The 70,206-nt window shown below is 43.7% G+C and overlaps 13 protein-coding genes across 13 annotated transcripts; 6 read left to right on the top strand and 7 right to left on the bottom strand.

The window, feature by feature from the left end:
- The first annotated feature begins 4,790 nt into the window (after positions 1–4,790).
- Positions 4,791–5,880, top strand: FOBCDRAFT_170094 (uncharacterized protein). Its single transcript, XM_054707359.2, has one exon. The coding sequence runs from the start codon at positions 4,827–4,829 to the stop codon at positions 5,742–5,744; it is 918 nt and encodes a 305-aa protein (XP_054563334.1). The 5' UTR covers positions 4,791–4,826; the 3' UTR covers positions 5,745–5,880.
- A 3,960-nt stretch (positions 5,881–9,840) lies between these two features.
- FOBCDRAFT_244806 (uncharacterized protein) lies at positions 9,841–13,186 on the bottom strand (the record flags this gene model as incomplete). The annotated part of the gene is made up of 8 exons (XM_054707356.2): positions 9,841–9,901; positions 10,124–10,264; positions 10,323–10,471; positions 10,508–10,962; positions 11,008–11,119; positions 11,153–12,544; positions 12,581–12,816; positions 12,847–13,186. The coding sequence occupies 8 exons, from the start codon at positions 13,184–13,186 to the stop codon at positions 9,841–9,843; spliced, it is 2,886 nt and encodes a 961-aa protein (XP_054563331.2).
- A 2,137-nt stretch (positions 13,187–15,323) lies between these two features.
- Positions 15,324–15,794, bottom strand: FOBCDRAFT_148992 (uncharacterized protein; the record flags this gene model as incomplete). The annotated part of the gene is made up of 3 exons (XM_059608300.1): positions 15,324–15,441; positions 15,502–15,577; positions 15,656–15,794. The coding sequence occupies 3 exons, from the start codon at positions 15,792–15,794 to the stop codon at positions 15,324–15,326; spliced, it is 333 nt and encodes a 110-aa protein (XP_059468022.1).
- Positions 15,795–18,530: 2,736 nt separating this feature from the next.
- FOBCDRAFT_244805 (uncharacterized protein) lies at positions 18,531–19,763 on the bottom strand (the record flags this gene model as incomplete). Its single annotated transcript, XM_059610635.1, has 3 exons — positions 18,531–18,901; positions 19,010–19,211; positions 19,746–19,763. The coding sequence occupies 3 exons, from the start codon at positions 19,761–19,763 to the stop codon at positions 18,531–18,533; spliced, it is 591 nt and encodes a 196-aa protein (XP_059466092.1).
- A 2,773-nt stretch (positions 19,764–22,536) lies between these two features.
- FOBCDRAFT_207960 (uncharacterized protein) lies at positions 22,537–23,261 on the top strand (the record flags this gene model as incomplete). The annotated part of the gene is made up of 2 exons (XM_059609220.1): positions 22,537–22,892; positions 23,201–23,261. 2 exons carry the CDS (start codon positions 22,537–22,539, stop codon positions 23,259–23,261), a joined length of 417 nt encoding a protein of 138 aa, XP_059468021.1.
- Positions 23,262–24,222: 961 nt separating this feature from the next.
- FOBCDRAFT_285901 (uncharacterized protein) lies at positions 24,223–25,485 on the bottom strand (the record flags this gene model as incomplete). Its single annotated transcript, XM_054707353.2, has 2 exons — positions 24,223–24,522; positions 24,658–25,485. 2 exons carry the CDS (start codon positions 25,483–25,485, stop codon positions 24,223–24,225), a joined length of 1,128 nt encoding a protein of 375 aa, XP_054563328.2.
- Positions 25,486–26,950: 1,465 nt separating this feature from the next.
- On the top strand, positions 26,951–28,782 carry FOBCDRAFT_148079 (uncharacterized protein; the record flags this gene model as incomplete). The annotated part of the gene is made up of 2 exons (XM_054707352.2): positions 26,951–27,083; positions 27,140–28,782. Coding segments are annotated over 2 exons (1,776 nt in total), but the record flags the coding sequence as incomplete, so codon positions are not given.
- A 2,524-nt stretch (positions 28,783–31,306) lies between these two features.
- FOBCDRAFT_265151 (uncharacterized protein) lies at positions 31,307–32,132 on the bottom strand (the record flags this gene model as incomplete). The annotated part of the gene is made up of 1 exon (XM_059611348.1): positions 31,307–32,132. The coding sequence occupies exon 1, from the start codon at positions 32,090–32,092 to the stop codon at positions 31,307–31,309; it is 786 nt and encodes a 261-aa protein (XP_059468020.1). The 5' UTR covers positions 32,093–32,132.
- A 12,516-nt stretch (positions 32,133–44,648) lies between these two features.
- Positions 44,649–46,638, top strand: FOBCDRAFT_324005 (uncharacterized protein; the record flags this gene model as incomplete). The annotated part of the gene is made up of 3 exons (XM_054707348.2): positions 44,649–44,670; positions 44,816–44,985; positions 45,032–46,638. 3 exons carry the CDS (start codon positions 44,649–44,651, stop codon positions 46,622–46,624), a joined length of 1,785 nt encoding a protein of 594 aa, XP_054563323.2. The 3' UTR covers positions 46,625–46,638.
- FOBCDRAFT_233104 (ankyrin repeat-containing domain protein) lies at positions 46,619–48,561 on the bottom strand. The gene has a single exon (XM_059609916.1). The coding sequence runs from the start codon at positions 48,507–48,509 to the stop codon at positions 46,848–46,850; it is 1,662 nt and encodes a 553-aa protein (XP_059468019.1). The 5' UTR covers positions 48,510–48,561; the 3' UTR covers positions 46,619–46,847.
- A 107-nt stretch (positions 48,562–48,668) lies between these two features.
- Positions 48,669–50,541, bottom strand: FOBCDRAFT_233103 (uncharacterized protein). The gene is made up of 2 exons (XM_059609915.1): positions 50,040–50,541; positions 48,669–49,987 (listed from the first exon to the last, which is right to left on the bottom strand). Exons 1-2 carry the CDS (start codon positions 50,443–50,445, stop codon positions 48,816–48,818), a joined length of 1,578 nt encoding a protein of 525 aa, XP_059468018.1. The 5' UTR covers positions 50,446–50,541; the 3' UTR covers positions 48,669–48,815.
- Positions 50,542–51,673: 1,132 nt separating this feature from the next.
- Positions 51,674–55,499, top strand: FOBCDRAFT_191604 (uncharacterized protein). Its single transcript, XM_054707346.2, has 3 exons — positions 51,674–54,873; positions 54,929–55,136; positions 55,195–55,499. Exons 1-3 carry the CDS (start codon positions 51,758–51,760, stop codon positions 55,390–55,392), a joined length of 3,522 nt encoding a protein of 1,173 aa, XP_054563321.1. The 5' UTR covers positions 51,674–51,757; the 3' UTR covers positions 55,393–55,499.
- Positions 55,500–63,168: 7,669 nt separating this feature from the next.
- Positions 63,169–63,981, top strand: FOBCDRAFT_253818 (nucleoside phosphorylase domain-containing protein; the record flags this gene model as incomplete). Its single annotated transcript, XM_059611066.1, has 2 exons — positions 63,169–63,914; positions 63,958–63,981. Exons 1-2 carry the CDS (start codon positions 63,288–63,290, stop codon positions 63,979–63,981), a joined length of 651 nt encoding a protein of 216 aa, XP_059468017.1. The 5' UTR covers positions 63,169–63,287.
- Between the last annotated feature and the right edge of the window lie 6,225 nt (positions 63,982–70,206).

Raw genomic sequence — 70,206 nt, 5'->3', positions numbered from 1 at the left:
AGTGGTGGTCGAGGAAGGTTGGTTAGACCGGGCAATTGGCGACGTGGTGTATGCAGCAAGGGCAGGCATAATGCAAGGACCTGTTAGGTAATAATTAAGATCTCTAGGGAAGAGTATAGTGAGTAGTTTTAATTAATTAGATGGTTTATAGTGTTTTTAAATGGATTTAAAGTTTAAAGGTAGAGAAAAGTGTCCTACTTCCTTGTCTGTCCCACTTGCTTATTAACAATGTTACTTTTTTATAAAAAAGAAAAAGCCTTTTTAACTAAGTTATTCTTAATTGTAATAGTTTTTATCTGACTTTATTCCTTAAGGCTCTCTTAGTTTCCTTTCTTTTATATAAAAGCTTCCTATATTATATACATAACCTGCAGGGAAGCAGCTAATTATAAAAGCAGTAACTGCCTAGTTTCCCATAGCCTATTATTTATAGCTGGCAATATTTAAGTTGCCTCCTGTGATAGGAATATCCTTATAACCCTGAATCCTGAAACTCTTTATTTTCTTTGCTTTTTTACTGGTATTCTTTAATTACTTTATAGGCTATAAGTTGCCTTTATTAGCAGCCGTTGCGGACCTAAGCTTCTTGCCCTAATAGCTAATGTCGCTATAGATTAAGATAGAGTAATAGGTTTAAATAAAGCTGTAGAACTTAAAAGAACTAATGCCCTTTAAAGTAATAGCCTTATTGAAATTATAGTAGTTGTTATCTCTGATACTGCTGTAGTAGTGGCGTTTCTTTTCGTATTAGTCTTTTTCGGTCTAGACTGTAAAGCTTTATGCGTTTATGCCGGCGATAATAATTATAGTGAAAGTAAGGAGGGAAGAGAGCTTTATATTAGATTAATTATCTAATTATAATTTAAAATAATTAGATATGTTTATAAAAGACTATGTTATATTATAAATATTGCCAAGTGTAATACAGCTATTATATACTTAGTAGTGCTCTAAGATTAATAAAGATATATAGTTATTATTAGATGGATTTCTTAGCTTAGTTATATTAAGGAATTTTTTATATGCCTGCTTAATAGTGATCTTATATACTTGAGAAGTCCTTTTGTTATATAGAGCCCTGGAGGAGGAATTACAGCCTCTTGCACTTTACTATGCAGTGAGGCATTAAAATAGGGCGATGTTAATCTTCTTTATTGCTGAATATAAGGCGTATAATATTCAATGGAGCTAAGTATAGGCTTGAAGCCAGAACTTGATAACTGTTCTTATTGAAAAAGGCATAATAGTAATAGTTTCCCCCCCTAACTCCTCCTGCATACTCCTCAGGTCCCTCCGTACCTCCTCTACTCTTAAGTTCTTATTTTAGATATAAGTATTTAGAGTACTCTTTGCCTGTTTTTGTCTTAGCTGTTAGCATGTGACTCTACAAGGGGTTTGGATAATTACATCCACGTTGAAATATCACAAGCTCCTACTAACCGGGAGAACTTTATGCCTGGCTGATGGCGCAACGGAGTTTAAGTAGACTAATGTTAACTAACAGCGCTTAAGCACTGGGGTGAAGTAAGATGATAGTCTAGTAGTTACGGATCTTTATAAGTCTTACTCTCTGTTTTGGATATTCTGACTGATGCATATATACTAGTAAATATAAGATTATTTGGCAGGGAGCTCCTTAGGCAGCTCTGCTATAAAATTATGATTAGCGGTGATTTAGTTAAAGAAATTATATCTATAAAGTAAACCAGTGAGATTTAGAAGCCATTCTCCGTACCTTGGTTTTATCCAGCCTATCCAGTAGGGAAGGGCTATTTAGACAGCCTAACCTGATGTGTATATGAGTATGCATAGCTAGCCTCTGCATGTCTGCCCGATTCAGTGCGTCGATCCCGCCCCCTCACTCACTTGGCTGCGCCCCGCTGTTGCTCCTTCCTTTAGTTGGCTTGTAATGCGATTTTTACTGTTGTTGTTTTTACCTTTCCAAGCCACTTATGCCCCTGTAACCCCAACCTTTGGCTAAACTTCCATCTAATAATAAACCTAGTTATGATACCATAGTGTTTCACTATTATAAAGTAAAGCCTATTAATTAAACATAAGCTCTTTTTGCTTTGTTTTCCTGAATATCTTTCCTGTTTTAGCCATTAGTTTAATTCTCTTTCCTTTTCTTAATATAAGAATAATAGGTAATAAACCAAAGTAGGGCCTATTTCTAGCCGCTAATCTAAGAACTCTTTGCCCTGCTTATAGGTCAGTCTAAGCAGGGTTGATTATACTTATTAGGCTCTGATTCCTCGTTGTCGTTGTTACTAATGCGATAGCCTGGTAAGGCTGCAGTAAACAAGATGAGAAGGAGTCTATTGCAGTTCATGAAGCTTGATTAGAGCGGGACAGTCTAATACAGAGTACTAACAATTATATTATCTGCTATTCCCAGGCATTATCTGTTGCGACTAATATAAGCCCTAGGACTGTTACCTCGCAATGGGGGCCTTAGTTTTTGGGGGTTATTTTGTCTAGCGGTCTAAGCGACATTATCTTGCCCTGCGCCGCGGCTAAACGTAGGACTCCATAATATGGGTTTTAGGGGTTAAATTATCTTACCCTATATAAGCTGCTAACATGGATGATGATTAATGGAATTGCTTTAAACCTGGGCTTGAGTTATAAACCCTGGTAGTAATATGTTTATTAGTTACCTTATTTGTGTGGCTAAATTATTTTAGTTGCTGCACCTATGGGGCAATAATGGTTCTGAGCTTATATTGGAGTATTTATAAAAAATCTCACCTAGAAGGACCGAAGAAGCTGGCAAAGTCAGGAAGAAAAAGGAGAGCAATACCCCAGAAAACCTCCATCTCTATTACTGCTAATACACCATCCTCGCTTAAGCACCATCCTAAGCTATACTCTGTTTCTTTATACTTTTCGAAATGAAGTTCTTTGCCGTTACTGCCTTGCTCCTTCCCCTCTGCGGCGTCCTTGCTTTGCCTGTTGCAGACTCTGGCCCTGTTAGTATTATAAGAGATAAATATACTATAGGAACTAAGCTCTTAAGCGTTAATTAGAGTATAGCTGATTTAGGGGGTTATAACCTCTTTGTATGCTCTACTAGGAAGTGTAAGATTATTAACGTCTCGAACCGTATCTTCTGCCGCAGTAGACCTGGCACTAACTATCCGATTAAGTACTCGGTGTATAAGGGCTAGGAGTATAAGTTTGATTACTATAAGAAGGGAACTTGTTATAAAGGCAACTAGTAAGTTACTATTAATCTGTTAATAATGGCATGACGTATCTGATGGTTGTAGTCTTGTAGCACTTAGGACCGCCTCCTGCATGCTAAAGGGTATTACTATATATCTGGCGCCTATACCGATAGCCGATGCATTAAAGGTTTATATATTCTCTTATACGCTGCTAGTAATATGTGTTTATTGCTGATCTACGATGATAGCTGCTCTCGGAAAGTGTTAGGTTATTACTCCACTTAACCATTTGCTGCATTAAAAGCATATCGCAGGCTACTTCGTCTAAGGGAGCGCCTATAATTCCAATATATTTATTTCGACTAGCGTTGAAAGCATCTACCAGTGGCAGCCATTAGACAACAAACTTGCTTGAATAGGGGATTTTTGCTCCGTCATCGCCTACTACACTTTTACATACACCCGAAGTACACGGGGTCTATTTGCATAGCTGTCCAAATACGGTTGCTTATAATAATTCTTTAGCCTCAATCCATTTAAATCTCGCTCTATCTTCTCGAGACTAGGCTCTATCTGTGCGACAATGCCACAATGATGATATCTAAAACAAATTCCACTAGACCAATTAGGTGTCTGGAAGTCATTCGCCATGTCTTCGACAATCTTCACACCATGGCCAGCAACTGGTTTACTAGCCCGTGGATTCACAATCCTATGTCCCTGAGTTTCTTTGTCCATGAATCAAGATGCTGGAGCACCCGTAGAATCCAAATGAGTTGACTACGTCCTTGGTAGGTACCTCTCACGAATTCAGAACCCATCAGTATCAAGTTTCAATACATTCGCCTTTGTTATCTCATGCAAATATTTTCAACAACAATGTCAGCCTAGCCACTTTGGACGAGTGTGGGAGTTGTGAGGAGCTCTGTTTGATGCCCTGTCGATGGCTCACGCCTTCCTGTCTTGTGATATGTGTGCGCACCGTCCTGGCTTTCTTGCAGTCTAGACACGAGGTCAGCAACTTCCAAGACGAATATACCAACAACAAGCTAGAAGGTCTTATAAAAATATAAATAAGCTGAGTCTAAAGGTTATGGTATATGTATTTATATAATGGTAATTAGTTTTATACTACATTTAGTGTCCAGTCTGAGTGGGTAAAAAATCGATGTTTTATGTGGGGTAAAACTGTAGGACTAGTTAGGCTTAGTCGACCTTGAATTTAAGCTTACCTGCCGTTTGGGTGTGGATGCTGATTAATCGAACCTCCTTCACTTCCGGGGCTTGATTTCTAAGCCTCAACATCCTCCGAACGACCTCAAATTCACCCGAGCTTAGTCGAAATATTCGACTGATCTATACCTGCTTACTTCGGCGTGACTCATAAATTCTAAGAAGTCGAGAGGAGACCTTAAGAAAATGCCATTCGCGGATGAATGACAGTCCGACTCGATGGCTTCAAGCATCATGAACCGCTCGCGAGGCAGCAGATTGCATAGCTCAAACAGGGATGAGGCCGTAATGCGAAGGCAGCTATCGCCTGGACTGTAGTATAAAGAGATGGAAAGGTTCCGTAGCAGCCATGAATCAACAAACATCTAGAATACCAACAAACACACTCAGCACTCATTGCTTATCACACTTGCAACGCTCAAAATGACCACTTCTCAATCTCTCACATTTCTCGGCCTCGGGAACATGGGTTCCGCCCTTGTACAAGCTCTTCTGAAGGCTTCTCACAAAGTGACGATCTGGAACCGCACGACAGCCCGACCTCAGGTCAAAGTCGCCGTTGAGGCGGGAGCTATCCTCGAAGCGGATGTCCAGAATGCTATCTCCATGAACAACATCATTATCATCTGTCTCCTCGACTACTCCAGCATCAAAAATGTATTGGCTGACATTCCGACCTCTGCCTTCGAGGGAAAGACCATTGTCAATCTGACCAACGGTACACCGAAACAAGCACGGGAGATGGCAAACTGGGCCGCCTCCCACTCTGCCAAACAATACTTCGACGGAGCGGTCATGGTAACGCCTCAAATGATCGGAGGGCCCCAGTCATTCTTTGTCGTCAGTGGAGAAACCCCCGAAGCATTCAAGCCCATCGCCTCATTCCTTGAACCCCTCGGAAGGCCGGAGTATCTCGGCACAGCCATAGATGCTGCTGCTCGATACGACCTTGCTGCTCTGTCGTCCATGTATGGCATGTTTAGCGGAATGTTCGTCGCTATGGCACTTCTCAAAAAGGGGCATGCGACAGTCGACGAGAAGCTTGAACCTGTTGTGTCAGGCAGCCTGAACCCGTTCCTAGGCGCATTGATATCGTATAATGGACTTATTGCTCGGTCCTGGGATGACAAGGCGTGGGATGATAACCTGGGGAATCCAATTGGAATGCAAGCACAGGCCTTAAAGAATATTCTGGAAGCTTGTCGTGATGATGGGATGGATGATGGGTTTCTGAAGAACTTGACGATGGCGATGGAGGAAGTGGTGAAGGACAGAGGAGAGAATGGCGGGATTGCCGTAATTGGAGAGTATCTCTTGAACGGACGCTTAACAAATGAGTAATGGCTGGTTACTGAGAGCATTTCAACCCTAACAATAAATCCACGATAACCTGCGACAGAGTTCATAGAAAACACCATACAAATAAAATATGGGTCATTACAGGTAGGGGGCAGAGTTCATTAATGTTGGAAAATCCGGGAATCCCCCTTCCCTTCAGGATTCAGACTGTTAGTCTGAAAGTCCGAGATTTAAAGTTCAAAGTCCTAGACACAATCAAGTTTTATAAAATTATTTTTTCACCCAGCACTACTGCGCAATATAAACAACAATTATAACAAGAGGGGTTAGAATTCATAGAGTATTTTAAGCCCAAATCCAGCCAAACTGGGTTCAATTAATAGCTCTAATAGAAATTTATAAATTAATTTATAGTAGAGTCCATTTGAAATCGCACAAAAATTGAAATCACGCTAACATACATCATAAGCCTGGGTCCTATAAAAGTATGTGTCATACTGGAAAATTTATTTAAGCTTACACCAGACTGAAAATAGTTTTGTAAATTTCAAACTAAGTCTGAAGCAGCTCAAACTTGAAAATTAGGTTAAAGAAACAGAATTATACATAATACAGTCTTGAACGTGCATGATAAGCGAGTGGTACAGATAAGCGACTGCCGCAAAAATCCTTCATCCTACATCATCACCATCTAATCAGCTAATTCTCAACCACCCAATATGTCACAAACCTAATAATGAGGCTAGGATGCCTCTTGCTCCTCACGAGCTTCAAAACAACCCGAAACTAAGTATCCGATGCGCCGCAAAGATGTATCAAGTTTATTACCGTACCTTGCAACGCCGTCAACATTGCACTCAATCACGGCGCGATATTATCCCTAAATCTTGGAAACTCTCTAATCTAGAAAAAGAGATCTTAATTCACTTTGTTATTGACCTAGATTTACAAGGATTTCCGCTGCGGTATTCTTTTATTAAAGAAATGGCTAATTGTCTCCTTGCTAATTGCAATGCGTTACCTATTGGCAAGCGCTAAGCTTATAACTTTATATTAAGGAGCAGAATAAAACCAAATCCCATAGGTCGCAACTGCCGGAGATCCTATAAAGCCTAAGAGGCTATTAACATTAAATAAGAATACTAGGCCGAGTCTAAGGGGGTCGTTTAATATGGAGGCTAACCTGCTTAGGTTTGTCTTTAGAGTCTTAGGTTATATATATAGCCGGTATGTATGTATGTATGTATATTTTTCGTCCGGGGGGCCTTTAGCCCCGAAAGTCCCTACTGGGGCACAGGACGTGCTGAGCTAGAGAAGTCGGAATCTATCTACACACTACTTACAGAAATGCTATTGGCTACAAAGGATTGGTTATTCGCTGCGCGAAATTAGCCTTCACCTCGGCATCCAATTTCTGTAAACACGTCAGTAGGATGCACTCTATCCAGCATATCATCGGCACAAATGGCGCATTCTATCGAGCCTGTTACCCGTCAGCGGGATGACAAGGCGCGGCTGGCATATCGCAGCCGCTGATGAAGCCTGATGTCAGGAGAGCTGAGATCAGCCTGTGCGTGTGGCAGCTTAAGACTGCCTCTGTAGTGGTCATGGCCAGATGAAGGGCTCTGGTACGCCCTTCGTCTGGCCAAGAACAGGTAAAAGAGAAAGAGAGAGATTGAACAAAGAAGATGAGTAGAAGATAAAGAAAGAAAGAGAGAGATTGAACAAAGAAGATGAGTAGAAGATAAAGAAAGAAAGAGAGATGCGAGTGCTTTGCGTCGGCCACATGAGCAGACTAGGCGTGCGTCGACATGGTCGATATATATAGCCGGTTATGTTATGTTATGTTATGTTATGTATATTTTTCGTCCGGGGGCCGTAGGCCCCAAAAGGTCTCCTAATGGAGCACAGGACGTGCTGAGCTAAACTATCTACAATCGCTGCCCTGCTGATTCTCGATCGGACCATCTGCAAGGCCTCTTGGATCGGAGCCGTATACATGCTCGAGCGTTTTCTGTACTCATTACCCCCAAGAGGCACCTCTCTACTCGTAGCTCGCCCTACAGTAGTTGTCGGTGAAGCACGTCCCATTAGACATCAATACAGTTGATACTCGCAGAGCTTCCCTCCAGCAGCGTCTCCCATCTAGTTCATCCAGCATATCATCGGCACAAAGGCGCATTTACTTTCAAGAGGTCATCCCGTTAGCGGGATCTATTCCTCTCCAGCCTAGAATTCTCTTGCACAGATAGATTAAGTAGCTTTCTATACCCTGAGGCAGGAAGTCTATGATCCCCTAAGATCGCTAGTAGCTGCAACCTAGGACTATATATCCTTGGGGAAACCCCTTGCAGGGAAAAACCCAAGGCGGCTAGAATGCTGCTCTGTGGATGAGGTAGTTGCCTTGTTCCATGGTCTCTAGGTAAGCTCTGTATTGTTTCGACCTAACGGTTTGGTCTAGAGGTCTTAGCCAGTGAGACAGATTGTCAAAGCCTGGTGGTGTTCCAGGCAGCAGCCGAGGCCGCAAAGAAGAAGAAGGTCTCTGGGCAGTACGAGACTGCAGAGATTGGTCAAGCAGCTTCCGAGCTACAAAAAGGGCAACGAACCATGTGGGATCCGTGCGTCAAGGTCGAGGGCACCAGAGGGCCCAGAAAGTCGAGCAGCCGAAGGCTGCTGGTGTTGTTCGGGCAGCCAAAGCTGCAGTGGTCGGTCGAGGCAGTGTTATACTGCAGGCGAAGGTGAGGGTGAGGGTGCAACGACCCTGAATGTCTAGCAGCAGGATGCTGCGAATGTCGTCTGGGCAGCCGAGGCTGCAGAGGTCGGTCGTACTGGGGGGAAATCGAGGGCGCAGAGGCCGGAATGTCGCAGGCTCGCGAAGCCGAAATGTCGAGGTGAGAAGAAGTCGTAGATAAGACAAATGAAATGGAGCCGGGAGGCGATGTCAAGAGCTCGCGAAGCTCAGTGCCGTTGAAAACACTTGTCACGAAGAAAGGTCAACTCTCTGAATCCCTTTCTTCCAGCAGCTGTTAGGGTCCCGCTAGTGCCGCAGCTGCTTTTGTTGCCATTTTGGCCTGTAAAAATTTTCTGCCCTAGCAGAACGCTAACAGCGGGTGCCAAGGAAAAGTTTTTACAGGAGAGAGTTGATATATAGCCGGTAAATAATACTTCCTATTAATCTAGGGTAAGCTTTATTACCCTGCTACTAGTTTTAGGGGCAAGAATATATTCTTTACTAATTATATAAGGCATACTATAAGGGACTAATTTATTAATTCTATAATAGTTATTTAATCTCTTAGCGTTAATATATACTATTAGAGATTCTTAATAGCTTTAGGTGCTATAGCTATATATATAATAAAAAACTACTAGATAAACTTCTTTATACTATATTGTATATTAGTATTAGTATTATTATTAGCCAGATCTACTGGCTCCTTGGTATAAATTTATAGGCTTTGGGGTTATCTTTAATCTCTGCCTTCTTTAATAAAGTAGATATTAACTATTTCCTCCTTATAATAAGGATCTAGCTTAATAGTACTAATAGTAGAATTATTAACTTCTTAAATGAAGATAATAAAGTTATTATAGGTAAAATTACTATTTTCTTTAATCTCCATAGAATTAAGTTATAAATTACTCTTAAGTTCCAATAGCCTATTATCTGCCACTAAACTAACTACATTTGCCAGTAGTTTGTCCTAGTGGTTTCCCTTAGTAATATCCTTTCTTGCTTTCTGGCGATTTTGGTAGTTTCGTGTATGAGTTACTTGTAGAAGGCGCTGACGTACCGCAGGGCTCTCCTCCTTTTTTGTGCCTATGAATCGAAGCTTCATCACTCCTCGTAACACAGAACCCCCCCAGAATGGTTCTATTGCGGTCACGATAAGTGAAAGTAAGTGATATCCAGTGATCGATATTACTTAGTTACAGAAACTGAGCGCTTAGATGATTAAAGTACTTTATTTTGCGATAGTGCGAGGGGGTTAATCATAAAGACTCCGCACCTGATAAAACATTGGGTAAGACAGCTGACCTTTGCGAAGCTGGGAGCACTAGCCATGGTACGAAAATGTAACGCTTGACGGATGAAGTACGCTACTCCATAATAGGAAATATAACGCTTGATCGAGAGTCATTCTATCGCAATATACCATGGCATGCGCGACAGCAATATTAATTTCAAAAGGACAAAGCTTTATTTTTCATGCTCTTTAGACAAGAGAACTATATGATATAACTAAGTTTAGCCAAAAGATTGGTGGCGGCCTTGAAGACCTAAGTCGTATTTGCCTACTGGAGTCTCCTTCGTGCTTATATATAACCTCGGTCTTTGTAGAAGCTGCTTGTATAATATCCCCTCAAAAATTGCCAAACTAAAAATGCCTTCCCTCTCTTCCAGGCCGCAGCCCTCTTACTGCGATGGCTTGGCTCCTTCCTTTTGCATTGGCTTAATCTTGGCGTACAGTGATGTCTCATGAAAGTTGAAGTTAGGTTCGAGCTCGCAGAATGGATGCTGTAAGAGGAGCACGTCTGCCGTTGGACGATTAAAGGGGTCCCTGATTCACTGTTAGCCAACTACCAATAACAGGGAAGTCCTGATCCGAAAGTACTCACACTTGGAAGCAATCCATTATAAATGCCACCGCCAGGGGACTAAGGGTTCCTTGGATATCCTCAGCGATCGGTGGCGCCTCGCCATTGGCAATTTTGTAGATGGCGCCTACCACCTCCTCCTTGGCCCATGGTCGTTCACCCGCGAACATCTCTAATACCACATAACCCAGGCTCTAGATATCTACTTTGGCACTATAACCCTCGTATTGTGATTGAATGACCTCGGGAGCCATCCAGAACACCGAGCCTTGCATATTGTTCGTCTTGTTATTGCTGTAGATGTTGTCTGTCTTTTTAGAGATACCAAAGTCACTGATCTTGCAAGTGCTATCTATATCCAAAAGGATGTTATCTGCCTTCAGATCTCGATGAAGAATACCCTTATAATGCAGATATGCCAATCTAGAGAGCATCTGCCGGGTGAGAGATGCGATAATGGATTCTTCGAAACCGCCATGCTTACAGAGATATGATCTGATACTTCCACCAGAAATATACTTAATAAAAATGCTAATACTTGTTTCCTTGCGCTCGCATCCAAGATATTGTATAATGTTGACGTGGTCTAGGTGCTGTATTGTGTTAATTTCCTGGTCTAGTCCCCCGACCAATTCTTTTATCTTCTGCTTATCACTATTAGCTGCCTTCGGGTTGATGTTGACTTCCTTGACGGCCAAGAATTAACCAGTAGTGGCATTTATACCGAGGTATATATGACTATAGGTACCCTTACTAATGAGTTGCCCTTTGAACCAGCGAAATGTCGTCTGCCTCTTAAGGAGGACATCTTGAGGATTCTTAGGCATGATAATGCTGCCGGATGCCTATACTCTCTTCTGAGATGTGCTAGCCATGCGTATGTTGCCCTCGTGAGCGCCATGGATAACTTCACGAATGGACTTTATGCGGCTAAGTCCACTAGAGCATCTGAGACTTCTCTGTGCTAGAAGAGTAGGTCGTTCTGGAGCCTTAAGAGTAGATTCATCAGAACCATGAGTATCGTTCTTATTGTAAAGAGATGGCGGTCGGCTAGGTGTAACGGCAGGCAGACCATCGGTATGGGGTTCAGCTGCAGGGACTCCTTGCGCTCTCTTGGGCGTCGCCTTAGGTGCGTCCCCAGAGGTGTCTTCTGCCTCGGCGATATGAGATGGAAGCATCTCCCCACCCTCTCCTTCTTCTAGAACTGGTTGATCAAGATCCAAGTTAGGGAAGAAGTCATCAAGGTTGTTAACCAGGGCGTCCGTTGGAGGACGGTTCGCCCAAATGTCCTTTTCAATGAACGATTTGCATCGGCCTAATTCGCTGTCCCTCTTACTAGATGTCCTGGAGTTAGATCGAGCAGTTGCTGGTAGTTTACGAGAAAGCCCTACGCCTTCATCGTTGGGGTTAGGTGCAACAGCGCTTGACATAAATTGTGGAGATGTAAAGGACATTGAATGGGCCTTTTCAACCCGAGAAGTATTCACTGTTAGACTGGGCTGTCCATGGTAATTAGGTGCGCCACGTCCTCTTCGGTTCTTGGCAGAGACCTTGGCTATGTTCCGATTCGTTAAAGGGATCGCGAATAAGCCATCATCAGAATCATCATCGCTATCAACTTTAGCAGGCGGTTTTGGAGGCGGTCTCTGAGGTGACAGCGGATCTGGTCGTTTGTTATTATATGGCGAGCTTCGAGGATGATCGAAATCAACAACTCTGTTGCTTGTGATGCCTGGACTAACCGACTTAAATGGGCTACCCTTCCCTGCTGCATGCTTCCGCACCGCAAGATATTTACGCTCTTTTCTCTCTATCTTAACCCGGTATGAGGTTGCTATTTGCGAGAGCGCATTCTTATGGATCTTGTTATCCGTCGATGTGTTAGACCTAGAGGTAGGGGGTGAAGTGCTTGACCGCTGCCGCGGATTGTGTTTCGAACCATTAAGTCCAGGTGCCAAATAGCCTAAGGATGCTGGCATGTTGGGGGTTACCGTAAGGCCGCAGGTTATGGGAGGGACTGCTGGTGGTGTAATGAAGAACTTGAGAGTTCCTACGGAATCTCCCTTGATCTGTTTGGTGGTAATAAGTTTCTGGTCATCTAGAGGATCGGCATGATCAAACCTGCCAACTTCTGTAAGGTACAGTAAAGAATTTTTATAATCTCTCAAACCCAGATGCAGACAGACGGCCTGGCGAATGTTGGTCGCTGTCTCCGCTTCGGTGATATTGCATATTCGGTAGTGCTAATAGTCCATGGTAGCAAGGATATACGTTCGTACAGGATTAATTCTATTTGATCGTTGATGTGCTTGGTGGCCGTTGCTGTCTTCTGGACCTGGTCCCCAGTTCGGAGCGGGTTGGCCCAAACTGGGATCAGGATCGGTTTCAGCGCTTGATAGATTGTTCCCATGCCTGCCGCTGAAAGACTTGTTCCGATCGTGTGAACTCAAACTCTTGGTAGATTCGGCCGATCGGCCGGTAACGATGCTTCGAATAAGCCGTCCCATTCGTTTCCCTTCCTCTCGTTCTCTCGGCTGGCCCTAACCGGTCCCGCTATCTGTGCATTCTGGGGCGAGTTTGGGGTATACTTGCTGGTTAGAGTTACCACGACCGCGGTCAGTCTTGGGCTCTATGGATTGAGTTCCATGGATGTTAGGTGCTTTGAATATCTCCTGCCAGCCTCGGGGGAACTGGTTCTTGGCCGACCAAATCAACGCGGTATCTAAGGGCGGCTGGGACGCAGCTTCCAGAGGAATGGAAATCGCTGAGGAACTTGCTGAACTAGAAGAGGCCTGATTGTAGGTACTAGGTATACGGCGCGATCGAAGGGTGCTGTTCGTGTAAAGGCGATTCCTTGAGTCGGGATTGTCTATTGGGGTAGGCATCTCGGCCTCAGTGCCATTTATCGGCGTCTTAACGGACTACGACGCCTGTGAGTTGGTGATTAGGTTTGGATCTTTGGAACCAAAGGCGGACTAACTTTAACTGTTTTCTCGCTGCAGCCCTTCTCCCGGGAAGCATGCGGAATGATAGGCCTGGCACCATTTCCTACCGCGCTGGCTTCGGAATTGGTAAATTCTCTATCACTTCACTGATACCGGGCAATATGTTGGCTGAAGTGCTCCCCAGTGCGACTCAATACGTGAATGGCAGGCCTTGTATATGTGAGAAGGGGTGTGCGGTATGGGCAAGTGTGATGGGTAGGTGTCTTTAGCAGGCAAGATTCAGAAACCTATCCTCCAAGCGACGACCGCGCCCGCAAATTGCGGCGCAGCTAACTTTAAGTTTCGGTAACGTAGATTGGGGCTAGAATACTACTACCAGTGGCTGCCTTTAGGTGGGGAAGCGCATAAGATTAACCTTCATAGTTAAGAGTCAGGTATGTGCGTAGCGAATGTGCTTAGCAGCGGCTGCCAGAGCTGAGACAGCTATGTTTTTGATCCTTCGGCTAGTTTCTATCTAGATCCGATAGAAGGTATTCGTGTGACACTCTTAAATAAGCGACATGATCTTGACAGCTCGGTGTCCACTAGGGGTTAGACTCATAGTATACTACGTCCAAGGTCGTCTCGTCAGACTGGCGTCACTGGCGTTACCGGCTTACTTTGGAAAACACCGCCAAGTTCTAGAATCAAGAGGGTGGTGAGGAGGACAAGAAGGACAAGAAGAGTTATACCGTGCGGCACATCGGTATCCAATCCGGTAGCCGCAAAGACATCTAGCTCTTCAGCCTTCAGAGAGCTTCTTTGCTAGTGCATCATCCATCCACCTTCCGTTTATTAGAGCGTTTCCAGCTGTCAATTCCATAGTCATTGTGCATAATGGCAGACCGAAAAGGGTATTATGATGCGAGAGACGCATCGACTTTTGTAGTAAAGTGCAGATCCGGTCGCATACAGAATAAAGTTACCGAATCATACTCGTGCAAACATGTAGATATCGTCCAAAGTAGCATAACATTCGAGAAGGAGTGCGCTAGCACTATCACAACCTACAGGGAGGCAGAATTGTACTTATCTCAAAAGAGAGCGGGTGTTGGCAAATCCTTCGAACCATGGCCTGGACTGAGACCTCTCTTTTCTTACCCCCGAGAGAATAAGGACTCGCCTTCGCCGTGCTCGTCTCTTGATCACTTGGGTAAGGTCTTGAGTTTGAAAAGAATCTATAATTAAGGGGGAAATCGCTCCTCATTCTATAGTCCAGTGTATCGGGGTAAAGTAGTGGAATGACTTCTGATATGGCAACAAAACGAACAAGCCTACTGGGCAGATCATACCCCCTGTAGATAGGTATTTTGGTCGCTCTGGCCTATAGCTCGGTTCAGCAACGTGATTCTGTTAAGGATTTTTGTCGAAGATTTAGGTACCAAATAACAGTAGTAGATCGCAAATTACATATTGATAGAGAGCTTATCAACTAGAAACCCAGGGATATGGATCCCAAGAACTATAAGAGTAAGCTTGGCTCCCATTCCTACATATATCCTCATCGGCTAAACCAGTCCCATAGACTCATGATTTACATGACATGATCTCGACATTAATAGTACGGATGAAATGATACTAGTAACCGTGTGATGATATTCCTTCTCGGCCTAATTCCTGCCTATGTTATGGTCTTGTTGAAGGAAGTCGCTCACTGAAACGGATAACTGCTCACTTCTAATAGACACTTAAGCTTTCTTTCCTTTACTTTCCTCACCTACTGATAATATTCGAAGAGTCTATGAGTGGAATAGTTGTTATGGAATGGATTAGAATAACTTAAATCTTGATTCCTATGTAAAAAGAGTGAAGAAGGTCGGGTTCTTGCGTATGCGTCGCATTGGTTGCCGTAACGAGGGGCTGTAGCTAAGAATCATACTGAAGACTATACCTAGCTCCTTTCATCCACTATCATATGACAAATTTCTTCATAGTACCCTTCCGCAAAGTAGGTCAATCTTGGGTCTCCATCCATGCCCCCTTTGGCATATATAGCACCACTTGAATCAATGATTGACGCTTCACACGTACAAAATTATTACCAACACTTAATGCTGTTGACCTGGTCCTCAAATTGATCGTTGAGAAAACAAATAAAGGCCTGGTCGTCCACATAGCTGACAACATTGTTAGGTCCGCCCACGCAGCTATTTCCCCTGCGATTTACTTAGGATACTGAGTTTTATTTAGAACATCAAACGCCTGGAGGAACGTACTTATAAATCCAGCACTTCGCATCCTGTGGCTTCAAGAAAGACGCCATCCTGTTCCCCCATGCAGTTTCAAGATCCCCTATTCGCTAGGTTAGTGACAAGAAAATAGACAGTCGACTTTTGCCTGTGGATTGAACACGGGTTTGGTGGATCTTACTACAAGTGCCAGAGGTGAGTTGTAACGTCTCGGAAGCTCCTTGCCCAGAAACTTCATCATAGATCGTAACGGGAATAATTTTGGCCAGAACGGGAGTAGCAGCGAGAAGGCTCGCGACGAAAGCGAAGTAGGTCTGCATCCTGGAATATACTGGCTAAGTATATAACTAGCGGTTGATATGTGTAACTTTTGCTGTGAAGGCGTACTTTCTGTGCCTGACTATTTATTTTAAACTGAGATTCTTGGCTGGAATGTGGGAAATAAAGGGTGTTTATATATCCCAGGATTAGAGATTGTGATTAGGTATTGATATAGTTCTAGACTGAGGAGGAGGCTGCTCCCAGCTAACAGCTTTTCAGCTAATATCTTTTCAACTTGCCACATACCGTCTTGCAGATATGAGTTAGTATGCTAATTATAATCCTATATAGTTCCTTTGTTCTATCTTTAGCTCTTCGGATAGTTAGGACCCGAGTGCAGCGTAAGATATAATTTGATATGCTACACTGTAGTGAGGTTTCAGTATCACTGTCTTGGCATTACTGTTTTAAAGAAAAGAACTAAGCTAAGCACAATGCCTCGACGTTTAACTATTTTTATCCCTAACAGGAATATTTTAAGGAAGCTTATTATGTCTAGACAGTACATAGGTCTAAATTTAGCTTAAGTCTGTGAAAATCTAGAACTCGTACAATACACTACGCTCACACCATGCTATATCCAGAGCTGACCGGTAGTATTTATTCCTTATATAGTGATCTAATTTGGTTTAGATCTTTGTGATGCTTTGCACCTAGCTATTTCACAGGCCCCGATAGACTTCTACATCACAATGCTGGTAAGCCCCAGATGACATGTAAATGCAGGATGTAGAACATCAAATGATTATGTTGGGTTCCTCTCGGCCCGCGGCTCGCACACATCTCACGAGATATGGAGAGAAATGTTCCGCTATGGTTCCTACGGGCCTATACATTCCAACACTCAGGAGTAGGTAATATGAATGCATGTGGGAGGATGTAATTGGCTACCCAAAACTCACGTCTCGTCAATACGCCCGTTGATATATTCGCCCGTTATGGCCCTACTAGTGCTGATCTCAGCTAAGATGGTGGCTTATGACCAGTTTACTATTTAGGAACTTAGCACAGCAGTCTCAACATCCAAGAATTCACCCTATGCCTATATACGAGCAGTTACAGTTATAAATAATTCAGTATGGCGAGGAAGGGGCTCCCGTGAAGACAGAAGAGTTGCATAAGCGTTTATGGAGACGTAAAAGCGAGAAGCAGTAAGGTTAAATTTAAAGTTATATTTATAAGCTCAATCAAGATGAGGGCCCGTGGGAAAGATTAAGTGCCTTAATACGTGTTAAGTATATTTATCGGAGTTTGCCTAGGGAACGAATAGCTCAAGGTACACGGTACATTTCGGTTATCTCACAATAATCTCATACTGAGTCTGCTGAAACTACCATCATTGGGCTTCAAGCCAGTCAGTTAAACAATTGTCACTCGATGATGGTGTGTCAGAAGTCGTTTGGAAGACTCTAAATTATATGCATACTTGGAAGCATTGTCATCTAACTAACTTGGTGAGATGAAACTCATGCAACTACCACAGTCTCGTCAGCCCCGAGATGTCGGCCGTTCCTCGCTTTGCACACTGCCGATAAAGATAACACAAGCGTCACGGTGTAGTCTCCGTAATAGCGCTATAAGGCTTCTAAAAATAGTGTCCTTCCTGTCTCTGCCTTGCAGAAGATAAGAACTCTAACTACATCGCTTAGGTCCTGATTTGGCGGGCGATTAGCGCATAACTCGTACAAAATTCCCCGTCCTAAACCTTCCATTTGTTACAACTATGGGTGGCTGAAGAGGAAGACGGTGTCGCGCCGCGAGGCGGTGGTTGACGTAATGGTGTGTCGCGTTCTGTCTTTTATGGACACTTATTTTAGCAGTTTTCATTCATTAAGCACCAAACTACAGCCATCTATTCCAGCCACCCACGAATGCGGATTTCCATCCTTAGCTCTGCCATAACATTCTTCCCGGAGATACCCGGTCGAATGAAAAGTACTGTCATCTTGCATTAATTATATCGTTTCTATCCGTGCTGTAATTCCCATCTACCCCTTAACGTAATCAAGACCCATTTCCTGCTCCGCCATTTAGCACTCGTCAATTAAGTCCATCTAAGGATTAAATGGCGTTAATGCACTGCTAGCAAGTCGGCGATTAACATCAGAGACGTACAACCTGCCACTGTATATTATTATGAAAGCATAAATTCCGCAATAGCAGGACAACCTCATAAGCACCTTGCAGAGGGAGCCCACTTAACGTTATCCTTGTATGAATAATTATTAGCTTCTCTTGTTTGTAGTCACTGATGCTAGGGCTATTGGAGCCTATGGTGACTGCGTCAGTCGACAGGCCTGATAGATGATAAAGCGGGTTTGATTCTACGATATTTGAAGAAATAGAATTCTGCTAGATCTGAAGTACACATCACACACTCAATACAAGGTTACGCAGGAGATAAAGTCGAAGTGAGTCACTTTTAGTGGTAAACTGTACCTAGAGGCCATGAAACTAGAATTGCTGCCATAAAACGTATAGTATATACCGCGACTAAGTGCATTATAAGAACATGTCCACCCTCGTTTGGCATAACCTCCACAGGTCCGGAAGTGGTTGGTGGAACAGGGCTTGTGCCAGTGCCAGTACCAGCTTCGGACTCCAAGTTAGGCCCAGAACCGTAGCTCCCAGACTCTCTATCCCCGCCAGTTTTGCTATCTCCATTAGGGGAGTTTGGTTTCTTCAGAACTAGGACCCAACTCTGTCTAAGTGACCTCCGCTGAGAAGTTTGGTCTCTACCTCGAGATGGTTGAGCTCTCTGATTTTACAAGCGAGAGACCACGGAATGTAAGAGCCACAGGGTTATTCCCAGATTTCTGGATTATTTCAATCCTTGGATGAGCTGAAACCGCAGTCTTCTCACTCTTCACCTCTTCGAATTTACCACCGGTAGTCTCAAGTTCTTTATCGTAGATAGATTTCTCATCCATAATTATCTGAAGATGGGAGCCAGTACTTTCCCGACGGAAGAGAGACCTGACCTGCGGATTGGGAACACCAATAAAGTCAACTCTGATTGAAGCTGTGAGGTTGACGAGTTCACCTGGCGCGATATTTGGCGGTTTCCTTACGTCAAGACTGAAAGATGCCCTGCCGTTAGGTGGGGCTAGTAGCAGACTAATAGAGAAGTCAGTTTACAGCAGATGTAAAGTAGATATTGAGTGGACTTGCATTGCCGCCTCACCGTCAATTTGAATAAACCTTGCGTGCTCACCAAATTGAGCGTCACTAAAATCTATTTCCAACGACTTGCCTGTAGGGCTGGAAGAAGGGCTAGAGACTGTCCTAAAATCCGTTGTGCCAAGTTGCGTTTTGTCGGTTTTACCAGTGGGTACACTGACTGCCTTAATTGGCACACGGAGGCTGTTAGGAGCCTGAGAGCTCCCTTCAGGGGTTTGAGTGGGTTCATTTGGTGACTGTTTGATTAGGGTTTGGAATGTCGTAGATTCGGGTGGTGTAGACCCAGGTGTTGAGACGGTAGGAATAGATTCAAGTGTTGAGACGGTAGGAATAGACTCAAGTAATGAGATGGTAGGAACAGACTCAAGTGTAGAGATGGTAGGAATAGATTCAAGTGATGAGACGGTAGGAATAGATTTAAGTGATGAGATGGTAGGAATAGACTCAAGTGTTGAGATGGTAGGAACAGACTCAAGTGATGAGATGGTAGGAATAGATTCAAGTGATGAGACGGTAGGAATAGATTCAAGTGTAGAGATGGTAGGAATAGACTCAAGTGATGAGATGGTAGGAACAGACTCAAGTGTAGAGATGGTAGGAATAGATTCAAGTGGTGAGACGGTAGGAATAGATTCAAGTGTAGAGATGGTAGGAATAGATTCAAGTGTTGAGACGGTAGGAATAGACTCAAGTGTTGAGACGGTAGGAATAGATTCAGGCGTCGTAGCTGGGGCTGTATGGGCCCTTTCAATTAGAAGCCCAATAATCACACTTTGTATCGTATGCATGGCACCTGTATTTTCTTCCTGTAGAAAGCGATATGAACTGATTGAATGATCGTGGATGTCTTAGGAAAATACTATCCTTGTGGTTTATAACAAAAGCTCTGGGTCGTTTTGCCTCTAATCGTAGCACTCTTTCACATGTTCTTTATACACCCGCTTCTAGATAGTTATTCTAGGAGTTTGAGACTCAGGGCTAAAAGATGGTAGCGGTAACGGCGTAATGCATACCTAGTGTCAAGTCTGACATGTGGGTATATCCGCTGTATCCGATTTGCCAGATTGGCGATCGATGAAAGGTCGAGTTGCTGGAAGAGTCTTTGACAATGCTGCGCGAAGCCATGGCAACTGACGGCTCTCCTGCGTCCCTATTCGCACTGTGGCTATGGCTTCAGCGGCTCTCTCTTTATTTGGCTGGGTTTGTTGAATGAGGCAGAACCAGGCTTGTCGCTCTCGTCACACAGTTGCATAGCGCCATGCTTGGCCGGATTGTTCTCCTGGTGGCGTACGCCACTGGAGGCTGTACTTTTACCATCTTTGGCTAATGGAAGTCGTCTAGGCGAGAGTTCCAGGCTTATGTTCAGACCCCCGTTTTCATACGGATATTATTAAAATGTTCATAATTAGAACGGCAATAACCAAATCATCAAATGAACAGTGAAATAGACTATCCAGTTAGCGTTATCGACCAGCCCAGTTACTATGATCAGACCAGACTTGACATCTGCTTCTATTTAAGATGTCGGGCGATATCGAGGTGGTTGCTACAAGGGTCTCTTACAACGTCACCATGTTTCCCTCTGTACGAGTAGCTATGCGTCAAATCAAGAAGAGATATGCAGGCCACCGAATGAGGATAGGAGTAATCTGCGATGATCTGCCCCGCGACAAAGATGAACCGTGAATTGAGCTTATCAACCGGACTATGGCACAGACCTATGTGAAGGTGTAGGATCACTGAGAGACTAGCTTGTCCGGTAAAGGTAGGTGGACAATATAACACCTGGCGTCTTAACGGCTCCTAGTAAAGGAAACAAGGCGATGATATCTAGAGTAATTTGGACGGGGGACAGTAACAGTAAGGCTGCCATGACATCTGATCGCTAATTTATTTCACAGAGAAACGGGCGCGAAGCATCCTTCAGAGGAGGGGTAGTTTCATCTGGTGGCGAATCAGCCAATGCCAATTGCGCGAGCTAAGGTTGTAATCATAGAAATGGCCAGTCCATAGAGCCGAAAAATGTCACCTGGGGGGAGCCGTATAAAGTTTTTTTTCTGGAACTGTGGAACATAAAAGCTACATGCCATGATGCTGAAACTTAATATATGACGGAGATGTATGGTACACCCAAGTCGGATGAATATTTAAGGCCCTTTACTATTGCTTACGCTTCATTAAAGACGCTATGTTGATATTACCGAGTAGCTATTACCATCACGTGGTACTAAATTGCGAGGACGCGTAATGAATGGTAGGTCTGTAGCCTACTATATTTGGCGATCTCGATTTATTAACCTTATCCGCACCGTCTTACAATTGTTTGCCTAATATTTAGTGGCTTATGGTATTTTCATGCCTGTATTTCCTTATTGTTTAGTCCGATGATCATTGACAGTACCGCTGTTATTACATTTCGCGCGATATTGTCTATTGAAAGATGGCATGAGGTATCTCTGTTTCTATAATTAAATCCATAATTTTGCGACCTTTTTTCGCTTTCAACATGATTTGATACTACTTCCAAAAAGTACATCGTCAAGATGGAAGATGGAACACGCGACAGTGAGCGAGACTTGATTGAGGACAAGGGCCCTGCCTACGGCGCCCCTTATTCCTGAGCAGTCTAAAGCCCTCGGCCCGTACCACGTTCCGCTATTACAATAGCTAGCGCCTTTTACAGAAGATTTGGGAAGCATGACGGTTAGAAACTCATTGCTAGTTTATTTGTTCCTGGGATAAAACATGGTATAGGGTAAGGTACTGTTGCTAGCAAGAGCTTTAATTGGCTGCGCCCCTGTCGTGACAGTAGCGAAAGCTTCCAGCAGCCCATAGAATAAGGTGTGCGTATTGCTTGGGGGGTTTATATAACCTCTATTCATATACTGCATATTGTTTGGCTGGTCCCATAAATAGAATATTGCCCCACCTTCGCGCTGCCATCTGCAGAAAAGGAGCTGCTGGTTCATAGCTACACGTGAGAAAATCTAGGAACTCCTTCTGGAGCCCCGTAAAAATCATCCTAGGGTGTCGTTCTTTTGAAGGTTTCTTCACTTTAGAATTCTTAGTATGCTTCCTTGCCTGATAAAAATAGATACACCGGTTCTTTGGATTTTCTGATGATTATTCCGGAAGCTGCGTGCGTTCAAAACCAGAGTGTCTCATCAATCACTCCTGGTTTCTATAGCTCCAACCATAACCTTAAGTCTAGAATCTGCATGACTATACCCCCCCCCCCCCCCCCCCCCCCAAACACATCATCAAGCCAGCCTTAGCTCGACTTCTTTGGTAACCATCCGGACCGCTCGCCAAGCCACACCAATTCTAAGCTTCCGCCCGATCAGCCACTTGGGAACGGTTTGGTTGGCCTTACACGCACTATTACATACGTGTGTAATACACCTCAATCTTCGTATCAATTGAAGCCGTCCAAAAAGGCGTATATGCCATCGTTGTTGAGCTGAGGTGTGGAGGACGTGCAAAGCAGAACCCTTGTCCTGCGTTTGCGGCCCATGACCACCGACGATTGCTTTTCATTATCTCGTTGCCATCAACTTCAACATGAGTATTCTACTACATTATGCGGTAGCCCTCATCTTGTGGACTATACGGGGCTCACAGGGACAAGACCTTTCCGAGCCCACGCAACAGTCATATGTCACGGGCCATGACCGACCACCTGCACAAACCAAGATGATGGAGATCCCTGAGTCCCGACTTTTGGCAAAGCGCCAAACAACCAGCTCACCAAACGACGTGCTTACCGTCACGATAGCCCCTGATGAAACATGCGGTTGGGTGTCAGGGCGTCCAGGTATCCCAATCACGTGCGAAAACCATCAACCCTGCATGTGGATGAGTTCAGTAGCGTTGATATGCGGCGGGCTTAAGGAATTCGATAAGTGGGAGCATCACCTGTGAGTTTAGACGAATCACATAATATGTAAAAGTGGGGCTTGGATCACACATGCGATAGTGGGACTCAATCTCACCTGTAGTAATAGACAAACCCAACCCCAACACCTCAGTATAAAAGCGCTTGCGCGCTTGCACCTGCAGTGAGCGCCGCCTCCGGCGGACAGTGCTTTAACCCTAACCCTTACCTATCTTATTAAGTATAAATAGTTTTAAGTCCTACTATAATATAAAACTCCAAAGTTTACAAGCACTATGCAAAAGTATACTATACCTTCCTCTCTTAGCCACCTTGCTTTTTCTACCTTAGCTCTAGCCCTCAGCGCTACCGCGCTGCACCTGCCGTGCGCACCCCCTCCGGCGGACTATAACCTTGACCCCCTTTATCCCTTATTTAGCTTTCTCTCTAACCCTATAATTCTTCCTTTACTCCCCGATTCAATAACGCTAGTGATTATTTCCTCACTCTATACTTCAATATTATTAGCGGTTGTTTCCTTACTCTGTACTTCAATATCGTCAGCGGTTAGCACATACTACTTACTACAACTTGCCTTACTTTTTTCCTTTATATACTCTTTACTCTAGCCGTTAGTCCTCTATAACTACTTTTCCTTCTCTGCCCTTTTATCTTATTGCCTTACTTAACCCAGCGCTACTGCGCTGCACCTGCTGTGTACACCCCCTCCGGCGGACTAATTAAAAAACTCTTATCTTATTTTAAATTTAAATTACTCCTTTTAGCCCTAACACTTCTATTTTCTTTCTATATGTTGCTTTTCTTTTCTTATATTATAACTTTACTTTTCTGTTTTTATATATTCTTTTTTTTTTTAATTATATACTTCTTCCTAACCTTGACCCTTTAACCCTAACCTTTATTCCTTCTCTTAACCCTAACCCTCTTATCGCCCTCTTAACCCTAACCCTCTTATCTCTCTCTTCCCCTAACCTATATTTACACTTTTAACTCTAACCTCTCTCTCCTTACTCCACCTTCGGCACATAAAACATTATATAACCCTCCCTGTAACCTTTGCTCCTCTTCTCTCTCTTTCTCTAACCTTTATTTCTCTTCCTCTCCCTAACCCTAATCCCTCTGCCTCCCCCTAACCTTTATTTCTCTGCCCCCCCCCCCCCCCCTAACCATAATCCCTCTTCTTACCCCTAACCTCTATCTCTTTATTCCACCTTCGGCAGACTAGATAATATTATATCTCTTACTTATTATTACCCCTTTAACTCTCTATATATTTCTCTCTTTATCTTTCCCTTAAGCTCCCTTATATTAATCTATCTCTATCTCTCTCTTTGCCTCTAATTATCCTTTCTTTATTTCGAAATATACTGTATAATCTCATCCCACACTGCAAGCCCATTTGTCATCGACATCCCATATACCCGCCGAGTCCGCTTGATCCACTTGTGATATTCCTTCTCATTCCTGCAGTCCACTCCAAACCTCTCCTGCACAAGCCCCCGCAGCGTCTCGCTCACTTTCACCATCATTACCACCGGTAGTATCGTGTTGCGATAACTACACTTGCCCCCCTGCCCCTGCCCTACGCTGCACCAGCTATACGGCAGACCGCACTCCCAGCAGCACTCGTAGTCTGCAAACCGTAAACTTGCCTGCCACCGATCAAAGTCCTTCTGCTATAGTAGCCAACAGTCCTTCCGCTCATGCTCTATCCTCCACCTATCCTCTTCTTTTGCCCCATGCATATGCCACTTGACGAAGCACACTAAGCATCCTACCCCTCGCACCTGATCTAGCCAACCATATAGCTTTATCATCCGCCGGCTCTCCTCCTGTATATTCTCTTTCAGTCTGTTGACTATTGTCACTGCCGGAACCCTCTCTGCCTCATCATCATTATCCTCCTCTTCGTCCTCCCCTTCTTCTTCTTCTTCTTCTTCTTCCTCCTCTTCGTCCTCTTCATTATCCTCTCTGATATCCTCCCTATCACCTACCCTATTCACACCCTTCTTTAAGCATCGGTCACAGTATTCCGCTTGCATCTCCCTACAGCCGCTGACCTCGGCCTCGGCCCCGTCGAAGAACCGGCCCAGCACCAATCGTCGGCAGCCCTTACCTTCTATGAATAACCCTACCCCTTCCCGGTTGATGTGATCAATGTCGCTGCCGAACTCATCCCCCCACCCGGCCTTGCCGTCCGTCACAATCACCGACTCCACCACCTCGCCTCTCTGTCGGCCCCCTCGCCCGGTCTGCTGAACGAAGTCGACCAGCCCAAACGGCGGGCCCACGTGAATCACCCCGATGATGCCCCTGATATCGACTCCCGTCCCCAATCCCGTCGTTGCTGCGATCCACCGCTGACCCCCTCGCCCGTCGATCCAGTCCTGCAGTACGCTAGCTCGTGAGTCCCTCGTTAGCTTGCTGTGATGTGCCTTGCAGCCAACTAATGCCGCCATCTCCTCGCACTGCTTAATCGACCGGCAGTAGATCACGCCCCGTTGTGCCGGGCTCATCCGTGCCTCGATCGCCTTGATCGTAGCCATCACGCCGTCTTCCATCGCCTTCCTGCCCGGCTTCACCCGCTCTACCTGGTACCGGATGTTCACCCTCATCGTCGGCGCTCGATCAGTAATCAATGTCAGACTTAGGGTTTCGGGTTTTAGCCTTTATGTGGTATAGGTTCAAGCAAGCTTCGCCTGACGCAACAACATCACAGCATCGATTTCACGCATTAGAATATGGAATAAGGCGCATAAAAGAATATTGAAGATCCTGTTTTATTAAAAAAGTATTTATTGGTTCCTGAATGGGCTCAAAATCGGTCGTGAAACTTGAGAAATGGTAACTACAGGGTAAGCATTAGTCGAGCCGCTCTTCCCCCTGCCTTGTCACAGCCAATCAAATTCTGTTAAAAGTGGACGGTATCCCTGCAACTCCTTTGAGAGCCAATAGAATGCCGAATAACAATCTTGAACCCTGCTTGAACCCACTGGGGTCTTATGCAAAACCTTCACAAATTGAGCATTGTCGCAGGGTAGGCATTAGTAATCTAGCTATATGCTTTAAGTAACTGTGCGGGATGGAATACCCCGCACAAGAAACAACTTAAGACATCAATCAACACATTTTGCTGCTGCTCATGATATTCACTCTAACCCTTTAAGCACGCTCAGTGCGACAAGCATGTATAAATAACATGAGACTATGCCAGATTGTTACAGTTTATCTGCGTGGGGCATCACCCCACACTCATTAAACTTAAATAATAGGGGCTGGTGAAAGTCGACCCTAAAGGTGCCGTTTTGAAGGTTATCTAGCTCATTTACGGCCACAGCCATATGAGTATGTTTTCCAAGCCTCTGATGAACGATGGGTCGCCGAGCCGTCACGAATCCAAATAAGATCGAGAGCGAGCGTGAACGGGCGAGAAATCGCCGTTTCCTGAAGCGCCAAATGCAACAAACGCTGGTTCGCGAGGAATATTCAGGCCATAGTGGGGTTCGCATGGTGGACCCTACACGCAATTTGGTGTTGGTTGGGGACGCGTCGCGCCATCACGTGGGGCCTGATATGAACATCATCAGCCCTTCGACGCATCAAGTGTCGATTCCGATTTCAACTCCCGTATCGGCTGCTCATGGAAGCGTTATAACAGCACCAGTTCTCGATAACCGAGCGTCCTGCTGCCCAACAATCTGTGATGCAATTGATCCTGAGGTCATTCCCTCTTCTTCCGGACAGCTGATAGATATACAGAATGGCACGCAACAGGCTGCTGCACCTGAGGATGTAAACTCAGCGCCTTTGTGCGTGCGTCGAACGGCCCCTCTTGAATTGACGCGAGCTCTCACGAGACAACGCGTGCGAGAGTTTCGCGACAGGCGGCATCGGTCACGTATTCCACCGACGATACCCTCGACTGAACCAAGGCCATCGGAATCGTCAAATCATCACGGTCCTGCCACTACAAGTACGTCTGTACAATGTCCTTTCGTGTTTCAGCAGGCCGATGTAGGGAGCTCTAGCGTCGAATCTCAAGATAGCTTGGGTGATGATACTACCTTACCCGCCGCTCAGCCTCGCAATGAGACCTTGCAAAGCTTCATCAACTCTCTTCGACAAAACACTGGATGGACCCCCGAGTTCCTCGACCCGTATAAACGTGCCTACGACCAGATTTTTAAGGTCTTCTATAGCTCTAAGTGTAATTGTATGTTTGCAATAACCTAGCGTCACGGTTAATATAATACTGAGTGTTTGGGCTAGGTACACATCGGGTTGAGGGTAACGAGGCCGAGCTAGCTGACTCTCTTCGGGAGCGTGTCGAGCAGCTTCGACAGTTTATTCCTCCTCTGTCCACGGCGTTTGGTGAGACGGGCTCTTATGACCCCAGCAGCTCTTTCCAGCAGTGGAAAAGCTTCCTTGCCGACGAACCGAGCCAGCCACTTTCATTTAGCAAATCATCACAGGCTTTTTGCCATCCCGGTCAACCAGCGTTGTCATTGTCTAGGCAATGGGACATCGATAGCATCTGGTTTGGGGCAAAAGGCCTTCAAGCAATCCAATCGCCCAACAGCTTTAGGTTGTCCTTTCTTCCCTCTGCAGCCTTGAACATATCCAAAGATGAGATAATTCAGCCACACGGACTGGACCTGGCAAGGACACGACATATTAAACTCGGGACATTCAATGCGCACAGTGTGCCATTCTCCGCGTTTGTCTTCTTCCCGAACGCTGCAAAAGACATGACGTCATCGACTCAGAACGCTCTGTCGCTTGAGCGACAAAAAGATCTTTATGATCATGTCATCATTCCGGCAGCTTTTGAAGCAGTACCCGATCCTTGTCGGCAGGAGTTACCGAGAACGTATGAAATTGCATATGCTAAATCTCGCTCTTTCCAGGAAAAACCTGGAAATAACCGTTGGAAACCAGGAGACGTGAATAGAGCTGTTCATCTACAGTACACAATTCCGGCAGAGAATCTTGCGCAGTTCTGGAGTCTGATAGTCGAAAAAGCGAATTCTTTCCGATTGACCACAAAAAGCGGTGTAATGGTGCCCTATTTCAGGGACCCCAAGCTGCTGTTCCAGTCTCATGACCTGAAGAATACGTTCGGGAGAGCGACACTGATCGAAAGCCTACATTACTTTCAGGCATCTGTTCTCCAAGCCTTTGACCCTGTCCATATGGACATCCGTTCTTGCTGGATTGATATCGGGACTCGTGATTATGTCGCGACACCTCCATCTTCTAACCAAGTGATGCGAGAACCTTACACTCTGTTTTGGAAGAGTCAGTGCCATCCTTATCTACATGAGCAGTTGTCCAGATGTGCACCCACGTCCCCGATGAATGCTCAAACTTTTCAGCGGTTTATGCTCCGTGACCTTGGAGATTACCAAGTCAAAGCGAAGCGTACGCGAGCATCGAACCCAGGCCACCCAGATGAGCGCAAGCCAGGCATTATTCGTGCCAAGGCATACAGCTGTCACAAAGAAGTCTTCGCTGTCATGTTTAGTGAATACGAACTATTTGGCTCGGGGCTTCTTCCCCTTCTTGCTTTAAATCAGAGTATGATCAGCGATCTTTCATCGGCCGATCAGGGCCGTCATCAAGCACCAACCTTCCACGTCCATCGTAATGCTCTATCGAAGGCATGGGATGCCAACAAACGTCATATCAAAGCTGCCATGGATGCAAGAAACTCAACAAACTATGGCATCCGTAAAGAGATGACATTTCGGCTTGACGTGATTCTCACAATGTGGCATGACGGCTACTTTGAGCCAAGCCAGAATCCTCATATGGCCCAAGGGTCTCTCGAAATTTCCCCTACATCTACTGGCACGAATCACCAACCATTCTGGGTCATATCAACCAAAGACATAAACTTAGGGTTAGGATAGGGTTATATTAGGCTATGGAAAGCTATCTTGCTCAAGTGCTATTTATATAAGGATTTATAAAGACTATAAAAAAGAGATAAATAAAGGAGATAAAAGAGAGATTAGAAAGATAATAAGAAAAAGAGATAAAAAAGATATAAATATAAGAAGGACAGATAGGAATATAGGTAAGATATAGATAGGAAAGAGATATAGATAGAAAAGAGATAGAGATAGGAAAGGGATAGAGATAGGAAAGATATAAAGATTAAAAAGAGATAGAGATAGGAAAGAGATAGAGATAGGAAAGAGGTAGAGATAAAAGAGAGATAGAGATAAAAGAGGGATAGGGAAGAGAGAAATAGGGAAAAGAAATAGGTTAGGAAGACAGATAGGTCGGCATCTAGGAGTGTGTTCTCCTAGGTAGATCTCGAGCTATAGAGGCAGCTGAGATAGCCCTAGTCTTAGTTAAGGTAAGGCCAATAGTTGAGTCTAGCTGTGAGGCTGCAAAGGGACCTAAGAGCTCTTGGAGCTTCTTGTAGGTCTGTGAGGTCTCCTGATCCATAAGGCCGCCTGCTGAGAAGATAAGAGGGTGGAAGAAGGCTCCAAGAGACTGATATTTCCGCCTTTTCTCACTAGCAGCTTCCTTCAAGGTGCTATAGGGGTCCTCCTTTGCAGAGTCCTTGGAGATAGCTACGATTTGGATATCATAGAAGTAGCGGCTATTTCCAATAGTGACTGCAAAGTCAGCCCGGAGGGAGGAGTCTTGCTGGACTAGGGGTTCGATCTCGACCTCAAGGTCAGGCCGGCTGCCTAGGGCTTTTACAAAGGCCCTATTAACAGCGTTATGCCTTGCAATCCACCTTCTGCTAGCTCCCTTGCAAGTATCCTCATGACCTAGGCTAGCTATAGCACCACAGGCACTACAGGGCAGGTCTAGAGGCTTGATAGGGTAGAAAAGTCTGCTTCTAAGGGCTTCAGTGGTCTCAGAGTCTGTAAAAGAGTGGGGTTTCTGTGTAGGTAAGACTCTAAGCCACTTGCGGCCTAGATAGCTAGCATTCTCTAGCCTGGCTTGCTTATAGGATATAGGGAGGTCTTGGAGGAAGGTTTCTAGCTTAGCCTCGTTTAACTCTTTAAAAACCTCTTTAGCTGATTTCCCTTGGTCTTGACTAGGGTTTTGGACTTCTGAGGTAGGTAGAGAGGGGTAAGAAGTAAAAAAGCTAGTAATACCCTTAAGGATCTTCTTAGCTGTTTCCTTAGCTGCCTGATATAGGCCTTGGGCTAATTCCTTATGCAAAGGAAGCCCAAGACCTCCTTCCCTTACAGGAAGGGATAAGAGATAGGGATCAGGCTCTTTAGGACGCTCGGCTGGGCTCCTAGCTACTAAGGTCATAATAGCTTCCTTGATAAGGATATCAGCTCTTTCCCATAGGTCAGATAGACCTTCTGGGTTAAGTTGCCGAAGGAGGTGCCGTAGAAGGAGGTGGATACTGCCTCGTAGGAGAAGGAGGGAGTGTTGCTTAGGCAGGTCTTGAAGAGCAGCTATAGCCTGCTGTAAGGTATGTAGCTTTTCTTCTAGAAATGCCCTTCTGCCTTCTAGGGGACCTATATAAGTACCCAAGGTCTTGAGACCATGGTCTTTAAGGTCCTTGCTAGCTATTTCCTTGCTTTTAGCTAGGTTAAGCTTATAAGGTGATTTCTCTAGTACCTCTCTAGCTATATCTAGAGATCCTTGGTCTTTACATAAGATATAAAGGTCATCTAGATAAGCAACTAGGGTTGCCCCTGGAAGCTTTCTACATCTCTATGGATTCATTCACTTTCGATGAAAGTGGACGTTTCGCATTGTCATTGGCTGATAATCCTTGTATCAACCCCGCATTCCACTTTCACCTGAAAGAGGGTTCTCAATATATGTGCTGGGAGCAAAGTTTGAGCCAAAGTGGTGATCTCGCTATTTCATTGGTCGACTTTGCTTTTTTTTATTGAAGAGTTTCGACGTTGAGCTATTTGAATGACCTGAACGCGTGGACGCGCGTACGACGTGTATCCTAGTCAGCTACATGTTCAGGCATAGGCGCTTTGAGCAATTGGAGAGTTCCATTACCATCACCCTCTTAAGCCATCCGCAGTATCGATCCTGAAATCGAGATATCCACATCATGAAAAGACCATTCGAGAGTAGTCAAACTGATCGTGTCGCGGTTGCTGGAACGAGCGAGACGACCCCATGCGTGGTGGCTGGAACGCGGATCCGACAAACGAATGCTCCGAAATACGTATGGAAATGCATTTACTACCGTAACCACCAGTAGCCAGAAAACCCGACCTAGATTAGAAGGCACTTACTAAAGCTAGTCTTTATAGAGGTAATGAATTTTACTTACCCAAAATACATAAATGATTACCAAACATCTGGTTCTCAAGGCAATCTAACCAGAGACATCGCGACTGGAAGCATTGCGATAATCATTTCCTTTAAGATTTGACCAAACAAGGGATCGTACATATATGACACAAGAGCTGCAAAGCGGCCTTTCATCAATTAATAGTCAAACTTCAACTGAGATATCTCACTTGCTGTCTGAACTTTAGAGTAAATGTCTAAGTCGGGTAGGGACCAGTCTCCAGTCCAGATGTCGGTCTCTAAATCACTCTCTGGGCCATCACACTTCATCCAGTAATACTTGTTGGTAGATTGCACATCAGCAAGCAGAAGTGCTTCCCAAAGTTCAAGCAAACGGCCTGTTTCCAGTCGCACCCAACCCCAGCCACCGTGGTCGATACGATCCCAGTCGTAGCCGACTGCCTTAACCACGAATTCGTTTCGTGCGATGCCATCCAGTACCGCCTCGTCAGCAACCAGTGCGAAACAGAACTTAGCCCCTGCCATCTTCTGATTTGCCTCATGATGTTGCTTCCGGCAAACCTCTCGTATGCCATTGATATCGAGACCCTCAAGATGAGAAGGATCTTCATGTGGAAATAGACGAAACAAGCTCTTGAATATGTCCAGTGAGGCTAAGTAGTGTTCCCTCTTTTTGTAATACCCGTGGCGCCAATTCCTGTGCCTCTTCCAGAGCTCTTCAGCCTCGTCACTCTCGTAAAACCCGATGGACAGTGGCGTTTGTTGCCTCAATGCTTGGAGAAGAACGTTCCAGTGTTGATCCGATTCAGCGCCATGATATGTGCGATAAATCGCAAAACCCCATTTTTTGTAGTAACCGAAATCCTCGGGCTTGAAACGGTTCGGGCTTGGCATTTCAGGATGGCGGTCACGTTTTCGGGGAGGATTCCATAAGAGGTCTAGAATTTCTGAGATTTCTGCCATTTTCACACTTTGCTGGCATTATAGTGACGCACGTTCAATACTGAAGGAGAGGAGAGGTTGGCATGTTACAAGAAAAGACGAGAAAAAGCCCCTCCCTTTTTTAGGCGGCAAACACGAAGAGCCCCCACATGAGGTGTTGGCCAACAGTGTTGGCATTAGTAATGCTTTGCCGACGTGGAGGCACCAGATGGCGCAGAATTTAGTAGTTTAATTGCCATGAAGTTGGGATTGATGTTTCGATTATAGCCTAGTGCTCAATCACTTCGCAGATATATAGAGATGCAAATGCAGGTCTAATCTTGACTCAACTGTCTGCTAGTGATCAAGCCTGAACTGAGAAAATCTAGAGCTATTTCGATGACATGCGGGTTGAGCTTCGGAACAGCCGTGAGTTGGATAAATAGAGGCATCGCCTGGCCAAGTATACCTCTCCGACTCCTCTCCAAACCAGTGATCCTTAATCTCACGGTAAACGTCAGAATCAATGAAGTCCCAGAGTAAAAGTGACTCCCAAAAGGTCAGCATATTGCCGGTTGGAATTCTCATCCAACCCTGCCCGAGTCGATCCTCGTCCCAATCATAACCAACAACTTTGATCACAAACACTCCACGGGCGATATCATTCAACACAGCCTCATCGGCGACAAAGACAAAGCAAGCTTTCGCCCCTTCTATATTCTTGCTGGCCTCCGGAAGTTCCTTGCGACACAGTTCTCGAATTTGAGGGATGTCAAGACTATCAAGTACTGATGAGTCTTCTCTCACTGTAAGACGAAATAGCTTCTTTAATCGGTTTATGTCGTCCACATAGTCGCTTTTGTCTGCATATGAACCCTACTTGTGTCTCTTGTCCTCCTGGTAAATCCTTTCAGTCTCATGGTAGCCGAGTGCAAGGTGAGTTTGTCGAGTCATTGCATCGATAAGTGTCCCCCAATACTTATCTGAGTCAGGACCGTAATATATCCGGTAAACTGTGAATCCCCAGTTGTGATAATACTGGGCATTTGCTGGATCTCTCTGATCAATTGGGCGCCTCTTGACTCCTGGTTCTTTTCGTGGGGGGTGCCAAAGAAAATCAGTTATCTCTGAGATTGAGATCGACGGCATTTTATTGATTCTGATGTTGCTGTCTTTTGTTGGATTTGAGGATGTTGGAGAACGTTATCGGCTTTAAAAGGACTAAGGTAGATGCGATGCTTAAATAAGAAGTACTGTTAGTAACACTCGCTTAAAATATTACCATGTTTATAACTATACTTCACTGACGTGATGTGTTTGATGGCTTACGGTATACTTGACTCTAAACCAATTTTATGTAATCAGTTCTTTTACCTGTAATGAGCCAGTTTACGATGAACTTTAGGGTAATAGCTTGTCGGCAAACGTGTATGAAGCTGCTGAAAACGTCTTTATATAAGCTCCATTATATCCGCGACTGTTGGCATTGTAGTTAGGTTAGTAGAGTTCTAGTTGCTAGGGGCATAAATGGAGTTGTAGAGAATTTTTGTTAATGCTCCAGATCTGGGATGACATATTCACAATCTCGGGCACGGTTGCTGCAATCGGCGGGTTAACCTTTTCACGCATTCACTTCCGGACACTTCTGTTATTAGCCTCACAAACTGTTTGTCAATCCAGCCAACGCTCGCATAGGTCCACATTCGGCACTATTATTGTTCCCTGGACCACGGTAGAGACCGAAGCGGCATGCCAGGATCTTAATTATTGACCATGACAGTGACTAATTTCACGCCTGCTACTCTGTGGAGTATCGGGGTTCGGGCCACTTGCTCACCCGCTAGCCCGGTGGAGCCGTGGACCGCTAATTCGCGACTAGCAGAACCAACAACAAACATATCCTTCAACCAACACAGCGTTACATACGCCGCGGAGAGAATTATCCTGCTGAAAGGTTTTCTCAGCCGTATCCGTCTTGGCATCAGTACAGTAAAGCGAACCTCGGCAGGGTAGGACAAAAACAGAACCAACGGCTCTTCAGTGACAACGTGACTTTGGGCCCTGATGAACCCTGCTTGTCGATGAGCTAAAGCTAAACTGGGTTCAGTAAAATTATACGCCAAAAGTCTCTAGACACCCCACCCTGTAGCAACTCAATCCGTTTAACAGGAATAACTTCACTTATACATATTTATTCTAAAATAAATACAGCAAATATAAAAAGTATATTATTTTAAAGCCCTAATTTTTCTATTTAATATTTTATATACTATCCCTGGGCATAAATGCAGGCGTCAAGTTATCAGGGAAGTAAGTTAATTAGGCAGTTAATTTGCTTTAGTGTAATTACTGCTTACGCTAACTTAATATATTTTATTAACTTTGCTCTATTGAACTTATTATTTTTCAAGAGATCTAATTAAGGAAATATCTTTTTAATATTTAACTTTAATTATTTCTAAATATACTTAATTAGGTTTAAATCAGGGCTATAAGCAGGCCAGTTAATCTAGGAAATTCTGTTTTTTAATAGCCAGTTTATTATAGACTCTAAGGTATAAATATAAGCGTTATCTTACTAAAATTAATAAAAACCTTTGTAAATAGGAAGTAAACCTTTTTCTAAAGCCTATTAATAACTCTAAAAAGTATATCCTTTTCTTCTTGCAGTCTAATTGTAAATCATAATTATAATATTAGATTTACTGCCTCTCTAGATTACTCCCTAAACTATAATAAATAATTATAACTTTCTATAAACTATTATATTAACTAATTCCTTTATAAACTTCTTGTAAAGTTTATAGAAGATCTAACCTCGTTTATAATTAGGTTATAATTAAACTGATAATTTATCGCTAAAAATAGTTTAAAGGCATTATCTATTATGTTACGACCCCAGCGGTTACGTCACGTGTACCCCACAATTTCACTCCTTTCAAGAACCAATCACGATGCAACCATGCAGGGACGACCAGCGTAGGGACGCCGTCGTCCCATGGAACGAAGCGTCCCAAGGACGACAGCGTCCGCACATATCGTCGTCCTCACATCACACACAGTAGTATATAGAACACATTCATTTGCACTTTCATAGAACTTAGCTCACCAGCTATCAATAAAGCATCTTTACATCAATAAGCCTAACACGCATTACTTGATCATTAAGAAACGTGACACTTCGCATCGCTCAGCATCACGCCCTACGTTATCTGCAAACATAAACCTAGTACGGACTAGTTTACCTGTTTGGAAACCCAACCGTCACACGTTGATAGCTCTTGTTCAGACCGTACCGCGTAACGCTGAGCAATATCCACGCAATGGCACCTGCTACTCCAAACCGCCCTTCAACCGCAGGACGTGCCCAGCACGTTACTCCCCCTGAGGAACCACGACCCCTCGCAGAGGAACTGCAGGAGGTCCCAATGGAAACGGACGAAGAGGACGAGATACAGAGTCCTCCTATTCATCCGAATTCCCATGAGGACGAAGTCAAGAAGCTCAAGAAAAGACTTCGTGACCTGGGAAAACAGCATGACACCCTCCTGGACAACGCCAAAAACAACGCCAAGATCGCGCAAAACAGGATCGAGGCCTTGGAGAAGAAGGTGGCCGACCTCGCCGAGATTGCAGAGTCACTCGGAAAAACAGCTGAGAACAGTCAGAAGCTGTACAAGGAACATATCGAACACACCGCAGCTCTTACTGCTACCGGAAAAGACCCTGGAGAGATCCTTAGACCCCGTCAGCCTGACTCGTTCAACGGCGACGCCGATAAATTACAAGGATTCCTCACCAGCCTTCGGAGTTACCAAATGTACTACCCGATTCAGTTCACCACCGAGGAACTGAGGGTTCGACACGGGATGGGATTCCTCAAGGACAAGGCGTTACGAATGATGGAGCCTATCATCCGCGACTATGTCAATAATCCACCCCACGAACGGAAGCAAATGACCAAATATGTCTATGAGAAATACGAACACTTCGAATCCGAACTCAGGAATGCTTTCGGAATCATGGACGAAAAACGAATGGCGGAAATGAAGATCCGGCAACTCAAACAAAGAGGATCAGCTGCAGACTACCTAGCTGAATACCGCTACCAGGCAGCCAAGTTAAACTGGGGCGAAGAGGCCCATATGGCACAGGTATACTTGGGACTCAAGTCCGAAGTAAAGGATGCCATGGTGAACATTAGGCCCAAGCCCAAGGATTTAAACGAACTTGCCAGCATCGCTGTAGAAATCGACAACCAGCAGTATGAACGACGTAAAGAAAAACAGGCTGAGAAACACGGAGGATCATACAACCCCCGGTGGAACACCAAACAGCAAAATGCCAATCAAGGACGCAAGAGACACGTCGACACTCAACACGGAACTGAGCCTGGACCCATGGTCCTCGGGGCCACACAGCGAGACAACAACAGAAGACCCCGCGACATGTCCAAAATCAGGTGTTACAATTGCAACAGGATGGGACATATGGCCAGCAAATGCCCGGAACCTAAGAAACCTAGAGACCCTAATCGAGGTAAGCAAACACTAGGAGCAACTAACGAACAGGACCCTCAGATGGCCATCAAGACCCAGACACTGGGAATGACACGAAGTCTGTACGACATGGCGGAAACCACCGCCCTGTATGAAGACTACACGCCAGCAAAAGAATGGAACCCGCACCCGGACAGCTCAATCAGAGAGCCCCGGGATATATTTCCCACTTACGAGGAAGCAAACAAAGAGAAACCAGAACCACGAACTAGGGAAATCCAAAATCAACTCCAGAGAGAAAGGCATGCACAAAGGATGCGAGACGAAGAAGCATACCGCAAAAGGATGGCAGAATACAACGAAAGGAGAAAACAGAAACTTCGCGACGATCCTGAATACAGAGAACGAACAAACGCCCGACACAGAAAATACAAGCAAGACAAGAAGAATAGCACACAAGATGCACCCACCGAAACCCTAGGCATGATGAGAGAACAAAGACTCTCAAAACAAGGAACAAAGGAATACCTAGAGGGTCTACAAGGGAAGGACGCTACCCCTAACAAGGGCAAGCAACCCGAAGTACTCAAACAAGTGGATGATATCCCAGTTAGAGTCACCCTACAAGACACCGAGCAGGCATTCCAAAAGGCACGAGAGGCAGGAGCAAAGATCCGCACCTACCACCATCGACAATCCCGCCACATGGGACACAGAGGAGGAGTAGCACGAGAAACCGCACGATACCTCCGCAAACAAGATGAACGCCTGGAACAGAAATGGCAACAACCCTACGAACAACTGTTCGACGAAACAGGCAGCAGGATGTGGACCTCACCCGAAGACAGGTACACCCAGGAAGCCAGAGAACATGGCGAAACAAACAAACTCGCACCCCTGAACATACGCGCCTACCACATGGACACTGCTACAAACCCACTCCACAGGGAACCAAAGTTCAACGTCAAGGACGATGTAAGAACATTTCCAACGCATTCAGAACATGAGGAACTATCGTGGCTCTCATGCAAATATCATTGGTGTAAGGAACATAGACAAAACAAGGAAGACAACGACTGCTTTCCTGTGACGATTCCTGGCACACCGAACGACAAGCCCTACCTAGCAACTGAAACAGAAGGATACCTAGTACACCTATGGTACGAAAATCTCGGAGTAGTGGAATTACGGTTCCATATGCCGTACTATCGCGAGATCCAAAAGAACAAGAACCTCTGCGAAGGAATCAAGCAAATGACGCTGGAAATCACAGAAGTTGAAAAAGAACTCGAAGCCTTGACCTTGAAAGAATGTGCGAAACAAGGAAGCACCTTCAAATCCATCGACTTCGGCGAAGGATTCGATCAGGCTTCAATCGACGACACCAGTTCGGAGGACACGATGCCAGACAGCGAACTCGAAGCCATAGAGGAATTCTTCAAAAAACCTCACGACACCAGAGGGAAGCCAACAGACGAACAAAAGAAAGCATGGCGACGATGGTGCAGATATGAGTTAGAACTCATGAAAGAACGACAAGAACTAAGCGAGGTGGATCACATCGAAGGATGTACGGATCCGGAAAAATGTCACCAACTATACCTCGAAAACATCGGAGCGTTACATGACAGACAGATGACGGAATCCGAAAAATATGAAGCACGTCTAAAGACATCTGAAAAACAATACGAAGAATTGGAAATACGCTTTCAACAGCGACTATTCGACGACGAATTCAGCAACGATTGCACCGACGGCGAAGAATGCGCAGACAGCGACTGCGAACAAACTCACAAGGACGCCTCGGGAAAAGAGATACGCTTCCTGTAACAACAGAGCCACAGGAAAGCGCCAGACAAGGACGGACAAGACCCGTACCTACAAGTGCTCTGGGAGCCACACAAGACAACAAACCCGATCGCCTAGTGCTACGAGCTCAGATCAAGGGAAGATGGCTAAACGCATGGATCGATAGTGGAGCAAAGAAGAACTTCATCGACCCAAGAATAGTCACAAAGCTAGGATTACCATGGAAGAAGAAGCGACTGTCATACCGACTTGTGAATGCGGAAGGACAGTACTTTGATTACAACAACGGTATTGTGGATCAAGAGATTGATCACCTCAAGGTCCGTATCGGAGGAAAGAATCAAGGGATAAGCTTCGACATCATACCTTTGGGAGAGAATATGGACATTCTACTTGGTATGAACTGGCTTAGACGACAAAACCCGCACATCGACTGGAGGACCGGCCAGATCACTTTCCCCAGTGACCCCGACAGCGATAGTAAAACGATCACGATGAGCAAGAAGAGATCTCAATCCACGACTAAAGGAGAAAGCGTGGACCGGCATGGAACAAAGATTCCACCACCTCCAAAAGGAGTACGACACAAGCACAAGAAAGGCCAAAGAAATAAAACAGAAATCCTAGGCATTCTCCAACAACAAGATCCAAGAAAGGACGAACCACCAACGACAAGCCAGGACCGACTAAAAAACATTCCGAAAGAATACCGGATATACGACAAACTGTTCAGAGAAGAATTAGAAACAGGAGTCCCCGAACACAGCCAATGGGACCACGAAATCAATCTCACAGACGACAACTTACCATTTCAGAAGTTGTATTCGCTCAACGAAAAAGAGCTACGAGTACAGAAGGAATACATCGACGAGATGCTAGCAAAAGGCTATATCAGGGAATCTAGTTCACCCTCAGCATCATCCATGTTCTTTGTACCAAAAAAAAACGGAAAGGATAGACCCGTCATCGACTACCGACCGGTCAACGCGAAAACCATCAAAGATCGAACCCCGCTTCCGCTCATCACGGAACTCAAGGATCGGTTACAAGGCAAAAAGATCTTCACAGCTCTAGACCTTAAAGGCGCGTACAACCTCATCCGTATCAAGGAAGGAGACGAATGGAAGACGGCGTTCAGAACCAGATTCGGACTGTTCGAATACCTGGTAATGCCTTTCGGTCTCACCAACGCACCCGCAACGTTTCAGCGGATGATCAACAGCGTACTTCGACAATACCTCGACATCTTTGTAGTCTGTTACCTGGACGACATCCTAATCTTCTCGGACAACGAAAAAGAACACAAGGAACACGTCCACAAGGTCTTGAAAACACTACAAGACGCCAAGCTATTGGTCGAACCAGAGAAAAGTCACTTTCACGTTACGAAGGTAGACTTCCTGGGACACACCATCACACCCGGAGAAATCCGAATGGAAAAGAAGAAGATATCCGCGGTAGCAGAATGGAAAGTACCCAACAACGTCAAAGAAACGCAAGCCTTCTTAGGCTTTGCCAACTACTATAGACGATTCATTAAGGACTTCAGCAAGATCGCGAACCCCTTAACAGAACTTACGAAGAAGGATAAGCCCTTCACCTGGAACGACAAGGCACAAGAAGCCTTCGACGGGCTCAAACAATCAATCCTCAGCGAACCCGTACTAGCGATGTTCGATCCCGACAAGGAAATCGAACTAGAGACGGATTCATCGGATTTCGCACTAGGAGGGCAAATCGGTCAACGAGACGACACAGGAAAATTGCACCCTATTGCCTTCTATTCACACAAGTTGCACGGAGCAGAACTTAACTATCCAATCTACGACAAGGAGTTCTTAGCAATTGTCAACTGTTTCAAGGAGTTCAGACATTACTTAATGGGAAGTAGACATCAGGTCAAGGTTTACACCGACCATCAAAATATTTCGTACTTCGCCACGACACACGAACTCAACCGACGACAATTACGCTACGCAGAGTACCTATGCGAATTTGATTTTGTAATCATCCACCGCAAGGGATCCGAAAATGGAAGAGCAGACGCAATCAGTCGACGACCAGATTACGACACTGGCACTACCAAAGCAAGAGAACAAGTGCTAGAAAAGAACGAAAAGGGAGAATACCGATTCACCCAACAAATGCAAACATTGGGATGGATACAAGCAGCAGACACCAAAGAAATTCCAGGAGATCCACAAGAGTTTATCCAAGAATTCCACGCACATCCACTACATGGACACCCAGGGGTCACCAAGACCCTGAAACGGCTATTACAGCAAGGATATCGCACGACACGAAAGGTAGTAGAAGAGGTTGTCAAACAATGCGATGTCTGTGCTAGAACGAAAGCACGACGACACAAACCCTACGGAGAACTACAACCAATCGAAGTTGCAGAACGACCATGGAGTTCAATCACTATGGACTTCATAACTAAATTACCGTTATCTGAAGACCCCTCAACCGGAATCTTTTACGACAGTATCATGGTTATCGTGGACAGACTCACGAAATTCTCAATCTACTTACCCTACAGAGAGGCAACGGACGCAGAAGTCATGGCCTACATTTTCTACGACAGGGTAGTAAGAGAACGAGGATTACCCAAGGAAATCCTATCGGATAGAGGACCGACATTTGCCTCTAAATTTTGGCAATCGCTTATGGCACTCATGGGAGTCAAACACCGGCTCACAACGGCTTTCAGACCACAGGCAGACGGACAGACAGAACGAATGAACCAAGTGCTAGAACAGTACCTTCGGTGTTACATCAATTACGAACAGGATAACTGGGTTGAGAAACTACCGAACGCCCAGCTAGCCTACAACACCGCCTACAACGAAAGTACGAAACTCACGCCGTTCGACGCAAACGCCGGATTCACCCCAAACGCGTACTACGACGCTCAAGAACCCAAGAATGTGAACCCCGCAGCCATTATCGCAAGCGACAAGCTGAAGGAAATACACGACGAACTCAAGACAGAGCTAGAATTCGTCAGAAAAAGGATGCAGAGACACTATGACCCTAAAAGGTTGAAGGGACCAACCTTTAAGGAAGGGGACATGGTCTACTTATCCACCAAAAACATCAAAACAGACCGACCAAGTCACAAACTGGACTACAAGTACCTAGGACCAGTTAAGATCAAACGGAAGACAGGGGAAGACAGATACGAATTAGATCTACCCCCGAACATCAGATGTCACCCAATCTACCATATCTCGATGTTAGAATCAGCCGCCGACACAATACATGTCAAGACCGGCAACGAACCCCGACAAATCACAGGACCAGAGGTATACGAAGCAGAAGAAATCAGGAAGATGCGCAAAGAAAACGGCAGAAAGGAATACTTGGTGAAATGGAAAAACTACCCAGAAAGCGAGAATACGTGGGAACCAACTAAGCACCTTGTTGGTGCCCAGCGGCTCCTGAAGAACTTTCACCAAAATCAAACAAAGGCGATGCGTTCAGAAAATCATCCCCCAAACCAAGAGAAGACCAGTCAACATCATTAGGAACATGATCCACCTGGAGATCACGCACCACGGCATCTTCATGAGCATCCAACATGGACAAGATACCATCCTCCTTCTCGACTTCTTGGAGACCACGGCGAGTGGCCTCAGAACGTTTCTCCTTCACCCTAGCACGAATCTTCCGGATACGAGACAGACGCCCAGCAGCCGCAGCAAGACGAGATTGCAAGGCCGCCATTTCCTCATGAAGCTTCAAAAGGTCATCGCTCGCTTCATCCTCATCCACCTCCAGTTTCTTCTCCTGCTTCATAAGGGAAGATACTAAAAGCAATCAGCGACAAACAAGAAAACACAGAAAAGAACTCACGAGAGGACGCCACCCGCGTACCATCACAAGGTTTTCTCTTGCGCACACATTCGCTACAACGACTGGAATCGGGAGACATCAAACATTTGTCCCCATTACCTGCCCTAAAACAACGGGTGCACGGCATATCCGCTTGCTCGCCGGACAACGCAACGGACTCAGCAAGTTTGGCAACGTCACGCTCCTTTTTTAATTTTTCTAACTCACGTTCCGCGTGGGTCTTGCGAGAATACTGTTTGGAGACACGGTCAGACATTTCGCGACATGATGATGAAAGGTTTAGGTTAGAACGCACCAAGTGAAATTCGGGATGGACAGGGTATGCAGGTCTCGAGGACGAGGCCCAACGGAGGGGAGAGATCGTGTTACGACCCCAGCGGTTACGTCACGTGTACCCCACAATTTCACTCCTTTCAAGAACCAATCACGATGCAACCATGCAGGGACGACCAGCGTAGGGACGCCGTCGTCCCATGGAACGAAGCGTCCCAAGGACGACAGCGTCCGCACATATCGTCGTCCTCACATCACACACAGTAGTATATAGAACACATTCATTTGCACTTTCATAGAACTTAGCTCACCAGCTATCAATAAAGCATCTTTACATCAATAAGCCTAACACGCATTACTTGATCATTAAGAAACGTGACACTTCGCATCGCTCAGCATCACGCCCTACGTTATCTGCAAACATAAACCTAGTACGGACTAGTTTACCTGTTTGGAAACCCAACCGTCACATATTAAGTAAAAGGTTCCTGAGCGGCGTCTATCTGTAAACTTTAAATCGATATACCTCTAATAATTCTTTAATATCTTCCCTTTAAGCTTAATACTAAGAAGGTCACTAAGCTACGGTTTCCTTAAATAGTAGTATCCGCTATATAGCCCTCCATTTGTAACTATAATAAAGGCATATAATATAGTGTAGTATTATTTATAAGAGATTACTACCTAGAAAGTTAATAAGCTTTTTATATATAATCTGCCGGTCGCATTTTAATAAAACTAATATATACTAAATCTGCTAAATTGTGAGTTTTTGGGGACGTCTAGATCTTAGTTTATTTTCTAGAGTTCATAGAGTTTTCTAGCGTTAAATAATATTCGCGATTATTTACAGTGAATATTGTTGAACAGGTGCTGGGGCCTCACGTGCAAGCAGGGATACTTTAAGATTACAGCCGAAATGGTAAAACCTCTAAGGGGTAGATTTCAACAGAACACAACATGAATACACACCAATTCACATCAATGAACCGAATACACGTAATGTCTGACAAATATCTTGCCTTGCGAGCGACAGCCTGGTAAGACTTCCCGCCCTCTATAGCTTACATAATAAGAGCCTTAACTATATCTATGAATTCATAGTTTCTTTAACGCTTTATGCATAAGACAGATAAAATTCTATCCATTTCTAATAAGACAGATAAAATTCTATCCATTTCTAATAAGAATTATTGAAGTTTTAGCTGTATTTATAATTAAAGGTCAGTCTAATTTTATCTGGTGGGTTGTCTGTTGGCGGGGCAGCGTCCAGAGACTTTTAGACACTAATTTTAACATCCGAAGGATGCAGATCATCCTGCCAGCCACATCTGTGTATCTGTAGCTTACAGGGCTGGTCCAGAAGAATCTTCATTGGTGACATCCAAACTCTCAATAAGGAATTTTCACAATCATCTCCCTATAACTCTTCTAGAATAGCTTTAAAAATTATGGTTATCATTAGCATGCACACTTTGTCCTTGCGATGCAAGCATCAAGGCTTCTCGACCTCGGTTAAATCCCACTTGAGCTAATTAGCCGGACAAACGTTCCTGGCCCATCAGAATAAGCTTCCGAAAATACAGGCAAAATCTCGAGTCAGAATGTGACCTGACCGCCGTGTTTGTGTCCAGCTTAGGAAGGTGTCTCGCGATTTGACTGTTGGTTCATGCAAACAGTGACATTCAGCGTGAACGAAGCGGGGACTGCACGGGTGATGGGCAGGTCAAGGATTAACCGAGCTCAGCCGCAACGGGACTTGTCTGCTAGACCCATCAACGACCCGCATAGCTTTCCTCCGGATGAAAACGTGCTCCTAAGATGCTTGGCTCGGCTCGCTCTATTCCGGACAGGAGCCTTTGTAATGCCGAGCTGCGGAGGACGACAAGACATGCAGGGACACAAATCTGCCCGACAAGCTTGCGCCGAGGTTTCAGCTCACAATATTGAATGTTCTTGGCGATGACTCCCCGGTGCCCCGTTCTCTTGCAAAAGAACCTGCATAACGGCTGTTGGTTCTCGTGAAGCTGCAAGAGCTAGGAAACCGTGCATTGGCTTGTGCAATGGTTCGATTTTCTGTTACACGATGAACCATGCAGCGAAATGCCCGTGGTTGACAAAAGGTGAGGTATTATCAAGGAGCGAAAATGTAGCTTACAATGGTCGGTGACAAGAATCGGGGTAGAAAAGATTTACTTAAATATCTTAATGACAGCAAGAACTGCCTGAACATCATCTCAATCATACTCGTCAATTAATCTTTAATCGTCACTGGTTTCATTATCTATCATGCACTTGTCAACTCTCTTTGTTCACGGCATTTTAGCCGTCGGAGTCACTGCATCGCGAGGCCAAAGACTCCGACGACAAGATGGCCAAGTTGACCCGGGGCAGCCATCCGACTGCACCTGGTGGGAAACAAAGGAAGAGGACTACCAAGATTGTACTTACCTCGAAGAGGGCTGGAATCTTAAGCACTCGCAGTTTGTCGAATACGTACGTGAAAGGCAATTCCGGAGAAGGCGTCACTAACGTGTAATAGAACCCCAGCGTCAAAGACGATTGCAGCGGCATGCAGTTTGGCCACTCATACTGCGTTGAGGTCAACAACGGTATTCCTCGCAAGGGAGAGACTACGACCACTCAAGCCGCCGAACCTGAGCCGACCAAGGACTCTAAGCCTAGTCCGACTCAGGCTGGGCTTATCGACACGTGCACGTCCTTCTACCAGGCCAAGAAGGGAGATACGTGTGCCAAGATCATTTCTGACTACAAGACCTTTGACTTTGATGACTTCTACAAGTGGAATCCCGCAGTTGACAAAGACTGCAGTGGCATCTGGGCTAACACTTGGTATTGTGTCGGCGTTCCTGGAACGCCTACTTCTCCCGCGACCCGAACAGCTGAGTCTACAACCAAGCCAACAGGCCCCACAAAGCCGACTGCTACCCAGGAGGGAATCATTGAGAGCTGCACCGCGTTTCACCAGGCTGCCAAAGGTGAAACATGTGCAAAGATCGTGGCTAGTTATGGGACATTTGACTTTGATACCTTCTTCAAGTGGAATCCAGCTGTTGGCAAAGACTGCAGCGGTATTTGGGCCAACTACTACTACTGTGTCGGCATTCCCGGGACACCTACTGTGAAGCCCTCTGCGGCATCGCCCAAGCCAACGGCGACTGGCGGCGTTGAGACCCCTTCGCCCATTCAAGAAGGCATTGCGAAGAACTGCAACAAATTCCACCAAGTCGCCAAGACTACCACCTGCTCTTCGATCGAGTCATATTACAAGCTGCCGTTTGCCCAGTTCCTTGCGTGGAACCCGGCCGTTGGAAAGGACTGTAGTGGCCTCTGGGCGAATTACTGGGTCTGTATTAGCGTTGAGGGGTACAAGTCAGCCACGACAACGACCGCTAAACCCACTTCGACCAAGCCCGCGAACGGGATTGAAACGCCTTCACCCATTCAGAATGGCATGGTCAAGAACTGTGAAAAGTTCCACCAGATCAAGTCCACCACTACCTGCACCTCCATCGAGAACTACTACAACCTCCCGCTCTCGACCTTCCTCTCGTGGAACCCCGCTGTTGGCAAGGACTGCACAGCATTGTTGACCAATTATTGGGTCTGCGTTGCCACAGTCGGTTGGAAGCCCCCCACCAAGACCACCGCTAAACCCGCTGCCGCTACCACCAAATCTCCAAACGGCATCTCGACGCCTCCACCTATCCAGAACGGGATGGTGAGCAATTGCAACAAGTTTCACATGGTGACCAAGAGCACGACTTGCGATTCCATTCAGAATTACTACAAGATTTCAATGGAAGACTTTGCGAAGTGGAACCCTGCTGTTGGCTCGAAGTGTACGGGTCTTTGGGCTAATTATAATGTCTGCGTTGGTGTAATCGGCGGTACCCCAACCAAGCCCAGCACTGGTGTTAAGACGCCGTCACCCATCCAGTCAGGCATGGTAAGCAACTGTAAGAAGTTCCATCCAGTCGCCTCTACGACAACATGCGACTCGATTCAGAAGTACTACAAGATCACCATGGCACAATTGGTCAAGTGGAATCCGGCGATTGGTGCCAAATGCACTGGGCTATGGGCAAAGTATTATGTATGTGTTGGGGTCTAGATGGATGGAAGGGAACAAGACGTCGCGGTATGTTGACGGATGAGACATTGGATTTTTAGAACTTAGCTGTGTATTCTATATTCTACTGACTCACTTTTCTTGGTCTCTTGGGCTGATGCGCTATTGCACTTGACACCTTTTCCCGGTGCCCGCGTTTCGTTGGAACTGCTTTGAGTTCGAGACGAGTGAAGTGATCCTCCCAGCAGCTCCACGACCCCAACTTCTATTCCCCACGAGGACCCTCAAGCCACTCCGCCCTGGAATCTTCATACATCTGTCGAGCTGACTTCCCAGCTGCATTTTGGAGGTCCATCAGTTGCGCGCCTCCAGCTTTCACCATTGTATTTAGTATATCATCTTGTGCTCTCATAAGCTCAGCCGCTTCGCTGCGTGACTTGTCTTGAGGGCAACAAAAATAAGCAATCCTATGGATAGGTGTGTCTTGCTTGGAGTTTCGCAGAGCAGGGTCAGCCCCATGCTGGAGCAAGAGTGAGATAGTATCGCTACCAAACTTTACGCTAGAGCACGCAGCATGCAGTGGCGTGTTTCCAGCATCATCAACGTCTGTAGTTTTGGCGCCGTGGGCGAGCAAAAGCGATACAGTGACTGGATCAATAGGTGCGTCGTCGTTATAGCTCTGGAATAAAGTATGCAGAGGCGTCTCGCCCTTGTAATTGCGAAGGGTTGCATCCGCGCCCCGGCCGCATAGGAGTTCGAAGACAGGTGTATACATCTTGCCATTCTTGCCGAAGTATTGGGTGGCGTAATGCAATGCTGTATTTCCGTCGTTGTCTTGGGTGTTGACTGTAGTGGGAGCGAAATCTAAGAGCTGTTCAATGGTGCGGGTGATATTTCCAGCTCTCTCATGGAGTATCGATGCTGGGATGGCACTAGGCGCATCTGGTAATTGGTTTCGAGCCGCCCAGTGAAGAGGGAGGCTTCCAACGCAGTCTGGAGAGCACACCATGTCTGAGATACTAACTCCATCATTTCTGCGATCAACCAAAGTCTTGACGCCGCTGGGATTTGCACGAAAGGATGTAAGAAACAGTGCAGTGACCTCCACCTTGACGGGTAAATCACGTTGAGACCCAAAGCCCAGGTCCCAGGAGCCTATTGCTACCTTGTAATGGATATCGGCGCCTCCATCGATGAGTCTCCCAAGTAAATCGGTACTTGCCCACTGCGCAGCCAAAGTTAGAACACTAGGGCGCATTTGACCCTTATCGTTCGTCGGGTGGACAACATCAGAAGCGCAGGCACCATGATCAAGCAGTAGATTCATTATCGCCTCATTGTTCGCATAACAGATCTCATTCCAGGCTGGGGAAAGATAATATCCAAATGAAAAGAGATCCGCAGTTGCCGCAAGCGCTGTAAAGCCTCTGAGGTCTCGATCGTGAATGCTGGCGTATACTGGCTGGGTCTCGAGGAGCCATTGCACAATCTCAATTTGACCGAATTGGGCGGCGACATTCAAGAGATGGAAATTGGCTCTGATCAATCTGATCGGTTTCGTCGTATCGAGGCCTTTTGTGGCGTATTTCAAAAGTGTTTGGAGTGTGCCAAGACTGCCACTTTCGGCTGCGGCGCAGAACCAGTCGCCGATGTCACAAATGGCCTCATCGTCATCAGGAAGCTCGAATAGGTTTGGAATAGCCCGACGGTCAATAGAAAAGTATTTTTCGAGGAATTCAACGTCGTTATTAATAATTATCGCGTAAAGAAGGCCCATGCCTTCGTGTTCATGAATAAGAGTACCATCGCGATCAGTTATGGTCACCGGCACGTCGAAAGGAGGTCCAGATGAGTTAAATCTGTTGATGGGTCTCTCCGTAAATTTACCATATGGCGACACGGCCTTAGTGAGGAGGGAGGATACCATGTTTGTGGATGAATGAGTTCGTTGAAGGAGAGAGAAAAGTGTTCGCTGGGAGTTATTAAGTGCGGTGTATAGGTTCATATTTGGTACCTGGAATCAGTGGAGTTGAGCAGGATTATTGACAGCCAATCAAATATAGCAGACTAGACCATTCGGCGAAGAGTCAGAGCAGAGCCCACCTCAAGCTCAAATTATTACGGAGCACGCACACACAGTACGGAGTAATGTCTAACTAATTACACGCCCCGCCAAAAGCCGTCCACCCAGCCGCCCACTAACGGATCCACGCCCTTAAGCACTGCATCTAAATCAGGATGCAACTCCAACACAGACATAGTAGTGCAGCCAGAGACCAGAACAGTCATTGCCAACCTTGGAATTCCATTTGTAAAAGTCTGCTAAATTGATATGGTACGTCTCAGCGATAGAATAGCACCCGTCGCCATTATCAACGTAATGCCACTGGTTGCAACTATCGACGATACCAGGTTGCGTAGGGCTCGGTACCTTTTCGCTGGTCGAAGTCTGCGGTGCCGAAGCAGTAGCAGCAGTGGATTTGGTGCCTGAAGGGGAGGCAGACTTGGTGGCCGTCGCTTGGCCGGTAGCAGTCTTAGTAAAGGCAGGTAGATCCCATCCAGTAATAGGCTTAACGCAGTAAGCATTGCCGGCTTTCAAATCTTCGTCACAAGTGGTCTTGTTCAGAGATGGGTTGATCTCAGTAAACAGGTTGATGGCAACATCATTTGCAAGACAAATCTGCGTACAGCTGAGGCCACCATCGTATGTGAGCCAATGGCTACACTCCAAGGTAGTGCCATTGGCAACGGTCGCACCAGCAGGGGGATCAATGCGTTGAGGGTCAGTGTTCGCAGTGTTGTTATTAAGTGGCTGCCCAGCATATATACCCCCAGGTGTCGAAACACACAAGGTACTACCCCAGTAGGGATCCGCATCGTGTAAATTGGTGCAGTTCCAGTTGAGCTGCGAATTGTATGACAGAAGCTGGTCGCTCATAATACCGTTGTTCAAGGCGATGTCGAGACAGGTATCACCCTTCTGTACCCGGTAAATCTTGGTGCAGGTGAGCGGAAGGCAGAGGCTGGTCCCAACAGCGATCTTAGTACAATCGAAGATGTTGGAGTTGATGTAATACATGGTCGCCGCTGACACTCCCTGAGATAGCGCGATTGAGTCGCAGCTATCACCAGCTTTGGCTCCGTATATCTTACCAGACACACAAACCTCGCTGCTGGCATCGGGGTTCGTAACATTAAATGCACTATCTGTGGGGTTGAAGTTGTCCACCTTCAGGTCACAGGCCTTCGCAACGTACTTATAGTTAGACTGCGCGTACTCATCGTAAGCTCCACTGTAAGCGTCAGCTTGCATGATCTTGTACTGCTCAACGTTACAGTAAGAACACAAGTCAGACTTTGACAGTTTAGAGACATCGTCGACCTCTGGAAACGCGGCAATGACGTCTAATAGAATTAGCATAGAGCAAAGAAGGATATTTGCTAGAAGCACACTTGCCATGACAAAACTCTCCTGTCTTGGGGTCGGTGAAGCAAGTCTGGTTCCAACTGCCCCAGAGCTTATCAACCATGTGGACATAAGACATACCAGGGACCATCTCTTCAGTACCGCAAGCTGAAGCAACCTTTGTGCGCATGTGTCCAATAGCACTTCCACAGGTCGAGCGGCACACTAGCTTGGTCACGGCTGGATCATCACTGTCGAGATATCCATTAGCCGCCAGGTCTGCAGTCTCATCGGCGCAGTTGATGGATTGGTAGAGAGTGGCCTCGCAGACGGACGATAGTCCCGCGCTCGAAAGGGAACCTTGGGGGAACATTGCGAGACCAGAAGCATCAACCAACTTGGTGAGGATGGCGAGGCCACCAAGGAGGCCATGGCAGTGGTTGCGGGTGGCCCACATCGTGCAGTGTAAGAAAATATGAAAGAGTGACAAGAAAGCGTCAAAGGAGGGACTGAAGCAAATAGAGGCTAACAGCTAATTGACACAGAAGAAGAATGAACAACCTTTATGAGATTGCAACGTCATGAACTGAGTAACTGTCTCAATAAACTCGTTCCTGAAACGAAATCAAGCCAAGCATGGGGCATAGAATAAAAAGGCGGCTTAGTAGGTCTCTTGATCCCAATATGGCAGTTCAATCATTAAAATCATGGATGGAAGATGTTGCCGACTTGGCATCATAAAGCATGTCACTCGACAGAAGTACCTGACATGAGGCCCACTAGGTTCTCTACAGGTTGCCAAAACTGTCCGAGGCCCTGGCATGATCTGACCATACCCACTGATCGATGCCACAGCGATAATCGCTACTCGTGATTAATGTAACGTAACGCGTTGGAGCGGGTAATTCCGTCACTGTCTGTGGATCTCGTTTAATGGATATCGTGAGAAGGTTTACCCATGCTACCTTAGCCGTTGACCCTGGTTGGTACCCTTGTTGAGGTGTGAAAGAACGAAGACCAGGGATCTACAATACCCGCTTTTGCTCCATTGACCATAATTTGGCCAACCATAGAAAAGCGTGCGACCAACAACTCGAGCAAACACCGGGAGATGGATCCCGCCAAGACCGAGAATATATGTTCCGCGGCCCCAAAGAGTACTAGCATCATGAGAACCAACAGGTATCCATAATCGTAACGACTTCAGGCCGAAAAAACACTGAGGACCAACAAAAGACGCACGGAATAGCCTTTTCCAGGTCAAAGCCAAGGCGAAGAAGGTGATGGACTCGCGGATCAAGGCAATGTTCGGCACGTTGAAGCCGATAACTAGGGTGTGAAATGCTTTTTGCCAAAGCTTACTACTCCATAATGGAACAAAGACTCCCAGTAAATGACCGAACTGCAGAAATTACTGTTTCAGCTTGCTCGCTGCGCAAGTTAGTCATGAAATTAACCTTCGAGTCAAGCATGTTCCCGCTGTAAGGGTCCGTGACGCCGAGGGTAAACTTCTTTCCGAAATGGGACAACACAGGGGGCCTTCTCCGGTTGTACTCGAGTAAAAGTGTTATTCAAGATAAATATTCTACTGCCTTTGTAATTATTGCCTATGTCAAGCAATGGTCGAGTCGCAGCTGATCAATTGCCTTGTCACTCTTTGTTCTTCATTTGTCTATACAATCGCTCATTTATTGTCACTCTTTTGATACACGTTTCCACTTAGACATCATCTTTCTTTTGGTTAAACAATACTCGTTCTTATCTTCATTATGAGGTTGACGTGGGCAACCAGTCTGGTTGCTCTACTGCTCACCTCGACCCCGTTCACGGTCGCAGAAGACATACACTGCGACAAGAACAAGCCCTGCGAGGTCGGTTGCTGTGGTACCAATAATGTCTGCGGCACTGGTCCAGACTACTGCAGCAAGGCCAAGTGCATCAACAGCTGTACCTACAAAGCTGAATGCAATCCAGGCAAGTGGGATTCGCAGTACTTCAACGCTACCAAGTGTCCCCTCAATGTGTGTTGCAGCAAGTTTGGCTTCTGCGGTACCACTGAGGAGTTCTGCGGCAAAGAAACTGTCAAGAGACCCTCCTGTAACATTGGCTCTCAGTCAGTCAAGCGTGTGATCGGTTACTATGGCTCTGGTGGTGCAACCCGCAAATGCAACCCCATGATCCCCGACGCTTTCCCTCAGGGCATTTACACCCACATCTACTTTGCATTCGGTAGTATCGACCCCAAATCGTTCAAGGTCGTGCCCGCCAATGCAGGAGATCAACAACTTTACTCTCAATTGTCTTCACTCAAGACTCGAGACTCGGGTCAAGAGCTCTGGTTGTCTATTGGCGGCTGGGCCTTTTCTGACAAGGGTTCTCCAACAGCGACAACCTTTTCAGACTTGGTCAATGCCGACGAGACACGTCAGAACGTCTTCTTTGCTAGCTTGACCCTCTTCATGCAGACTTGGGGCTTTACTGGCATTGATATCGACTGGGAGTATCCAGTTGATAAAGACCGCAGTGGCCGTCAGTCTGACTTCAAGGCCTATCCAAGGTTCTTGAAGCGACTCAAGTCCGCTCTTGGTGACTACAAGTATGGCCTTTCTGTTACTCTTCCCACTAGTTACTGGTATCTCCAACATTTTGATCTAGAGAACATTGAACCATCTGTGGACTGGTTCAATGTTATGAGCTATGATCTTCATGGAGCATGGGATATCGGTAACAAGTGGACGGGCGCGTTTGTTGGAGCGCATACCAACTTGACTGAGATCACGAGCTCGTTAGATCTTCTCTGGCGTAACAAGGTCTCTCCGTCTAAGGTTGTGCTGGGCTTGGCATTCTACGGCCGATCTGTTACACTGGCAAGCTCATCCTGTTCTGAGCCTGGTTGCCCATACCTTTCAGCAGGAGATGCTGGGTGCAGCGGTGAAGCTGGAATCCTGTTTAACAGTGAGATCTCAGATCTCATTCGTGAGAAGAAGCTCAGGCCCAAGCTGTACAAGGACGCTGCCATCAAGACGATCCAATGGAACAACGATCAATGGGTTTCGTACGATGACAGGGATACGTGGAAGCTTAAGGCCAACTTTCTCAAGTCTCAGTGCCTGAGTGGCGTGCTGGTCTGGGCTGTCGACTATGACGACGACAAGCATTCCTACTCCAACGGACTAGCAGCAGCACTTGGTATCAAGGTCAACGTTGACTCTGGTAGCGGCCTTACTATCAAACTACCTGATAAGAGAGAGGATTCCCAGGACTTCTGTTACTTTACCAACTGCGGTCAGACGTGCCCCAGCGGCTATACGGAGATCGCTCGCGGCGGCAAGGACTCGGAGATTATGCTGGACGCCACAGAATGCTTGCCGGGTCAAGATCAGGTACAGACGCTTTGCTGCCCCAAGTCTTCCAAGGTACCAAAGTGTCAATGGAGAGGATACCAAGGCAACGACCATTGTCCGGTTGGCTGTAACGCAGGTGAAGTCGCGGTCGGCACTCATCACCAAGGTTGCAAGAAGTCCGGGTGGCAGACCGCTTGTTGTGAAGCTACTGATTCCACTGGGCCTTGGTCCAAGTGCGGATGGACAGTAGATTGCTACGACGACGACGACTCCACGTGTCCCAAAGGCTTCTCGTCCTTTGTTGTGGGATCTCGAGGCGGTTTTGGTGGTCAGAAGAGTTGCAAGAAAGGCAAGAAGTACAATTACTGCTGCACTGAGACTCCCAAGCCTTTCAAGAACTGTGAGTGGGTTGGCCATGAGGTATCGTTCCCCAATGAACAGGCTTGTACTAATACCTGTCCCCATGGGTCCACTCGCATCGCTGCGCAGGATATCAGCACGTCATGGAGTACCTCTGGCTACCTTGCACATACTGACAAGTGCACCTACGGCTTTGAAGCATATTGCTGCGCTGGCGACAAGGAATCTGACAAGGACGAGCGCGACATTATAGTGTACCAGGACAAGGACGCAAAGGAGTTTGACTATGCGCTGCAAAGATTTCTCAGAGATCCCGTCTGTCCTGACGAAGAGATTGAGTTCGGCGGCGATGATGGGCTGAGTACCGATGAGGGGCTCAGCGCACGGAATCTTCTCCTGGGTCGCGCTACAGACAATTCAGCGGTTCTAGCTGTGCTCCTTCCCATCATGGGAGTTTGGGTCACGTCTCGAGAACCACGCCTGGATTTGACGGAGATTTACAACAGGGACGTTAGGGCAGCTGGGTATGCCCAAAGCGCTGCCAACCTCACCACGTTTCAGCAGCTGCTGTATCAGAGCGACTGGAATGGCCGACCCAGGTACTCCGGCAGAGCTGTCGCCAGGATGGCACTCTGTGATCTCGCCGAGTCAAGAGAAGGTTTGGAAAACCTAGCTACAGTTCCAGCAGCTCTTTGTGAGGTTCCGTCGAGCACCGGCTCTGAAGCTCAAAAGCGAGATATTCAAGCTCGGACTATCAATGTCAACGTTATGACAGATCGGGGCAAAGGCGGGGTCCAGCCAAGTGCTGCATATATTTTCCAAGCAATCAAAGCCGGCCACCTAAGCTTGCATTATTTGCGCTGGCTCCCCGCGAGCCCAACGAGCCGTCAAGTCATTCTTGAGGTAGCTTACTGGATTGGACCCTCTCCTGGTGTAGAAGATCCAGCCAACTCGTATCGAAACCTGTACCGCGATCGCAGTCACCGGAACGCCGTAGACCGATGGGTTGTCTTTCATTTCCACATCCCTTTAGATGCCAACACCTTCTGGACGGAGCCGAGCGGCGTGAACGATTACTACCTTGGTGTCTCGTCCTTTGGCATGTATCACAGTCAGGGTACCCATCGGCCAAATCCTCCTCGAGGCTACAGAGGACCAGTTGATTACCGAGCCGAGTGGGTGTAAGTACGCCTTCTACCTGATGGGTATTATAGTGCTAATATGTTTCTGATTCAGATACAGCAGCTCATACGCTGGCGGCAGTTCTAACACAGGAGCTCTGACGAACTACAACCAGCGACGAGAACCTTTCAACTGCAGGATTCCGGAACACGGACCAGCGCCAGGGCCAGCCTTTTATCTTGGCCGCGACTATACTTCTCAGATCAACGATTTAATTACCGCCAATCGGGATCCACAATTGGCTGTTCTTATTAATGAGTTTGTACGTATCTGTGCTCCATTTACTTGCAGCGGGCGGTCACTAATTTGACATCTGTCAGGGCATGGGGCTTCACCAGGCGGGCGTTTTTAGATCTGCTAACCTAGCGAGGATCTGGCCCATCGCCAGGAACGGAAACCTGCCCCCAGCAGGGAGCAGCTGGGGTGATCAAGAATACAGCCCTGGTCCCCAGGCTTTTCAAATCAACTTTGACCTTAACGGAGCTCGGGTAAACAACGTACAGAATGCTGATCCGTAAGACCATTTGTATCTGTGTAGTGTTAGGTCCCGGTTAGAGTCAGTGGACAATTGTACATAGAATATAGAACATAAAATATACTCGCCGTGATCACCGTGTTCACCATTCACGAATGTTGGCCTTCTAGATAGCGTCACTTGCAAATCGTGCCATTGAGCGAGGTCGATAATTAAACTGGAAGAAGGACACAGACACCTACCAACATGCTTTCAGAAAAGTGATATCTATCTGGGAGGTGGTTTAGTTAGCGTTGTATTCTACTTTTGCTTAAAAATGTTACCTCTCCTATTACCTTTACTTTTAAGCTTTGAGGAAATGACTGCCGCATATCACTGCATCAAGTAGATTTCGAATCCCAAGAGTGTAGACAATACATGTGTGAACCAGTGGCACGCTGCCATACCGCATTTTGAGGAGACAACAAATGATCGCGCTTTGACGAGTATAGCTAGAGAGACGAAGACAGGAGGCTGCCCCTAAGTTGGGTTGGGGTATGAGTTTATTTGTGTATCATAGCCTCGGGTGGAAGACAAAGTCGAATACAATAGTGTCCTCTAAGCTTCTTTGTCGCATTCTAATGAACGGCGTGGGGATTGGCCACTGTAGTGCTTCAAGAATTGGCGAATCTCCGAATATGACCCTGTATTGTTAAGAGCCAGATCTCCAGGCCAGACATAATCACCGAGGTCCTCTTCAGGTCCATCAAAGTCAATCGCAAGCTCAGTTCGCATCGAGTTCAGCATCAGTAGTTGCCATAGATCCAACAGATAGCCTGTTGGGATCCTCATCCATCCCCAGCCTCGGTGCCCTACTCAAGAATTATCAGCAGAAACGCATTGCGTTTCCTGTTTTTAACCAATCATCGTCTAGCATTTTCGCCCCATATTTCCCCGATGGAAACGCACTGCGTTTCTTGTACCGCACTCATGAAATTAGAAAACCTAAAACACGAAACGCGTCGCGTTTCCATCGGTTGACCCCTGTAGAGTTTAATAACTTAGCTACCCTAGACCTTAGCAACAACATCCATTGCCATCGTTTACTATAACTCACGTGTCTATCATCTTCATAAAAAGTGGAAACTCGCGGTCTTTCATCCATATCCCTAAAAAACTTCAACAACAGCAAGAACGAAATTTTTAAAAACAACAGCTATTTACAGCGCCGCAACACCGCTCCAAAAGGTGAATTAGATAGCCCAGTGTCAGTCGCATTACCCAGTGCAACTCAGGCATTATGGCAACCCCATGGCCCCAGGACGAAATCTAGCCTACTGATTACCAAGAGCACGCCACAAATTTAAGCAAATATCTCCAAAAGGCACTATCAGCTATCAATAACGGCGATAATCTACCTATTACATCCCAAGGAGTTCAAGTTGCCCTTATTAGGGCTCTCACCCTTATTATCAAAATGCAGAGCATGCCCAATCTTGGTTACATCTATAAAGCAGTGAAAATCGGCTAAGTTAAAACAAAAGCCGCAGCCGAAAGCCTAGCGCATTACATTAACAGCCTTAAAAATAAGCTTAATAAAATAAACACTAAAGCTTAATAAACCATAGAAGTAGTTTAACATAATTCGGAAATTACAATAAATACAAAAACAGCCGCAAAAGAAGCCACGGAAATCAGTAAAGTAATAATAAAAATAATCAGAAATATAAAGCTCATAAGCCAGTAAAACCATACTAGCATCACGCCTACTTATATTAACATAATGGCGAGGGGAGGGCTAGTAATAAGCATATATAACCCATAGAACCAGAAAGCATTACCTATCTAAACCATATGCAAGATCATTATTAATATCAGAGACCTTATCACTATAGCCAACATTAAAGTAATAAGTCCCCATAGCCTTAAGTCACATATAAACCTCATAATTACACAAAGCAGCAATAAATACATAGAGAAAATTAAGGTAATATCCTCTAATCAGCTTAGGAGCAGTAACTTAAGCATTAAGATAGCCACTTTATTAGACATAGTAGCACTTAGATAGTTTATAAAAGACTAAGAATAAAGAATCAGAAACAGTACTACTATATATATTCCAATATATAATATCTTAATATATAATATATATACTAGTTTAATAAATATAAATAACTTTAAACTTATTAGAGATAGGTTATTATAAGATAATAAGCCTTTTATACCAACTACAGAGATTAAGTATATAGGCTAGCTAATAAGATCTTTATCCCTAAATTAATATCTTTAGTTATAGTTAAGTTTATATAACCAGAAGATATAAATAAAGTTATTAATAAGGGCCTTATTTAATAAGGCAAGGTATTCTAATGCAAACTCTATAACAGATAGTGCTATATAAGATAATACTTTTAGTGTTATAAATATAGCTATATAGGAACCTAATGCAAGGCAATAATAATATGCAGCTATTACGCGCAAGAGTATCCTACCTAGGATTGCCTAACTAAGAGCAATAAGAATATACCACAGAAATATATAGCCTGCAACAGTATACACACAGCCTAGAATAACCAATGCCCTATTAGGAAGCAGGAGGTCAATAAGGCCAAAGTGGCCTCTAAACTATGGCCTAGATATTATCTAAAGCTAAAAAGCTTTATTACTAGGATATCTACCAGAACCAAAACGCAGAAGTAGTAAAACAACACCAACATAATCACCAAGATAAAATAACCTATTTTAGAATTAGGCTAACCCTAGGATGCTAGTTCGACCCGGAGCAGGTTGCCTACTAAGAGGCTATAAAAAAGAGCAAACCCTGGCAGTAACTAGGTAGCATTAAATAATCCTAATAATAAGATTATTATAAACATAAGGAGCCAGCAGCTAAGATAAATAGTAGCTACTTCTAGGAGGGTCTTAAAAGCACTAAATATTAATAGATAAACTATATAGCATAATTAACAGATAGAAATTAACAACTAAGAATATTAATATAAAATACTCTTATAATACTATAATATAATATTAGAAAATCCAAAGACATAATTATAGCCACACTCTTATAAGATCCTAATATAAAATAATATAACATCCTTACTATCCAGGAGCCTTAGAAGAACCTATTTAATATAATAACTTACCACCTAGCTAAGAATTAATTTTACCTATACTACCTAGACAAAGACTAAACCCTTCTAGCCAGGATCTGCTTTTTTATTAATAAGAGACTTAATTACTTTAGGTAGCACTTTAAAGAGGTAAATAGAGATCTCAGCTTATTAAACCTAAGACTTAAAACAAAAAAGAAGTAATAGATTATAGTTTATAATATCTATAACCTAACACAAACCACAACTAAAAGAGAGAGCATACTACCCCTTCTCGGCAAAGCACTAAAATAATTATCCTAATATAAACAGATTATTATTAATAACTTTAATCTACACCATAAGCTATAAGGAGGTAACCAGGTCTAGCAAGCAAATCCTAATACTACCAAGCTTATCACAATTATCAAAGATCACTATCTTATAAGTAATCTTATCCTAGGCACTATTATATATAAAAAGCATAATAGAAGAATAACTATAGACCTATGCCTTATAATAGCAGGCCTAGTAAGCAGACTAATTTAGTGCAAAATTAAAACAAATATAAACTACAACTCTAACTACCTACCTATTATCACCTTACTAGACCTAAATATTCTTAAAATAATAGCTAAGCCCCGGCGAAATTAGAAAGCCTTAGATAAAAAGATATTTACTTACATACTACAATAAGAGCTTCCGCCACAGCAAAGACCAAGAATAAAGACAGCTCTAATAAATATATAAAGGAAGTAATAATAGCCTTAACAGTAACTATCAAGAAAGTAATACTAACAACAATTCTATTATCTAAATTAAAATCAGGATAAAATAAAAAATACGCCAAAGTACTAACATAATTAAAACAACTCTATCAGTAATATAACTTATACTATACCAAAGAGACATAAGAAGTATACTAAACAGTAAGAAATCACAAAGGTAAAACCATTAAGAAAGCACTTAAATAAAACCATCACAAGAGGATAGAAAAAGCTTCTCAATCCCTAACAAACCTCTGGCAGGTAGCAATATAGGCCCAAAACAGATATAACTAAAGTCTAAATATAATACTAGCACTAATTAATCCAGCCACAAAGCAATAAGTAAATACCCTAAATAAAAAAGCAAAGCTTCTTAAAAAAACCTTTTTTCCAGTGGCACCTAAAACTAATCTTAAAGATATAAAGAATACTAACTACCCTGCTCCTATAACCATGCCACTAATAACTACAAGAGAGATAAAAAAAGCCATTAAAGAATTATCCCTATTTAAGGCTCTAGGACCAGACGGCATTATAAATAAAGCACTCCATATCGCCTCTCCCTAGATTAAGCACTATCTCACCAAGATCTTTAATTAGTCCCTCGCCCTTAACTACTATCTAAAACACTTTTAATAATCTATAACAGTGGTCCTCAGAAAGCCAGGGAAAGATAACTATATCATACTAAAGGCCTACAGGCTAATCGCTCTATTAAACACTACAGGAAAGATTATAAAAGTAGTAATAGCAAAGAGGCTAAGCTATATCACCAAGACTTATGGCTTACTGCCTAATACCTATATAGGTAAAAGAAAGCTATAATTAATAAAACACGCCCTTTATCTTATTATTAATAAGATATATAACGCCTAGAACACTAGGCAAGGCAAGGTAATAAGTCTACTGCTTCTAGATATATCAGGGGCATTAAATAATATTTCATATATATACCTATTACATAATCTGCAGAAGAAAAAGATAAATAAAAGAACAGCCAAGTAGATTAAAAGTTTCTTATACCTAAGACTAATAAAGCTATTAATTAATAGCTTTATATCTAAACCCTACAAATTAAAGACAGGAAAGCCACAGGGATTAAATCTATTACCAATCCTCTACCTCTTTTATAATACAAATCTAATAGAAAAATATAAAGAATTAGAAGATATAATAATAACTAGCTTTATAAATAACATAGCTATCCTGACCTAGGCAGACTCTATAAAAGAAATATGCAAAAAGCTACAAGAAGCACTCCATATTGCAGAGAAGTAGGCAGCTACTTATACATCTATCTTCACGCCAGATAAGTTCTAGCTTACTTACTTCACAAAGACAAGAATAAGAATAAATATAAAGGAACCCCTTTAGATAAGATAAGGTATAATTAAACCAAAAAAAAACATATAAATACCTAGGCCTTATTATAGACTCCACCCTTACCTAGAAATAATATATAGATAAAGTATAACATAAGGTCACTAAGATAGTTAACGCCCTAGGCAGCCTCAGCAGCTTAACTTAGGGTATAATAATACGAGAGATATATAAGATCTATAAAGGAATGGCAGTGCCATAGATAATATATGCCTATTCTGCCTAGTCAAATATAAACTAGAGGACCAGGGATAAGCTATATACTAAGCAAACACTAAGTAAGCTTCAAAGCCTATAGGCAAGAGCCTCCAGGGTAATCAGTAGGGCATTCAAGGCAACATCTATACCGGCCCTTAACATAGAAATATACCTTCTACTAATCGAATTGCAGATCTTTAAGCACAATATTAACGCTCCTGGAAGGATCAGCCCGGGTAATCATAGGCCCACGGAAGGGGAAACAAGAAGAAACAAGAAAAGCCCAAGAAGAGCTATCAAGCAGTCGATCACCAATCGCCAAGGGCCAAATATTCAGAGACAAGAATACATCACTCCTTACATAATGCCCTCATAGTGGCAAGGTTTATAGATATTTATTAAAGCAAGTATAGAGGAAGCGCAAGCTAGACATAAGCAAATCATATAAGACAAGCTAGATACAGTATATATCTACCTAGATAGTAGTAGCATTAATAGCAGCATCGGTGCTGCCGCAGTCTGCACCACTACCTAAGAAACAAAGAGTGCATATATAGGCAACAAGATAACCTCCACCATCTACACCGGTAAACTACAAGGCATCAGCCTAGCCCTCCAGATCACACAAGAAGACAGATCAAAAGGCAACAAAAAAAGCAAGGTCGCAATCTACAACCAGGCCGCTATTCAATCCACCGCCAGGCCCAAGGGCAAATCAGGCGTATACCTACTCAAGAATATCATACAACAGATCAACAAACTCCAAACACAAGACCTAAATACCGAGATCAGATGGGTCCCTACGCATATAGGAATCTAAGGCAATAAAGATACAGATCAAGCAGCAAAAGAAGCAACAGGTTGGAGAGAAGGCGGCCTTACAGGACCAAGAGCAGTAAAACCACAGTAATTATACCCACTTCGATCAACCATAAAGACATGGTCTTATAAAGAGATAATTAAATTATAGGAGATAAGCTAGGTATCTAAGACATATAGCCAAGCATCCTTCAGGCATACACCTAAACCTTTGCATAAGGTCTTAGACCTACATAATAGGCTTATCAAGAAGCGCAGCACACTCCTTATGCAGCTATATACAGAGAAGATAGGCTTTAACGACTTCCTCTTCAGCCAAAGAGTACCAGGTATCACCAGCAATAAATGCCCCTGCAGATTAGATTAATAAACAGTAATACATATCCTCTTACGCTGCCATTAATACCGCCAACTCCAGGACCAGGAACTAGGACAACTCCGAGGATATAATAATCTCCAGAAGCTACTAAATAAGCACAATATAGCCGCCAAGGCAATTAAGTTTATTAAACTAACTTAAATCCTTAAGTAATTTCTAGATTAAGACCTTAATAGATAAAGCTAAGTACTAAGAGGAGACTATAGGTATATGGTCACAAAAGAGAGGGCTTTATAGCCTAAGAGAGCCTCAAATCAAGGATCCATTAGCATTAAACTACTACATATATGGGCCTACTAGTAAATATAAATAGTAGTTAGAGAGAGAAAAGCAGGAATTTTAAGAACAGCTGGCTAATAATGTTTAATATTAGCAAAGTAGGGCACCGCAGAATAATACTAATCTGCAAGGCTTTGGTTATTCGCCGGACCCTGTTATCCAGGCATAATCGTTTAGATAATTACAACCAAGTAGGATATAATTAAATCAAATTAAATTAACCCATCCCTTGAGGAGCTAAGATACTTATGTGTTTGGAGGTGGAGGGACGGCCCTTGTAGTAAATCGGAAATTGAGTTTCCGAATTATGACACCTCTAAGATAACCATTTCCTCCCAACTGCAATACAATTTTGGTCGTGATTCATTGTGCAAAGATGCTAATCAGTTCCCCCTTCTTGGCTGATTGCGCGCGAGCATCAGCGTGTCACCTCCAGCTCCCAAATTGCGTCGAGCATTGGCTGCCTCAGCCTGGTGCCCCAATTAGACTAGTGATTGACGTGGCGCAGTTGCACATCCCATTACTCGGCAATCCTATTTGACTCACCAGCTGCACCTAGCTACAGGGGTCTTTCTCAGCTGCTGAGGCCTCCCCGCATGCAAATCCCCGCAAAGATGTTTCTGTTCCACGTCGTCAGTGTCTCCACATTCTTTCTCATCCGATCACCAAATTCTGACCGGTTCCTTTCAGCATTGTCAGGTCTTGCTACTCCCACGAAGGTGAAACGATCGGAACATTCGCTACCAAACAGATTCGACTGTCCTTCTGCAACGCCCGTATTCTCCTCCCGCCGTCCGGCGTCGTCGCTGGCCGGAAACACCGAACGTTGGGTCCCACATATCGAGACTGTTGGTTTATTTTTTTTTTTTTTTTTCTTTTTTTTTCTTTTTTGTTGTTTTTTGTTGTTTTTTTGCTACATAATTGATCCTTCATTGTCTACTCAACCGTCCTCCGTTCCGCTGTAAGCGATTGATCGCGGAAGAGTACCTGCGGATCGAGAAGACGCTTACTTTCCAATCTGAGCTCCAGATCGAACGATCTCATAATGTCGAAGAGGAACAGGGAGAGCCATTATGACGAAGCTACGTCCAGAATGGCAAAGAGGAGGAACATCGACGGCGAGTTTCATCCAACGCCTTTGACGAATGAGGACTACACTGTGGGATGGGTCTGTGGACTGTCGAAGGAACAGACCGCCGCGACGGCGATGCTGGATCATAGACATCCCGGCCTCCCAAAGCAGCCGAATGACCCGAACACCTACACTCTGGGGTCCGTGGGTAGACACAATGTCGTTATAGCTTGCCTGCCAAAGGGCAAGGTCGGCACGAACCCAGCAGCATCCGTCGCCCCCTGGATGATCTCCTCTTTTCCGTCCATCAAATTCGGCCTCATGGTTGGTATCGGTGGCGGCATTCCACCTAAGGTTCGACTCGGTGATGTCGTAGTCAGTACGCCCGTCGGCCCGTTTCCTGGTGTAGTCCAATGGGACTTCGGCAAGGCGAAAGAGGGCGGCCATTTCGAGCACAGCGGGTCGCCGAACAATCCTCCTATATCGCTGCTCACAGCTTTGACGAAACTGGAGACGGAACATGAATTGGCTGGATCCAAGATGCCAGAGTATCTTGAGGAACTGAAGCAGAATTGGCCGAGACTGGCGCCGAAATACCTAGTGCTACACACACACACACACACAAGTCTATTACGCCCGGTAGGCCGTTGCCCAGAGGGCTCTATGAGTTAAAAATACATACATCAGTCCAAAATCAATTGTTGTACAATTGATTTAATTTAACGTGGTTGATAAGCGAGTGTCCCAGACAAGCGAGTGTCCCAGTATACTGTGCACCTAGAAATAACCTACCCTATAGTACTTTTAAAGCTTAAATAAAATAGCTAAAAATCTGTAGAAAATATTTTTTATAATAGTATAGCTAATTGTACTAAATGATATTTTTTAAAGATTTTTAGCTATTTTATTTTACATAGAAAACCTTAAATACAGTGTATTTTACAGTGTAAATAAACTTTAAAGTTTATAGCTATATAGGATGTTTTTTTAATATATAAGAAACTTAATATAGCTTATTTTAAGACTTATATATAAGCTATTAAAATTATAGCTATTTTAGGCTTAGTTTGGATTTTTAAAGAGTTTTTTAAAATCTAAATTTAAGGTAGAAATAAGACTGGGACACTCGCTTATCAACCACGTTACTCCACTTTACAGGGGGTAGAATTAATTTTTGACAGGGGGTAGAATTGAATTTCGAAAAATGGACTAGCGTTGGGGTAAACTTGATTTTGACAGGGGGTTGACTTGGATTTCTGATTGGTGCTTGGCCACACGTTCAGGCAAAACAACACTTTAACAGCAGCGCGTCAAGTTTTGATTCTAGCTTGCCAGCGTCTATCGCGACAAATGTGACAGCCAGCCAGCAATTACTATTGATTTTATCCAGAAATGATTCGTCAGACCTAGTCCTACATACCAAAATCAATTCTACTAGAATTGATTTATTTTGCCCCACATGACATGGGGCGGACTTGATTTTTAACCAGGGGTAGAATTAAATTCTCCAAAGCCACTAGCTGTGGGGTAGGCCAGGGGGTAGAGGTCGGTTGATGATTAGGCCTTGGTCACACATCGAGGTTTAACTAATTAGGCTAAGCTCAGTCTATATCTTTGTAGATCTTTATTAGCACAGTTGGCAAGACAACACGTCATAACAATAGCAAGACAGCCGAAATAATATTCACCAAAACATATCACTTCACCACCAAAGCAATTAAATCCCCATCCCATCTTATCGCACCACAACACAGCACCCACGCATAGACTCCATACTATAACTCAGAATTAATTAGTGGCTAGAATCTATTAATATTCCAGCCAAGAACCATTTAGTAGATTAGCCTCTGCTTAAGAAGCGCAAACGCTATTATTAAAACAATCAGCTCCTTTCACCTAAATAATCCACCAAGAACTCTAATCTTTATAAGCATGCATCTGCTATTCCTATTCCCTATATGGCTCCTAAAACACCTAGGAAACGAAAAGCTAATAATAATAATAATGTAATACTATGCATGCCTTAATTAGCAAGGAGCCAGAGCTCTATCTTTAAAGGCATCCCAGATTTCTCATCCCAGAGCAGGACCAGGACTTCTACTAGTAAAAGATCTAATCGATCCTCTCCTATTAAACAGACATTTCCTATAGTTAGATTAGGCAGTCATATCCTTTATTTGCAGACTTTAAATCCAAGTGCACTTAATATATCTAATAAATTATATAAACTATATATTAATATATAAAAAATTAATATAGGCTAGAAATTCTTACCTTAAAGCTAGGAGGTTAGTACTATCTTTTTTATTATTAAAATCTTAGCTAATATACCGCAAGGCTAGAATTAATAAACGATTAAAAATAATTAATTAAACACTGCAAATACTTAAACCCAGCATTACTTATATCCTGCCCCTAACTATAGGCTTTGCTGTTAATAATAACAATAAGATACTACTATCCTTAGTCTTTACTATTATCGATGACATTATCAAGGAGGCATAACACTGCCAGAATAATCCATTTAATAAAACAGGCTAGAATCATCTTATGCACATACCGCTTATTAAAGCGGTTATTAAGCAAAAATGCTAGCCAGGAAGTTTAATACTAAAAATATCACCTTAGTAAGTTTATTTTATCCATATATCTAGCTCTAATCTAATAATAACCCTTCAGCATGACCGCCTCGGTGACAGCATGCTACCATAAATTCCTGCTGCCCTCGACAAAGGTGGATTACGTCCTTTACATCTTCCCACCAGCCTTAACAGAGGTAGACGCAGCGACCCGTCGCCTTTAAGCCGCCACGTTGGAGAAGTCTGTCAATTACACTTCGTTTGATCCCCTCTATACATCGCCGATTTGTCTCAGTATAGAGACGAAAAAGTACGGCGGTGATATGAAGAAGGGAGACGTGCAGATGGCTTTATAGCAGGCTGCGTAGTAGACGTGTCTAGCTAGTCAAGCAGGCGATAGTATTAGGAAGCTGCCTTTCTTGCCTGGAATTATAGTGCAGGGTCATCATTGGTCGTTTATTGCGACGACGAGACGAGGGGACAAGACTATAAGTATCCTTATTGTTAAACAGTGCTATTTCTCTGAAGTGAATATATTGCTGACTTGTTAGAAGACTCTTTAGGCTAGTACCCCAATTAGTATGACCATGACGTCTCTTGGCGTGTTGCAAATCATGGCAGGCCTAAGTCGATTAAGGAGATAGGCTGTCGAGGACTTTTGGCCCTGGTACAAAGATAATATTCTTAAACATCACATACCAACTGACTTAATCTAGACACTGGATATAGTATAAAGCTTATTAGTACTAGATAAATATATAATATAATAGATTAAGATTAATTATATTTAATTTCTTATTACTTCTTCTTATGTATTATTTAGTTATTCTTCTTAGTAGATATTAACTTTATTATTAACCCCTAAGTATTATAGCTAATTAGAACCTATTAATTATTTAGCTATAACTTTATATACTAAGTTATAGAAAAAATATTATATACTAATTAACTTAATTTAAATATTAAATATAATATAAAGCATATTAGTATTAAATAAATATATAATATAATAAATTAAGATTAATTATATCTAATTTCTTATTACTTCTTCTTACTTATTATTTAGTTATTCTTCTTAGTAGATATTAACTTAATTATTAACCTCTAAGTATTATTATTATAATTCGTGCCTATAACAGCGCTATAAGGCTTTTATAAGGCAGCTATAGCATACCTATAATTGCTTGCATAGCGATTATGGCCTGATCTTTTGCCCTGTGGTTTAATGGCTTGTGTAACCGTTACATGATAATTACTATTAGTAAGTGGCCCGAAGGTCAAGGGTTTAATTCCCCCTTGCAGCCTTTAGTATAGCTGCTCACAAGGGTGCCTATATAACGCAGAGGGGCACTGCGGGGTATGCCTTAGGAGGTTAGTAGCTATGCACTGCTTATAAGGCTTAGTTACCCCTATAACGGCTGGCTTTAATAGGCTTTAAGGATGAAAGCCCCTAAAGAGGGAGTATTATATTATAATTCATGCCTATAACAGCGCTATAAGGCTTCTATAAGGCAGCTATAGTATACCTATAGTTACTTATATAATAATTATAGCCTAATCTTATTAAACCTAACTTTAATTACTTTTTTATTCTTGTATTTTTTATAATTTATTACCCCTCTTCTTAGAGGCATTACTATAGGCTAATCCTATTTAAGACTTTAACTTATTATATAAGCAGCCTAGGTACTATTAAGAGATAATTAAATAGTAATTATCTAATAAATTATATTATCTTACTTAGATTTTAGACTTAAATCAGTTAGGCTTAGGCCAAGTTACTAATTGGCTTAAAATAACCCTAACCCTATACTTAGGGTTAGTATAATACAGAGGAAAGGGGACTATAATTAATAAAGAAAAATAATAAGACTACTTCTCTCTTTACTTTCTCTTTACTTTCAATAATTAAGATTAAAAAGGCAATATTAAATAATAATAAAGGATATTATATAGCTTAATTAGGATTATTAAATACTTATCTACCGGCTATATTAAGCAGCCATTCGGCCTAGCAGCAGTATTAAGTTATATTTTCAACGGCAGTATTAGCTTAAGAGATAAGTACTTAAGGATATTATAGACTACTATAGTAAACTAAAACTAGCTAACCTAAAGCATATTATAATACCAAAAGATAACAGCCTAGTAATTAAAGAGCTTGTTATTTCAGGTAGATATAGCTATTATATATGCTAATATCTTATTATTATATATAATAATATTATCTATTATTAAAGAGAGGCAAGGCATAATATAGCAGAGGAATTATAAACTAAGATATAGCTATAGATATAAATAAGAGGAAGGCATATATACTATTAGATTATTTAAGATAATAATAATAAGAATAGCCTATTAGATATAGCTAATAAAGCTAATACTAGAAATTAGAGTACTATAGATAAGGTTATTACTATAAGTCTAGGTACTATTAAGAGATAATTAAATAGTAATTATCTAATAAATTATATTATCTTACTTAGATTTTAGACTTAAATCAGTTAGGCTTAGGCTAAGTTACTAATTAGCTTAGGGTTAATATAATACAGAGGAAAGAGGACTATAATTAATAGAGAAAAATAATAAGACTACTTCTCTTTTTAGTTTCTCTTTACTTTCTATAATTAAGATTAAAAAGGCAATATTAAATAATAATAGAGGATATTATATAGCTTAATCAGGATTATTAAATACTTATCTGCCAGCTATATTAAGCAGCTATTTAGCCTGGCAGTAGTATTAAGTTATATTTTTAATAGTAGTATTAGCTTAAGGGATAAATACTTAAGGATATTATAAACTATTATAATAAACTAGAACTAGCTAACCCGAAATATATTATAATACTAGAAGATAATAGCCTAGTAATTAAAGAGCTTATTATTTTAGGTAGGTATAGCTATTATATATACTAATATCTTATTATTATATATACTAATATCTTATTATTATATATAATAATATTATCTATTATTAAAAAGAGGCAAGGCATAATACAGCAGAGAAACCATAGACTAAGGTGTAGCTATAGATATAGATAGGAGGAAGATATATATATTACTAAATTATTTAAGATAATAGCAATAAGAATAGCCTATTAGATATAGCTAATAAAGCTAATACTAGAAATCAGAGTGCTATAAATAAGGTTATTACTATAAGTCTGGCTTAACTAAAGGAAGAAAATGCTATATAACTATAGAAGGGTAACTTAGAGGAAGATATTAACTGTAATTCGCCGTAGGTTAAGAGGCTAGGCTAGGTATAATACTTTAGCTCCTAGGACTTAATTAGTATTTATAATACAGCCTAGTAGCTATAGGCAAGGGCAGTAATAAGCAGGTAGGCTTAGAATTAGGAAGATAAGGAAGCAGCTTATAAGCAATTATTACTTAGCCGGCTTAGATAGAGCTTTAATTATAAGGTAGACTATTACTACTAGCAGCTTAATAGCATACTAACCAAGATATTATAATAGCTTAGCAGTATTATATTAATAACCCTAAGCGGCATACTATTTAGCTATAAAGGTAAGAAAGAATTAATAAGCTAGTATAAGTCTATTAGTTACTATTACTTAAGCTTCTGCTAGAAGGCATACTATATTAGGCAGAAGGAAGTATTTAAATACTAGGCTATTTACTTTATAGATAAGCAGTAAAGCTTATTATATAATATTACTAAAGAGCTTAAGAGTAATAAGGTTCTAAGTAGTTATAACAGTGAATTCTTTAGCAGCAGAAAGAGATAAGCTAAAGACAAAGACAAAGACAGAGACAGAGACAGAAACAGAGACAGAGACAAAGACAGAGACAGAGATAAATATCAAGATGATAATAATAGTAATAAAGGCAAGTAAGGGGATAAAAATATAACTAGCCCGCTATAGGATACACTAGACCAAGCCGTCTTTTAGTTTATTATAGCTTTAATTAAAACTTATATTAGCAGAAATATATATATAAACTTACTACTATACTTCTATATAGCACTTAGTATTAAACCATGCCTAATAGGCTATATAGAGCTATATTTATATATTAATCTACTAGCTACTATAATATAATAGGCCTAGCTATTTTTTTTAGAGGCTGCATTTAAGAATTAGCCGCTAAATCAGGATAAGGTCAGGGTTAAGGCTATACTTATATTTTAAGAGTAGTATATATTATAGATATATATAGGCACTTATACTATTATAAGTATGATTATTAGATAAATAGCATATAGGAAAGGGTATTAGTAAAAGATAGAGGGGCAGCTATTAATATAATAGTCTAAGGATAGAGAGGGCTTATTTTATATAGGTA

Source organism: Fusarium oxysporum, chromosome XI (genome assembly GCF_013085055.1).
Source record: "Fusarium oxysporum Fo47 chromosome XI, complete sequence".
Classification (NCBI taxonomy): domain Eukaryota; kingdom Fungi; phylum Ascomycota; class Sordariomycetes; order Hypocreales; family Nectriaceae; genus Fusarium; species Fusarium oxysporum.
The sequence above is the reverse complement of the archived record's forward strand: the minus strand, read 5'-3'. Positions and strand labels throughout refer to the sequence as shown.

What these genes read in the sequence shown, in the direction of transcription:
- FOBCDRAFT_233103 (XM_059609915.1), bottom strand. Translation starts at nt 50,445, where the DNA reads ATGTGGGCCACCCGCAACCACTGCCATGGCCTCCTTGGTGGCCTCGCC. An exon ending in GACAGGAGAGTTTTGTCATG is followed by an intron (nt 49,988 to 50,039) that starts GCAAGTGTGCTT and finishes TAATTCTATTAG; the next exon opens with ACGTCATTGCCGCGTTTCCA.
- FOBCDRAFT_191604 (XM_054707346.2), top strand. Translation starts at nt 51,758, where the DNA reads ATGAGGTTGACGTGGGCAACCAGTCTGGTTGCTCTACTGCTCACCTCG. An exon ending in GATTACCGAGCCGAGTGGGT is followed by an intron (nt 54,874 to 54,928) that starts GTAAGTACGCCT and finishes TTTCTGATTCAG; the next exon opens with ATACAGCAGCTCATACGCTG. An exon ending in CTGTTCTTATTAATGAGTTT is followed by an intron (nt 55,137 to 55,194) that starts GTACGTATCTGT and finishes GACATCTGTCAG; the next exon opens with GGCATGGGGCTTCACCAGGC.
- FOBCDRAFT_170094 (XM_054707359.2), top strand. Translation starts at nt 4,827, where the DNA reads ATGACCACTTCTCAATCTCTCACATTTCTCGGCCTCGGGAACATGGGT.
- FOBCDRAFT_233104 (XM_059609916.1), bottom strand. Translation starts at nt 48,509, where the DNA reads ATGGTATCCTCCCTCCTCACTAAGGCCGTGTCGCCATATGGTAAATTT.